The sequence below is a fragment of the Phoxinus phoxinus genome, assembly GCF_949152265.1.
Source record: "Phoxinus phoxinus genome assembly, chromosome: 9".
Lineage (NCBI taxonomy): Eukaryota > Metazoa > Chordata > Actinopteri > Cypriniformes > Leuciscidae > Phoxinus > Phoxinus phoxinus.
In genome coordinates, this window is record NC_136884.1 from 22,272,560 (window position 1) to 22,344,648 (window position 72,089).

The 72,089-nt window shown below is 40.9% G+C and overlaps 4 protein-coding genes across 6 annotated transcripts in view; 2 read left to right on the forward strand and 2 right to left on the reverse strand.

Moving 5' to 3' along the window:
- Window positions 1–23,812: 23,812 nt before the first annotated feature.
- On the forward strand, window positions 23,813–48,079 carry LOC307004461 (uncharacterized protein). 3 transcript variants are annotated; one of them, XM_079623773.1, is made up of 4 exons: window positions 23,813–24,192; window positions 24,380–24,470; window positions 43,768–44,452; window positions 47,835–48,079. In XM_079623773.1, exons 1-4 carry the CDS (start codon window positions 23,968–23,970, stop codon window positions 47,956–47,958), a joined length of 1,125 nt encoding a protein of 374 aa, XP_079479899.1. In that variant the 5' UTR covers window positions 23,813–23,967; the 3' UTR covers window positions 47,959–48,079. The 3 variants fall into 3 exon arrangements, with proteins under 3 accessions (XP_079479899.1, XP_079479898.1, XP_079479897.1); XM_079623772.1 differs by having other exon boundaries at window positions 43,768–44,645; window positions 47,835–48,075; XM_079623771.1 differs by lacking the exon at window positions 47,835–48,079 and having other exon boundaries at window positions 43,768–45,751.
- A 2,636-nt stretch (window positions 48,080–50,715) lies between these two features.
- Window positions 50,716–52,783, reverse strand: LOC307004224 (uncharacterized protein). The gene is made up of 3 exons (XM_079623326.1): window positions 52,027–52,783; window positions 51,619–51,913; window positions 50,716–51,507 (listed from the first exon to the last, which is right to left on the reverse strand). The coding sequence occupies exons 1-3, from the start codon at window positions 52,110–52,112 to the stop codon at window positions 51,100–51,102; spliced, it is 789 nt and encodes a 262-aa protein (XP_079479452.1). The 5' UTR covers window positions 52,113–52,783; the 3' UTR covers window positions 50,716–51,099.
- Window positions 52,784–59,868: 7,085 nt separating this feature from the next.
- Window positions 59,869–62,599, reverse strand: LOC307004094 (uncharacterized protein). Its single transcript, XM_079623042.1, has 2 exons — window positions 61,092–62,599; window positions 59,869–60,970 (listed from the first exon to the last, which is right to left on the reverse strand). The coding sequence occupies exons 1-2, from the start codon at window positions 61,158–61,160 to the stop codon at window positions 60,458–60,460; spliced, it is 582 nt and encodes a 193-aa protein (XP_079479168.1). The 5' UTR covers window positions 61,161–62,599; the 3' UTR covers window positions 59,869–60,457.
- An 8,817-nt stretch (window positions 62,600–71,416) lies between these two features.
- The window catches only part of LOC307003619 (uncharacterized protein), a 4,431-nt gene continuing 3,758 nt past the window's right edge, over window positions 71,417–72,089 (forward strand). The window contains exons 1-2 of the mRNA XM_079622295.1: window positions 71,417–71,680; window positions 71,881–72,089. The exon at window positions 71,881–72,089 is cut by the window's right edge and continues 414 nt beyond it. Coding sequence (XP_079478421.1) covers window positions 71,455–71,680; window positions 71,881–72,089 — 435 coding nt within the window. The 5' untranslated portion in view covers window positions 71,417–71,454. The remainder of the gene's footprint in view (window positions 71,681–71,880) is intronic.

Sequence of the window (72,089 nt, forward strand, 5' to 3'; positions counted from 1 at the left end):
TGAGATGATTTCTTGAACGGCGTTCTACGAGTCGCAAAATCGGTCGTCGTCTTTGAGCTTTAATGGCCAGCATGCCAAACACCCACTTTTTCCTTTTCCATGTTCCACCTACTCTCCCACGTCCATACTAGAAATACAAAAATACTGTTAATAACTGCTTTTTTTGCTGATTGGCTGCATAAGCGTTGTCCTTTAAAATAATAATAATAATAAAATCTACACTTTCAACTGCCATCCAAACCACAGTAAAATAATAACATGTTGTTTTACAAAGAAATAAAGAAGTGTGAAGTCCACAAACTGAAAATTACTGCTCCAAAAGAATTTAATAAAAGCAACGTTTCGACCCTCAGGTCTTCATCAGGCACAGCTGTGCCTGATGAAGGTCGAAACGTTGCTTTTAATAAATTATTTTGGAGAAAAAGATTAAATCTTAAAATAAAATGCTGTAATTAAAAAAAATAACAAACAAATAAATAAAAGGGTGCTTTTTTACTGAATAACATTTTAAATTCCAGCCAGGTTTGTTCTTCAATTCGCTTACTATTGCTCATTATAGATTGATACTGAAAGCAGAGTACATTAAAGGAATCATTCAATGTATTACTAGTGTACATCATGTATTACTTTTTTTTTTGCTCAACACAAATGAAGCTTTTTAGAAGAATATATTAGGTCTTCACGTCCATTTAATGCAAGTGAATGCCTGCAAAACAAAACATACAAATAGTCTTTAATAAATATATTCTTAAGTAATTCAAAAGTATTTGGGTGAGAAGAGAACAGAATAAAATATAACTCCTTTCTCATTGTAAATTAATGTAAATGTTTTTAAGCCTCAATCTTGATCATGATGATTTTTTTAGCTGGCGTGCTGGCACCCATTTACTTGCAATGGCATACAGAGCTGAGATATTATTTGGAAAAATCAGAGTCATTCAGATCTGGACATTTTTATTATTGGGTGTACTATTTTATTGAATTTAATAAGATTAATTAAAAATAGAATGTCATTCTTGCCATTTCAATGTCCCTCTTCTGCTGGTTTGCTCACAAAGTGAAACAACTTTCGTTCCAAGCGCCATTTTGTTGTTGTTCAAAAACCTGCAACCGAGAAAATATATATTAAAAAAAACGTACGTCTGGTTCAGTGTGCGCCTTTTTGTCCTTATTTGGAGCAGTGCCCTCATTGGACAATCGGGTTATTTGTGATTGTATTATAATAATTTAACATTTCGAAGCTTTACTGTTCTAGGCTTTTGAAATTCCAGGGAAAGTGCATGTGATCCCAGGACGATTACAAAATTATATAAATCTTAAAAAGCATACCTAAAAGGGATTTGTATCTTTTTGCCCATTCCGAATCAGTCCTATTTGCGAACCGGTTGAAAAGATCCGTTTCATTTAAGAGCCAATTAGCGGACAAAACATGGCATGTATACAGCTTAAACAAGACAGGGTAAAAAATAAAAACGTTATAAAAATGTTGGAAGATGTTCAAATAACTGGGATAAAGCCAGCCATTAATATCATTGCACTTTGGAGTAATGAACTCGACGAAGGGCAGTCACACCAAATGATTGAATTCATTAGCCGAGATGGGAGTTACACGCAAATAGGGTTGGAGAACCGTATGACATACAGTTCCAGCTCGGAAGAAAGCATGGCGATGGAGAAGAGAATTCCGCGGAAAAGGGCACGACGAGAATGACGAACTTCATCAAATGTTTTCTTAAAATTGTACAGTATTTGCATGTAAAGTTACGTCTTAATCAGACATGTCGGTGTTGTGCCGATTTCTATGGCCTACCAAAGTGACCGCAGCAGGCACTTTATTGAGCTAGCTAAACCAGTAACTTAATGAGCATGCGGTTTTGTTAACGTGATTTAATTGTGCCCACTTCAAAATACCGCAAATATAGTAGCTACATCATTAACATAATTGTTTTGTGTTTTAGAACGCACTGTGTAACTTATTTTACATGTTATTTGGTGTGGCATATGGGCTGAATCAGAGCTCTGTCTGGGCTGGATTAAATTCGAATTCACTCCCTGACTGACCGAAGATGGAGCTATGGAACGGTTACCCTGGTAACCACCAGCGCTGGGCAAATTTCTGGTTGATTAACGTTACCAGTTTAATGCGTACAATGAAAACTGTGGTAACTATTATTTAGATTACACGCATTATATTATCAGTTTCTACATTTTAAAACATGTTTTTGCAGGCTGAAAACAACAAATGCTCTTTTTTTATTACATTTTATATGACATTTATATTCAATCTAATCAGCTTTGGCTGTTCTCTTAACATAACTAAAATGTTTGTGTTTTGTTTCAACAGAAACATCAACACCACCTGCACCAACCCAGCAGGTGTCCTTAATGAAAATTAAAGAAAGAAAAAACATATTTTTGCAATCCAAAATCAAAGTACTTGAGGACAAATGCAGAGTTCTAGAGAGTGAGAGGGATTTCCTGTGCAGCAGTCTGACAAATGGTAAAATGCTCTCTGTCTAATAAAAAGCAGTAGCCTACATTTTTGAATATGCAATCATTTAAATTGTTCAATCATTATAAAGATGTACCTATAAAAAAAATGTGTATGTTTAATGCATACAAATTTGTATAAAATTCTTTATCAGATGGACTTGACATTTCAATCACATAAATCACATTATGGAGAGGACCCGGTCAGGGGATCTCTGGATAATCCGTAATTCGTTTGTAATTATAAAACGAAAATACCGTTTTTCTGTTTTTTGTTTCAAAACGAAAAACCAAATAACCGTTTTTGGTGTCAGAATCAAAAAACGAAAAACCAATTAAAAACGGGCCGTTTTTCGTTTTTGGCGATCATTTTATCGTTATTCCTTTTTGAACAAAGAATGAAGAGAGTCTTTGAACTTCAGTCAAATCGTTTTTCGTTTATAAACCAAAAACGGAGGTCACGTGGTGGATAATCCGTAATTCGTTTTTCTGTTTCAAAACGAAAAACCAAATAACCGTTTTTGGTGTCAGAATCAAAAAACTAAAAACCAATTAGAAACGGACCGTTTTTCGTTTTTGGCGTTCATTTTATCGTTATTCCTTTTTGAACAAAGAATGAACGAAAAACGGGAGTCACGTGGTATATTCCTTTTTTGGAAGCGAAAGTAGGCTAACCCTTTCAAAATAAAAGTAACTAGCTATAGTTAGCGAGGTGATTGTAGACTAAAACTGAACTAATATAACGTTTTTTAGGACAACTAAAGTAGCACTGGGTGTGAAAAAAAACACTTTAGTTAACTGAAATAAAAATTAAAACTAATGATGCAGTGATAGCACTATCTTGTGAGTGATTTGAGGTTTGGGTATTACATTTGGCACGTGTTATAATATTTCCTTGGTTGCACTTAACTAGCGGAGACTGTTACTTCCAGCCCCGGACTTGTTTACACCAAATCAATCTTCCCCTTTTCTTACTGTGGCCCTTATTTTGTTTTGTTTTGTGGTCATACATTGTGTAAGGTTATTGTGTGTGATATTTGTTTTAGCTAGTCTAACGTTTATATGTGTATATTTCTTTTAAAGAAATAAAAAGACTGTGTACCTCCCCAGTGCCTATACTTTCATTTAATTGAACAACTTGAGCGGGTTTATTCCCTCATTAATTATAGACGGCGGATGTCGTACTTGTAACATGTGGCGTAGTCAGGCAGGGTCTTAGTATTAAGGCTCTGGGTGTATGTTGCACGTTTTTTTGTTTTTGTTTTTTTTTGTTATATGGTGTTGTGTACTGGGAAAAACAGTGGTTGAAGACCTGGATCATCATCAAAGGGCCTCCGAGCATCGACGTGGAACAGCAGATTGTCCATATTTTTGAGTGGTATACATATATGCAAAATATTATTTTTTGATATATTTTTTTTTTTCTCTCTCTCCTTTTTTTTTCTTTCTTTTCTTTTTTTGCTTTATTACAGTATGGCAGAGGAAATAGCAGCGCAAGTGCAGGCATTAACTGAATTGGTACAACAATTGCAATCAGAAAATGCCAGGCTTAGAGAGGAAACCACTCAGAGAGTGGTAGCTGTCCCTGCTAATGATTTGTTGGAAGGCCCTCCCTCTGTGTCTAATTCTTTACCGACTCCTTTGTCTATACCATCTCTTCCAGTGGTAACTGAGCGATATGTTTATGTCCCAAGGGAAAGAAAGTGTCCTCGTTTCTCAGGGAAGGCTGCTCAGGATTCTTTGGGAGTTGAGGACTGGATAGAGGAGGTGCGTAGCTCTTTGACTTTACGTCATATGTCAGACAATGAACAAGTTTTTTTTGTTTTTGATTTACTGGAAGGTGAGGCAAAGGCGGAGATGAAGTTTAGGACCCCTGCAGAAAGAAATACTGCAGAAAAGATCTTTTCCATCCTTCGGGAGACCTATGGTTGCTCTAAATCTTACATAGGTCTGCAGACTCAGTTCTTTCAAAGAAAACAGATGGAGGGAGAATCGTTGAGGGAATATTCTCATGCCCTTATGTCCCTTATTGAGTCAGTTAAGCGAAGGGATCCACAATGTTTTGCTAATCCTGATTCTGTTCTTAGGGACCAGTTTATCGAGCATGTTAGGGATGGCATGTTGAGACGAGAGTTAAAAAGAAGGGTACGTATGGAACCTTCTGCCTCCTTTTTGGATATTCGTACTGAAGCTATCCAATGGGTAGAAGAAGGAGAACGCATGGCTAGTCAAAGGCCCCGTGCTTATTCCTATAGTGCTCAGGGTAGGGCTGCAGAGATTCAAACAAATGTAGCCGCAGTACAGCCAGTAGATGAGTTAACAGAATTAAAGGAGTGTTTGCGTAAGCAACAAGCACAATTAGACACTATTATGAGACACCTTGAACCACCGGTGTTCTCTAAGAGGTATGATGTGCGTCCACGTGGTACTAATTTCCCCTACCAACCAGATGGTAAACCCATATGTATTCGTTGCAATAAAGCAGGTCATATTGCTAGGTTTTGCAAGGTAGATCTGAAGTCATCTCAGCATGTTGCTGGAGGGGATGGCCCACGAAGTTCAAGTCAGTCCAATGTTGCATCTAGAGTCACTGTTGATCACTCGGAAAACTAGAACCCTCCGGTGCTAGTGCCCAGGCATCGGAAGGGGAGTTTTCGGGCTTTAGAGGAAATGATGGTACTAAACTTATAGGGAACTGTCCTACAGTAGAAATGATAATTGGGGGGTTATCTGTAGCCTGCTTGTTAGACACCGGTTCTATGGTGACCACGATTACTGAACAATTTTTTTTTGAACATCTTCAGCCGGCTTTGGGAACTGAGTTGCAATCTTGCAACTGGCTAAAGTTAAAGGCCGCTAATGGTCTCGCTATTCCTTATTTGGGTTACTTGGAGGTGGATGTACAAGTATTGGGCAGATTACTTCCTGGGATGGGAATTCTAGTGGTGAAGAATCCAGAGGGAGTACGGGGGCAGCATGGCCAGATTGCCGGCTTGCTGGGAATGAATGTGATTAACCAGTGTTATCAGGAGTTGTTTATACAGCATGGAGATTCTTTGTTTCAACACCTAGGAGTACGAGCCGTAGGGAAAGAGTGGAAGAAGGCAATGGCGGAATGCAGACAGCTCGACCGTGTCCTGGACACAGGGTTGGTTGGCCGTGTTCGGGTTCGTCCCGGACCTGCTGTTTTGGTTCCAGCTGGTACTTTAAAGTTTGTTTCTGCTATTTGTCATACTGGATTAGGATCTACCTTTTCTTCAGGTTTGTTGGAGCCTTTGCCTTTGGAGAATTGTCACTTACCTTGTGATTTGATTATATCTTCTGCTTTTCTGTCAGTAGCTCAGGGGAGGCTGGAGGTACCTGTCGTAAACGTTGGGACCCAGGATCGGTGGATTCAGCCTAAGGTAGTTCTTGGAGACTTTCATTTAGTTTCAGTACAGTCTACAACGCAAGTGGAGTTCAATTCCCAGAGCTCCACTGGAGAACAGGTAGCTGTAGTTCAAGCTGTGACAGTGGAAGAACTCCCTTCTGTGGATTTTTCTGAGTTAGTTTGCCCTAATCTGTCTTCTCCGGAGGTATTGGAGGCCCGCACTCTTCTGGAAAGGTATAGTGACATCTTTAGTCGTGGGGAAGGTGATTTGGGCTGCGCTACCTTGGTCGAGCATACAATACCTTTGCTAGATGAGACTCCAGTGCGACAACGTTATCGTAGGTTACCTCCTTCCCAGTATGATCAGGTAAAGCAGCATATCCAGGAGCTGATAGATCAAGGAGTAGTAAAGCAGAGTTGCAGTCCATATGCGTCTCCAATTGTTGTTGTACAAAAGAAGGATGGTTCAATTAGGTTGTGTGTAGACTATAGACAACTGAATTTAAGAACTCGTAAGGACGCCTTCCCTCTCCCACGGATTGAGGAGTCCTTGGATGCTTTGGCTGGGGCTAAGTTGTTTAGTACCCTAGATTTAGCTAGTGGATACAACCAGGTTCCGGTAGCCAGGCAAGATCAGGAGAAGACTGCGTTTTGCACTCCCTTTGGGCTCTTCGAGTTTACTAGGATGCCCTTTGGGTTGTGCAATGCGCCTAGTACTTTCCAGCGCCTCATGGAAAGGATATTTGGTGACGAACGATTTCATGCTTTGCTTTTATATCTGGACGATATAGTGGTCTTTTCAACTTCTTTTCAGCAGCATTTGGAGAGGTTAGAAATGGTGCTGAGACGTCTCCAGCAATATCACTTGAAATTGAAGCTACAAAAGTGCCATCTGTTCCAGACTGAGGTGAAATATTTAGGGCACATTATTTCGGCAGAGGGAGTAGCTACTGACCCCGAAAAGGTTAGTGTTGTTGCCCAGTGGCGAAGACCTAGTAGTGTGACAGAATTGCGTTCCTTTTTGGGCTTTGCTTCATATTATCGCCGATTTGTTGAAGGCTTTGCTTCGGTTGCTGCCCCCTTGCATAAGTTGGTGGGAGCACTGCAAGGTGGTAAGAGGGCGGTTCGTAGAACTACAGGCTCCTTTGAACAACATTGGAGTGATAAGTGTGAGCAAGCTTTTGTGACCCTTAAGGGAAAGTTGGTGCATACTCCGGTCTTGGGGTACGCAGACTTTTCTAAACCTTTCATTTTGGAAATTGATGCGAGTCACCGTGGTCTTGGAGCAGTTTTGTCTCAGGACCAGGGGGGACAGACTAGGCCTATCGCATTTGCCAGTAGAGGTTTGCGGCCCCCTGAAATGAACATGTCAAATTATAGCTCTATGAAATTGGAGCTTTTGGCCTTAAAATGGTCAATAACGGAGAAGTTCAGAGAATACCTAATGGGTAACAAGTTTATTGTGTATACCGATAATAACCCCTTGAGTTATTTGCAAACTGCAAAATTGGCAGCTGTAGAACAGCGCTGGGCTTCGCAGCTGGCCCTTTTTGATTTTGACCTTCGGTATCGACCAGGGACGGCTAATCGTAACGCGGATGCACTGTCACGTCTTCCCTCCCCTACTATGAGTAGTCAGATGATGAGTAATGCAGGGACCATGGTTCCAGTTGAGGTTATTTTACACCAGCCGGCTTTTAAGTCAAGCCCCTATGTCGTTGAGGCCTCAGCTATAAATGCTGTACCGGTGCGAGAGAAATGTGATCTCATTGCACTGCAGGCCTCCGATCCGGTGATTGGAAGTTTCTTGAGACTCTGGAGGAGGGGAACACCGCCCTCAAAGGGAGAAGTAGACCAGAGCCATGTAGGTCAAAGGGAGTTGGTTAGGCAGTGGCCTCGGATTAGGGAGGATAAAGGAGTGTTATATCGCCAAGTACAGCTTCCACCGGCAGGAGAGACCGTCTTGCAGTTATTACTCCCTATTTCCTTACGGACGGAGGTTCTTAACAATGTGCACAATAATCATGGCCATCAGGGTGTCGAGCGAACCATGACCTTGCTAAGGGAAAGATGCTATTGGCCAGGAATGTGGAAGGATGTTAAACAGTGGTGTAGTACATGCGAGCGGTGTGTATTGGCTAAAGCCACACAGCCTAAATTTCGCACCTTTATGGGGAGTCTAACTGCATCCCGCCCTTTAGAAATCCTTGCAATTGATTTCACCCTCATGGAACGAGATAGCAACGGGCAAGAGAATGTTCTGGTAGTGACCGATGTGTTTTCCAAGTTTACTCAAGCCTTTGCAACCTCAGATCAGCGAGCAAGGACCGTGGCCAAAATACTGGTGGAAAAGTGGTTTTGTGTGTATGGCGTACCTAAGCGTATACATTCAGATCAAGGCCGTAGCTTTGAGAGTGAGTTGTTAAAACATCTTTGTGATATTTATGGGATCCAAAAGAGTCGTACTACCCCATATCACCCTCAGGGGAATGGGCAGTGCGAACGTTTCAATCGAACGTTGCATGATTTGTTGAGGACTTTGCCTCCAGATAAGAAAGGGAAGTGGCCACACTTCCTTCCGCAATTGTTGTTTGCTTATAACACCACTGTTCATCAGTCCACACAGCATTCCCCTTACGAACTTATGTTTGGCCAGAAGCCTCAGTTGCCGATTGATTTCCTCTTGGGTGCAGCAGAGGAAGAGTTGGTAGGAGGTCATGTGAGTGACTGGATTGTCCAACATAAAGAGCATTTGTCTTTGGTTTATGATAGGGCACGGAGGTATCTGGAGGAGAAGGCCCCATACCAAGGAACAGTGCCACCAAATGATGCATCTATACTTGCTCCAGGCACGTTGGTTTATCACAGGAGTCACCCTTTGGGGCGCAATAAGATCCAAGATGCATGGTCTCCTAGCATGTTTGAAGTAGTAGAATGTAAGGATGGCCTTGGAAATGTTTACAAAGTGCGACGTCGAGATGGCACAGGTCCTTCTAAGTGCTTTCATAGATCTGAGTTAAAGCCGGTCCCGACCTCACACATCATCATGGTTCCAGTGGTAGGAGTAGAGAGTGGTGAAGGAGTGGAGGAAGAGATTGAATTTGATGAAGGTGACGGATTGGTTGTGGAAGTCACTGTTTCCCACCCAAGTGCTGTAGGTCAAATAAGTAAGGGGCCGATGGAAACAGGAATACCGTTGCATCCTTATTCTGGTTCTGAAGGTCAGGTAGATTGGGGTAGTGGGGCTGGGGACCGGAATGTGGCTATACCAGGTGTAAGTTTGGCTTCACCTGAAAACGTGGGGGGTGGTGGTCCGTCTGCTTTGAGTGGCAATGGATTAGGTAGAGAGGATGTAATCCCTTTCTCAGTTAGGCGTACTACACGTCCCACTGCTGGATGTCACACAAATCCATTTCGATTACCTCAGCCCGTATCTCAGGTGCTGGGTCCTGGTGATGCGGTAGTGAATTCACATTTAACAGTATTTAGACCATGGCTGTAGGAGTATTACGAGGTATTCGCCGGGACGGCGACCTTTTAAAGTAGGGGTGTGTGTAGTGGGTTGATGGTGTTTATATATTTTTTTTATGGTGACTGACGTCACGGCGGAAAGTGTGCAGCGTAATTTCCGCCTGAGCGAGTTTAAGGGTGGGTGACGCGATGCTGTGGGAGACACGCACATGATCGTTTGGCGTGGCATTGTTGCGAGTGGGAAGAGCTGCTGCACGCGGAGGGTATCGCTTACCTGTTCATGTTGCCAACAATCCCCGGTAACAAACGTGGCAGCGCGCGCGCTCACTTAGAGCTGTACGCGTTATATCGTCCAGCTTCTTTTGTTCATGTTGCTGACAATTCCTGGTAGCAAGCTGGTATCGCGTTCATGACTGGTGATATGATGTGTTTGATATAAAATAGGACACCTTGTGGAGATTCATCTGGCAGCTGATGGCGCATATATGACCGCTGTTTTTCCCAGTATTTAAAATTATTTACAAGTGTGTGTTTGCTTGGACTTAATTTCTTTGTTTTTGTTTTTGTTTTCATATAGTTGCTGTCTGTTAGTTACATTGTATAGTGTATTCGTTATTTTTGTTTGGTTGTATTTTTGTTTGGGCCATTTAGGGGGCCTGGTACTGGATGTGACCATATCTCCCTTATTAGGAGTTAGTGTGATGCAGTGATAGCACTATCTTGTGAGTGATTTGAGGTTTGGGTATTACATTTGGCACGTGTTATAATATTTCCTTGGTTGCACTTAACTAGCGGAGACTGTTACTTCCAGCCCCGGACTTGTTTACACCAAATCAATCTTCCCCTTTTCTTACTGTGGCCCTTATTTTGTTTTGTTTTGTGGTCATACATTGTGTAAGGTTATTGTGTGTGATATTTGTTTTAGCTAGTCTAACGTTTATATGTGTATATTTCTTTTAAAGAAATAAAAAGACTGTGTACCTCCCCAGTGCCTATACTTTCATTTAATTGAACAACTTGAGCGGGTTTATTCCCTCATTAATTATAGACGGCGGATGTCGTACTTGTAACACTAATAAAATAATAACTGGCTGTTAGGGACAATTAAACATTTGTAAGACCATTGGTGACCTGTAACTTCAGATTAAGACAAGTGAACTCATTTTATATGTAGCTTAGGATAGCAGGTAGCCTATTTATTTATACGTTTCTATTATTTAATTCACATTTTAGTTTTGTAACATATTTATAGCCCTTCTTGCTATGTGGAAGCTCAACCAGCAGGTCCCCCTTCTGTGCACCGACTCTTTCTGTGGCGACAACAGGCAACAAGGGTTTGACCTTTTGACTTGTGTTTTTATCAAAGAGAAGGCAAGCACTACTACCAACAGAAGCTAATCATTGAGTTTGAAGGGTGTGCAGAACTTCACCTGCCTTCCAGCTCCTCTTTCTATGGCACTAAAGCTGCTAAAAACTCTCAGCATCCACCATACTGTTACCCCTTTCTGTGTCAAAAAACAAAACTCTTCCAAAACAAATCTTTAAAGTTGTATACTTTTTATTTTCCTTTGAATTTTTCTCCAGTGTAATATACTTATTATGTTAGTAAAGTAGATTAAATATTTTTTTTATGCAGCTTGTAGTTCTCATTAGTTATGTAGACCTTGTGTGTGAAACCTAGCCTTACTCAGTCAAAAATTATCTCTAGCTCTGGGACTTTCAGATCTTTTAGTGCTTTTTTGGGTTTAATTCTGTTTGATGAACCACCAGGGAAAGGCAGTGCTCTGTACTCTTGGTACTTGTGTAAAGTAAAATAAAAGTGAAGTTAAATCATTTAGTTTTTCTCCCTGGTACTCAGGGCCTCCCAGCCAGAGTTTCCCCAATACCTGGAGGAACAATACCTGTGCACTGTGTGCAGGGTTTCAGGACTGATGATAGTAGCAAGACTGGCCCCATGCAGTCACCTACCATCACTCTCTCTTCAAATAAATGCTGGACTGGCAGGACAAAGCAGCACACCACTCCTTCCTCCGGCACCATAAAAGGGCCTTGTTGTTACTTTCAAATATTTACATCATAGTTTATGGTAAGCCACATCTTTGAATTGTGGCACTACTTTTGTGGAATTGGATGATGTCAACTTATGTCTTTAAATACAAATGTACATCATAATGTACAACGGTACAGTGAAGCAGGGCTCTGCATTGCAACTCTTTCACTTGCATATATGCCCTTAAATGATTTACAAGCATAGTGGGTGAGTGAAGACTAAAACCTACTGTAAATGTTATAATGTTAATGTTATATTATACTTTTATACATTTATACTAGTTCCTCCTCCAGGTTGTGGTTATAGCCTCTGCAGTGGACAGATGTAGATTTTGCCAGAGCCAGGTGCCAATACAGCCTCCTCCTGAGAGCAACACATTCCCCTTGTAGTGTTTTACATAGATAATAAATAATGTTCACCAATCTTTTTTATATAAAGTGTGGTGTTGGTTGTGCATGTGGCAAAATGGTCTTACAAATGTTTAATTCTCCCTAACAGCCAGAGTTATTATTTTATTAGTTTTAATTTTTATTTCAGTTAACTAAAGTGTTTTTTTTCACACCCAGTGCTAGCCTACTTTTAGTTGTCCTAAAAAACGTTATAATAGTTCAGTTTTAGTCTACAATCACCTCGCTAACTATAGTTACTTTTATTTTGAAAGGGTTAGCCTACTTTCGCTTCCAAAAAAGGAATAGACCACGTGACTGCCGTTTTTCCGTTCATTCTTTGTTCAAAAAGTAATAACGATAAAATGAACGCCAAAAACGAAAAACGGCCGTTTTTAATTGGTTTTTCGTTTTTGATTCTGACACCAAAAACGGTTATTTGGTTTTTCGTTTTGAAACAGAAAAATGAATTACGGATTATCCACCACGTGACCTCCGTTTTTGGTTTATAAACGAAAAACGAATTGACTGAAGTTCAAAGAATATCTTCATTCTTTGTTCAAAAAGGAATAACGATAAAATGAACGCCAAAAACGACCCGTTTTTAACTGGTTTTTCGTTTTTTGATTCTGACACCAAAAACGGTTATTTGGTTTTTCGTTTTGAAACAAAAAACAGAAAAACGGTATTTTAGTTTTATAATTACAAACGAATTACGGATTATCCAGAGATCCCCTGACCGGGTACCCTCGTGGTTTTGGACCTTTTCATTAACGAGTTAAAGGAATCATCATGGCTAATTGAGACTGGACCCTTTTTCAAAGTTCACAGTTATCAACATCGCAAGTCTAGTTAAGTTTTTCATATATTCATTTTTATAACATTTAAAACACATTTATAACTATAGAATTTGTAATATTACATAGTTAGTAAATGACGAAAAACAACAACAAATCAACGCTGCTGTGAGGGTGTTTCAAATACAATAGCTGTGACTGCAAAAGTTACATCTTTCTTATTTCTTATAAAAGCAGTGTGTAAAAGCAGTAACTGTGATTACTTCCGTTTATGAGAATTGAGAACCCTGGGCTGGAAATGTGAAAAGGGTCCATAGCGAATATCTACAAAGACTGCAAATGCATTCTATATACAATGAAAGATTTAAGCCCTATTCGGACGAGACTAGTTTAACATGGAGAGGTCGGGTAAAGTAATTACCAGAGGTTCTAAGTGATTTAATCCGGTCCGAATGTGCAATCTCAGTAAAGATTAAGGTGACTTTTACCTTATGTAAAAAGGTCCGGAAAAATAACCTCAGGTAATACTAATCCCGTGTGAATAGAACGCTGTAAATATGTATGTAAATATTCCGTAATTTCCTGTTAAAAAGCAGTTTTTCAAGTATGGAAGTGTCACAGGTCGGGGCGGGCCAAGCCAGACTGCACCCACCCCTGGAAACCGGGAACCACCTCGAGGAACGTGTCAAGGACCAGACAGACAAGGAAATAAAAAGAATGACAGTACTTTATTGTATAAAAATTAATCAATTGGATAAGTCCTAATTAAAACTTCTTCTTGTGGCCAGGGCAGTTCGAGCGTCGCTGGACCTCCTGGGATGGAGGGAGAGGAACGATCGTGGCGGGCCGGGGGCTCGTTGAAGGGGGGGGCCCAAGGGGGATCCTCGCACCGTCCAGGTAGGTCACTCAGTAGGTACTTCTCCACGGGACTCCAGGTAGGCATGAACGTGTGGGAGGCGGGTGGGTCACTGGAACAATATGGCAAGGATTAACGGTGCGACAGTATATGAACACTCAGCTGGGATACCTTCTTCCTTCCCGTTTTCAGGCCGATGCTTCCTATGGAGGACGTGTGGAGACCACCAGATGGAGAGGACACTTGAAGCGAGACGCTCCACTTGGTTGGACACTGGGACGGTACAGTAAGGTTTGGCTGTTCAACAGTATATATATAACTTCCAACTAAAATACCTTCTCTTCTTCTGAACAGGGCAAAGGCTTCCAATAGGGGCGTGTGGAGACCACCAGGCGGGGAGGACACTTTGGACGGAAACACTCTACTTCGTTGAGCACTGAAACAGTACAGGAAGGTCTTAACGGTTTCAACAGCACATGAAACTTCAACTGATATACCTCTCTCTTCTTCTGAACAGGGCGAAGGCTTCCAATAAGGGCGTGTGGAGACCACCGGCGGGGAGGACACTTTGGACGAAAACACTCCACTTCGTTGAACACTGAAACAGTACAGGAAGGTCTTAACGGTTTCAACAGCACATGAAACTTCAACTGATATACCTCTCTCTTCTTCTGAACAGGGCAAAGGCTTCCAATATGGGTGTGTGGAGACCACCAGGCGGGGAGAACACTTTAGCGAAACGCTCTACTTGGCGGGACACGGGAACAAACACAGCACGACTTTAACAGCTCAGCGATGGGTGAAACACTCAACATTAACAGAGCCGGGCCTGCTCACGGAGGAAATTGGGCTCTTGCTTATCAGACCCTTCCTTTTGAGACAGCGGGTGGAAGACTGTATGGGAAGAGTGCACGGCAGATTTCTATTATTTCTCCACACAACAATTTCACTTCACAGCACAAACCGGGTGAATCGTCACTTCAGGCACTGTAATTCCACTCACACACCGTGCATTAGGGCCAGCACTCACCCACCGGTCTTTCTCCCACCGGATCGAATCTTGTCTTCGGCCAGGCTCGACTTCGCTCCAGGAAAAGCAGAAGGATGGTACAGCGGTGGTTACATTCGGCAAAGAGAGGACTGAAGTTGGAGACAGATCAACAATTCACTCGGTGTAATAATTCACTCGTGCCACACACTTCCAAACTCTCTCAACACCACTTCAGTGTTAGTGCATATAAACAACGGATCCGATACTCATCACTTGCGTCTTTCCCACTGCTGACGATATTCCTTAGGTCTTCGCTGACAAATACTTCCTTCCTTTCTCTTCCTTAGCTTCGATCTTCGCCCTCCACAGCCCAACCTCAATAAAAAGAACAACCCGCTGACAAATACAGCACCACACGGGAGGAGAACCACCCCAGGCGGGGAGGAGAACCACCTCTTCAGTCTCCTTCCTCTGTTTTAAAGCCCCATGTAGCTGCGTGTCCCACTCACAGCGCTCCCTGTAATTGATCCACACCTGCTGTCAATCGGGCAATTGGCCTTGCTGCCATGGCAACAGATTTGTAGTGCATAGAACGGATATGTCACTGGGGATTTCTCAATCAACTGCATTCGCAAGGGACTTAGTCCCATTCTGATTTTTGTCACCCCGTGACAGAAGCGCTTGAAAAAGCATTCAGTTGCGTTCTCGGCAGTGGGACAAGTCTGTGGCAAAACTCAAGTGTTTTCTGCATACCATTCACATCTAAAAGAAGGTGGAATGCCACTGGTTTAACGGTTCACAAAATTCATGGTTCGGTTCAAAATGATACACTGGTGTCACGGTTCGGTACGTTTATGATATTTTTTACTTTGAGCAATGATGGAGCTATACTATACTTGAGCTATACTTGACATATAAAACAAAACACACAGTTCATTCATGGCACAATGTTTTCTCCTGGTTTCCACGTCAGCGTTGTTTGGTCCGTTAATAACGGAGAACTGTGACTGCTTCTCTAGATCTCGCAGCGATGTTATTACTTCAGTAGCGAATTAAAGGGCATATTGCAGGTTAGAAGACCCAACGAGTCAATGTATAGAAAAATAATGTAGGAACAAAATTTTCGTAATTTTTTTTTTTATAAATACGCTACAGTGGCTTCTGGAGTCGTTTTTGTGAGAAAATTTTACTTCCGCATCTGAAAATGGGCGTGACGTAACATGAGGGAGAGCGCCAGAGCGGGGTCGATTCAAACAACAGGGAAAAAATGGATCGCAATGACTTTTCGGATGTCATGTTTGATGAATAGCCTCGGGTTCGGGTTTGTAACTTAGAAAAACTATATAGGCTATACGCTACCTATATATAGTTTGCATGCCGTGTGCTTGGCTGTTTGCTGTGATCGTAATTATATGAGCACGCAATGAGAACTAGCCTACGTGCGCAGTTTCAGCGCTTCCTGCTTACAGTGTTGTGACCGAAAGAGTGCGCACGGGAGCACATGCACAAAACAATTTTTCTAAAATTATAAATTAATAATTTTTATTTGATCATATATCATTTTACAAGACTGATTTGCTCATGTGCTCCCAAGCGCACTATTTCAGTCACAACACTGCAATCAGAGGACGCGCTGAAACCATCAACTCTCGATGCTGTTCTCTTCCTTCATAATTCGTAGCCTACTGAGGAGGATATATTTGTGTAAATAGTTGTCCAACTGCGCGAACTTTGTTTTGAAGTTTAATGCTTGAGTTCCAGAGGAATTTGTGACTGTTTCACCCTCCCCCTGTTCAACCACATCAAAGTTTCGTAATTAGTAAGTCCGTGCTTTTTCTCTTCAGCTTGCTGACTGATGAGTTGCCGCAGTGCCGTAGTGAAACGGTGTTTCTACATGTAGCCTATTTTTGTATTATAGTTGCAAGCAATCATAAAATACAGCATATTGAAAAAGAAGAAAAAAAAAGGTGAGAAACGGACCTCGGGCACTGAAGATAGCTCCGTCCTTTTTCTGGACGTTTTTTTTACCATGACGATGATAAATTGAAATACAAAAACTACTGAAAACACACTGACTCACTCACGACGCGCTTAAAGTTACTGAATACCAACCTACTCTGCACTGAGCTGCAGAGCACGTCTCCCTCTTGTTACGTAAAATGACGCGATGTTGAAAAAAAGCGTTTTTTTAGAGCAGTCAAAGAAACGCTCACTTTATCAAAAAAAATGTATTGCGCTTTTTTTTTTTAACCTGCAAGATGCCCTTTAAAATTATTTCTTTACTGGATCTTTTAGCGTGTAGCATAAGATCGGCTCGCGCTGCTTTGGTCCAAACTGATAAACGGTCACGAGTAGCTCAGTTTCATTCTGCTTACATTACTTTTGCCATTTGATGTTGTGGTCGTTTCAGCATCTCTTACATTATGAGCGCAATTGTGACGCGCGTACATTTGAAATAACTGTTCGGTTTGAAAATGCGTACCTAACACCGAACCGAAAGCCTCGAAAGGAAGATATTTAGAAGAATGTCAGTAACCAGACAGTTTTAGATACCATTGACTTCCATAGTATATTTTTTTCCTTTTATGGAAGTGGAATGGTATCTAAAACTGTCTGGTTACTGACATTTTTCTAAATATCTTCCTTTCTGTTCAGCAGAAGAAATAAATTCATACAGGTTTGAAACAACATGAGGGTGAGTATATGATGACAGAATTTTTCGGTGGAGTATCCCTTTAAACAATGGAATAAAAAGGTTTTTGTATTATTTTATTTTAAACATTTATATTTATAATAAGTTATATTTTTAAATGGTAAAACAGTTTACAAGCTGACGTCTTGTCCAAATGCATTACTTTGTGTTAACCTGTTAGCCTTCACCAGAGCGAGGACGCACTGAAGCGTTTTTTTTTATATATAGTTCAAAGTTACTATCAGATTTAATGTTATTACCTTGACAAACTATACATCATTAAAAAGATATAAGTCTCACGTTTCAGTATTTGACCACTATTGTATTCTGAGAAACGTATAGTGACAGTTATGTCTTAATTTGTGTCAGGATTTATGTATTGAAAAAATGAGTCGATACCTTTAATCAAGTAGTAGCTCACATGTGTATGATGGCAAATAATAAAAATTAAACATAGTTCCCTTTCAAGGGAAATCCTGCTGCATCATCGCTGTGAGAACGCTTCTGCGTGATTGCTTAGTATGGAAGCACATATGGAACCAATAGCGATGATGACACAGCGGTTGTTCAGGGAACTAAGGTTACATGCTTAACCAAGACTTTTTTTCTTGTCAGCATTGTCAACAAAGGAAGAGATGCAAGGAGCTTCCTCCAAAATGCGAAGTATGATTGCCAACCCTGACTCTTCTGATGAAGGAGACAACCTGCATGAAAAGAAAAGGGGGTAAAGAATGGCAAGAAAGGAAAAGAAAAAAAAAGTCAAACAAAGTGGAGTCTTCATCCTCTTCCAATGAATCAGTATCCTATTCCACCTCTGATTCATCGGTTTCATCTTCACCCCACAAACCAAGGAAACATAAGAAGAAATCAAAGAAAGCAGAAGAAAAAATGCATAAAAGCATAAGAGGTATGTTGTTGTCACGGGGTGACGAAAGACAAGCGGAACTGAGTCCCGCTGGAATTGTGTTCCCCCCGGAACGGTGTTATTGTAACACCGGTCCACTTCCGGGTTGCGCATAATGTCACCATAACAACGCTAATGACGGATTGACATCTGGTGCGGAGGGTTAGATGTTGGGATCTGCGCGAGGATTATAGAGGCGGAGTAATCGTATAAAAAGGAAGTGCAGAGACCAGGAAGTCGGTGATCCCCACGGGGTGATTCCCACGGGTTGTTCGTTCTTCCGGTCGTTATTCCTGGTTGTCCTTTTCTTCGGATGTGTTCCCCTGAGAGAAGTGGATCTCTTTGATGGTTGGGCTGGCGTGCTAAGGCATCTGAGGATTGTTGGGGGGTTTGGCCGTTCGGCTGTGCGGCAGATATAACAGTGATCGAGTGGAGATACTGAGGACGGAAAGAGAGTGAGTTACGAGGACTAAGTGCAGACCAAGCCGCGCCATTATCATCTGAGGGAAGATAAGTAATATGATCGGGAATTTGATTGAATGCATGTACCTGCACTGAGATTGATATAACGTTGTGAAGTGGATTGATCACGAGGGTTGTATCCCCGGAGAGTGTGTGGATTAAGGGATCCGTTGAACTCTCGTCTTCTCCTTCGAGTGTGGGCAAGGAAACGCTTGGTCCCCGGGTCAGTAAGGAGGCATTCGCACTTCCTCACTACTGGGTGGGACGCCAGCCTGACAGTGGAAGGAGCAATCGTTGGGTGAGTGCTGGCTCTATTTGTCACTAAGAGTGGATATGCAGTGCCTGAAGTGGTGTGTTTGCACAAGACATTGCTTGAAGTGAAGTTTCAGGGTGTGGGGAATATATGCAGAGTTAATGCCGCACGCTCACCATCTCGAAAGCCCACCACTGTCACCGTAACAAAACAATCCAGGCGTTCAGTGTGAAGATCCTCCCTACCTGCTGGAAGATCGTGTGTATATGTATTAACTTACTCTGCTGTGTAGATTGAAGGATCCTCCTGGTCAAGCGCTGTATGTGATGTCGCCGTGAGAGAGAGGTGGACACCAGAGTTATTCCTTTCCTTGTCTGGACCGAAGCATCTCCCAGCCGTAAGCCCCAGCACTCGTTCAAAGAACATATACCTGTTGTTGAACTACTTACCCTGCTGTGCAGATTATGTGATGTCGCTGTGAAGAGAGGTGGACACCAGAGTCATTCCTTTCCTCGTCTGGACCGAAGCATCTTCCAGCCGTAAGCCCCTCACTCGTTCTAAGAACATATACCTGTTGTTGAACTACTTACTCTGCTGTGCAGATTGAAGGATCCTCCTGGTCGAGCGCTGTATGGGATGCTGCTGTGAAGAGAGGTGGACACCAGAGTTATTCCTTTCCTCGTCTGGACCGAAGCATCTTCCAGCCGTAAGCCCCATCACTCCTTCCAAGAATATATACCTGTTGTTGAACTACTTACTCTGCTGTGCAGATTGAAGGATCCTCCTGGCCAAGCGCCGTATGTGATGTCGCTGTGAAGAGAGGTGGACACCAGAGTTATTCCTTTTCTCGTCTGGATCGAAGCATCTCCCAGTAGTAAGCCCCCTCATTCATTCCAAGAACATATACTTGTTGTTGAACTACTTACTCTGCTGTGCAGATTGAAGGATCCTCCTGGCCCACGCCGTATGTGATGTCGCTGTGAAAAGAGTTGGACATAAGAAATATTCCTTGCATCGTCTTGACTAAAGCGGCTACAAGTTCTACTTACCAGGATACTCCCCCACTCAGTGGACGGGTGGCCGACTCCTCTTTCCCTGACCGGCCACGCACAGGCACGAGCTGCCGAAGGGAACTCCACGCCCTCCCGGCGTTCGCGGTCCAATCCCGTTCTGGTTGGGAGACACAGAATCAGCATTGAGACTTTTAATTGATTTTAACAAAATAAACCTTGTAAACTTCTCTCGTCTGTCTGGTTTTCCTGGTACGCTCCTCGAGGTGGTCCTGGGTTTCAGGGGTGGGTGCAGTCTGGCTTGACCCCCCCGACCTGTGACATTGTCATTGTCATATGTCATAATAACTATGCCATCATCAATGTTATACTTACAATGGTATCCTAAAGTACTCGGGAAAAGTTTGAAATAGTGTAAAATGTTGTCAAGTAAGGCCTTGTCCACATATGATATTATTATCAGGACCCAATGGGGGTTGTTCCTTCCATCTGTGCTCTATGTGAATGATATTGATTTTTAAATTGATAATGAAAGAATTAACAAAAGTTTGTGTGACATCTAATGTGCTTTGGATTTTTCACATTATTAAGGGTTTTTCTTTCTGCTCTCAAATAGCATTCAGTATTGTGTCATTTAATATTTAAAATACATTCCTTTAATGTCAAATTTGATTTGTGAATATGTCACAGGCCGAGGATGCTCCCCTGTTTAACTGAAGGTACCACACCGAGGAGCCAACCGCAGGACAAACTAGGCTGGACGACAAGAATAAAGTTCACAGGTTTCTTTTTATTGAATTAAAAATAGATCCTTTAAAATCAACACGTAGCCCACTTCTTCGGTAGAGGCCCTATCCGTGGACAGTGGGCGATCACATAGCCTTTGACCCCAGGGAGGACTCAGATGCAGGAGGTAAGCAAGTACACAATTCTTCTTCGGGGGAAGACTCAGGCAGCGAACGGTGAATGATCACTCGGGGGCTTTATGCAGACGATAAAAGGTGGTGGCTGCACAACAGCTCCTCGTCCGTAAGGATGCAGGCAGTAGACGGTGAAGAGTCGCACAGGAGCTTTCAACAATGAGAGGCAAGTAGTGACACAGCAGTTCCTCTTCAATGGGAATTTAAGCAGTAAACGGTGAGAAATCTTACGGGGCTTTGTACAGACGACGAAAGGTGGTGGCTGCACGGCAGCTCCTCGTCCGTAAGGATGCAGATAGTAAACAGCAAAGGGTCAAACAGAAGCTTTCAACAGTGAGAGGCAAGTAGTGGCCCAGCAGTTCCTCTTCGAATGAGACTCAGACAGTAAGCAGGGAATAATCACACAGCAGTCCTTCTTCGAATGAGAACTCAGACAGTGTACAGCGAATAAATCACACAAGGGCTTACTTCAGATGATGAGGGTTGAGTAGTGGCACAGCAGTTCCTCTTCGGATGAGAACTCAGACAGTCAGCAGAGAATAATCACACAGCAGCTCCTCTTCAATGATAACTCAGGCGGTGTACAGTGAATAATCACACAGCAGCTCCTCTTCAATGATAACTCAGGCGGTGTACAGTGAATAATCACAACATCTCCTCTTCAATGAGAACTCAGACAGTGTACAGTGAACTCACACAAGGGCTTATTTCAGATGATGAGGGTCGAGTAGTGGCACAGCAGTTCCTCTTCGGCGGGAGGGCTCAGTCTTCAGATGATGGGGGTCACTCATCCGCACAAACACACTTTAAGTTCGGGTTATAACAAAAGCTCAGCACCCCGGAGTCAGAGAGTCCATCTACTGAGACTACGAGTGACAGCAACACCAATCCAACACTCGTGCATTTTTCCACAGCACTTGAATATCCCACACGTGTTCCCTCCAACAACAGACACTGTAAATCACACGACTCACGGTGAAACAAGGCGTACACCTGAAGTCCCAGCTGAGAATCTCTTCCTCGATGGACTAGTCGGAGGGGGCTGTGTAAGAAGTAGATCACCACGAACGATCACAAAGCCGGTATCAACAGCGAGCCCGAGTCGCCATCCAGAAAGCACTCGAAGTTCCTCGCTTCCACCTCTAGCCGAAACGTAGTTTTACGTCGGCCTCCCTCGCACCCCTTCTCTTGCCGCCGAAATAGCTTTTCTAATCCTCTCTTTCCAATGCGTGTCCCAATCGCCGTTTTATATCCTCTCCTCTCGCACCTGCCGCAAATTTCTCATCAAGCCTCTGTAGCCTCTGTTATTTTCCGTCGAAAACCGGATCCGTCCTAGTGTCACATCAGACACACTCCCCAGGGGAACCACGTCTTCAAAAAAAGGTTCCGCTCAGCCGCCTGTCACCCCGTGACAAATAAGTTTAAAGGGGTGGTGAAATGCTGTTTCATGCATACTGAGTTTTTAACACTGTTAAAGAGTTAGATTGCCATGCTAAACATGGACAAAGTTTAAAAAATTAAGTTGTACGTTTGATGGAGTATTTCTGTGGCAAAAATACTCCTTCCGGATTGTTACAAGTTTCGGAAAGATTTTTCGAGTATGTGCGCGTGTAACGTCATATGCGTCGGAATTTCCTTATACGGGTATGATTATACTTCTACCGGAAGGGCGCGCGCACACGTAGACCAGCGCGAGAGAGACCGAAAGCAGTACTCGCGGCTTTAGAGAAGTCATCTCACCAAAGAAGTGTGTTTTAGGCAAGACAACCCTGCACAGATTCCCACAGAACCCAGCGTTAAGGGGCCAGTGGATGGAGTGTGTGTCTCCAGCGCATCAACGGAGTTGTGCAAGTGTTGTTGTTTGTTCCCTGCATTTCGACGATGATTGTTTTATAAACGGCTCAGTTCGACGCCGGATTTGCAGATCGTCTAATGCTTAATGATGGAGCAGTCCCAACGATAGAGGTTCACGGCAGGCGGTGAGTAAAACTGCTTCAAATGTCTGTGTGATGTTCTATCGGCGGCTCGGCGCGTTTTAGCTCGGTCCACACGGCACCTTTAGCTCCGCCGACACGGCACGCCTCCAGCCGCTCGGGTTTTTCCGGAAAGACTCAGTACAGCCCATCTTTCTTTTATAAATATAATAAAACTAAAGACTTTTTTGAGATATGATGGGTGCAATACTACTCTATAGGTACTCAGGATTAACATGAGATTGACTGAAACGGACTATTTCACATCCCCTTTAAGCACACTATTTGGGACACTGTTTATATATTGTGTGTGTGTGAGAGAGAGAGTGAGTGAGTGAGTGAGTGAGTGAGTGAGTGAGTGAGTGAGTGAGTGAGTGAGTGAAATATTTTATTTTAGTCTTATTTGAGTCACTTACCAATCATTCACCTTTGTTCTCTCCCAGTGTTTCTACCAGAGCATGCTATCCAGAGATACAAAAAGGTCCTGCAGTACATTGATAAGGGAGTCACCAAAACCCTGGCTTACCACAAGTGTGGGGTTGACCGAAAAACCATTGTTGACACTGCAGCAATAGCGGAGCTGGAGCCGTGTGACACGGACGCCTACAAGACCTTGCGTGAAAATTTTCATAGAGGGCAAAAACTGTCACAATTTGCCGACCAGTGCAGGGAAATTTGCAAGAAAGAGCCACTTCAAGCTGTGATTGAAGAAAAAAAAGAAAAATGGCCAGCTAATTGACCTCTGTCACAGACTAAAATAACTTTGTTTAACCGTGTTGGCAAGGTTGAAGTTCAGGCCTTGAGAGTTGACATTTTATAGTTTTTATAGTCAGTTTTTTTGTAATTTGGTCTAACAGGTTTGGAATTAAAACAATGTTTTCTTTATGTTTACCTGCTGTTTTATGTTTTTTTTAAATTATTTTTTTAAACATGTTTTCATGTACACTTTCATTACACTTTTAGCAATAAATTTCAATGTTCTAATTGTCATCTTGTATTGTGTAATTACAGTTCAGTAGCACATAATCATCTGGTGATATCAGATGATTATTATATTGTTCGTTAATGGGTTTCCTATATTTTAACTTTAGAATACTGTTCCAAGTTCTACTTCATAAGTTACTTCATAGTTATTTTTCTTGAACCTTAATTAGTAAATACTTATTAGTAGTTATTTGGGAGGCATGACTAAATCCAGTAGTTATTGATTAGTTAATTGTTACTTAACACAATAAAAAACTCGATATTAAATACTGATTAGTTAACACATTTTCCTTAGTAGTTAATAGTAGTTACTGAAGTATTCATAGATAAATACCTATTAGTTCTGTAATAATTCCTTATGAACTATGCATTAAGTAAGATACAGTATTCTAAAGTGTTACCAAGATTTCTTCAGCCTGTTGTTTTCTTGTTGCTTATGGTATTTTTAATAGATATGCTCTCTGAGGCAGGGAGTGAGACAAACAGCACAGAGAGAGTGAGAGAGAGTGAGAGAGACAGCATACAGAACAGTGAGACAGAGAGCATACAGAACAGCCATTCAACGTTGAGTACACCATTTGTGGTATGTGAGGGTTTTGTGATCTGTTTTACAGATGTAATGAAAGCTATCAAATGCCATAAAGTTACACATTCAAAAAATAAGCATGGAAATAGGCAGCTACAGAGTCAGATGAAGTCATATTCTTCACAGTCCCTCTTCATGTTAGTGCAATGTCATGATTGTAACATAACTGTAACATTATTGTCAGAATGGTCAATGGAAAACAGCTGAACTGATGACAGATGAGTACAGTAGTGAGGTAGACGTTGCACCAGGCTCAAGTACACCTTCAGAAACACGTGAGTACTAGTTTAGCTTGTTCTGTTAATTGTTTTTTTCTCTCTCAGGTACACATGTACTTCTTTAAGTTTTGAATTATAAATGTATAATTTTGGAGGCTCTGTACATATTTTAAAAATAACTATGAACCTACGTGAATATGTATATGAGCAGACCTACACACAACCATACCTTTAACAGAGATGTTGCTTTTTTAGAGGCATGCAGTGAAACAGAGTCAGAGTCTGAGATAGGACAGGCAGCATGAAGCAGAACACTACTGACCCCCTGTCAATGATTGACCTACAGCCTGACATGGACACTGCTTTGACTGCCACAGGAACTACCACAAAAGCTGAGGCCATGTTCATGATTATGAGCCATGCAGCAAAGCATAAAATAATTGGTTGCCAGTTAATTGATTTACTTCAGTTGATAAATAAATTGTTTGGGCAAGATGTTGTACCTCGATCCAAGTATCTTTTTAACAGAGTGTTTAAAAACAGTTGTGAGGAAGTAGAATTTCAGTTCTACTGTGAAACTTGTTACTTAAACATAGGAACAGTCCAGGAAATCAGTGACAAACATATGGATGAATGTGGATCATGTGGCAGCAATTTTGATTCTGGTTCTACGAATGGAGGTAACTTCTTTATCAATGTTCCTCTTGTCCCACAAATTCAGACTCTGCTTGAAAGCACAGAAGCGAGTGCCCATTTGAATTATAGGTTTGATAGGCAAGAGAGTAAAAATGAGATGTTGTCAGACATCTATGATGGGGAGAAGTACAGACATTTGTCTGGCCCAAATCAGATCCTCTCAGATTCTCACAACCTATCATACATATTTAACTCAGATGGAAGCCCTGTGTTTAATTCCTCAAAGTTCTCTATATGGCCCATCCACATAATGATCAATGAGCTTCCCCCTGAACTTAGGTTTAAGAATGTATTGCTTGCTGGCCTTTGGTTTGGGCCAAAAGAGCCTGTGATGGAAATCTTTCTGAAGTCATTTGTGGACCAGGCCAAGACCCTAGCTGACACTGGTGTCACATGGCATAAAGAAGGGTATGTTATTAACAGCAAAATAGTTGGCCTCTGTTGTAGTGTTGATTCCAAAGCGAGACCGCTGATGCAAAACACTACCCAGTTTAATGGATATTATGGCTGCGGATTCTGTCTGCATCCTGGGAAGCTGGTTGATAGGGTAGTAAAGTATCCAGTTTCAGAAGAAGAATATTGTGACAGAACAAATGAGGAAATGGTTAGGGATATGGAGTTGGCTGTAGAAGGTGGGACAAATATTAGGGGGGGTAAAAGGTCCTTCTCCACTAATCAACTTGCCATACTTTGATGTTGTCTGGGGTTTTGTCCCAGACTACATGCATGCAGTCTTACTGGGGGTTTCAAGACAGATTACTAGACTCCAGGTTGAAACTTCTTCATCCACCCAGCCATATTATGTTGGCAGCCCTGCCACTTTGAGAGAGATCGATGCTAGAATTGTTGGTATCCAACCTCCACACCTGATTACTCGACTGCCTAGAGCAGGGGTGGCACGCGAAGCCGCGTGCGGCTCTTTGACTGCTTGTTTGCGGCTCTTCAGTCTCCACATGTTCTGTGTATACAATCGCATTTCATTCAACTTTTTTAGAACTTCAAAATTTTATTTAAAAATAAATCAGAAGGAATTTAAATGTATTTTCTGAATGTAATTTAACTTTTTTGTTAAATAATATATTATTTAAATTATTTTTAACAGAACCTCGACTCTCGCGCGATTTAACGTGGCTAGCCTATTGACTGACAGGAGCTGCCGCTGTCTGATTAATGTGAAGTACGTTAGTAGGAATTATCATGGCAGAATCAAAGAAGCATACAGCTAAGCGCAAATATGAAGATGAGCACAGAACATTTTTATCTGAATGGGAGGATTTATATTTTTTCGTTGAACGAAATGGAAAACCATTCTGCTTGATATGCCAGACGTCATTGTCGCATTTTAAGGCTTCAAATCTTGAGCGCCATTTCACATCACTCCATTCTACGGTGGCACGGGAATTTCCCAAAGGCAGTGAACTCCGCAAGCACAAGGTAAACACTTTGAAACGTCAGTCAGATAAACAAAGTCAGCTTTTTCGGAAATTTACCAAGCATTCAGAGACAGTGACATTAGCGTCATATCAGCTGGCATGGAACATTGCTCGTGCAAAAAAAACATATCGTGAAGGGGAGTTTCTTAAAAAGTGCCTTAGTGATGTTGTTGCTATTCTTTGTCCTGAAAATGAAAATTTGGAACGTTCAGTAAAGGACCTTCAGCTGTCACGGCACACCGTTGAAGAGAGAATATCGGACATTAACAACTCAGTTGAAACGCATTTATATTCAGATCTTCAGAAGTGCCGGTATTTCAGCATTGCTTTGGACGAGTCTTGCGATGTACAAGATAAGCCACAGTTGGCGATATTTGTACGATTTGTGTCAGAAGACTGCACAATTAAGGAAGAGCTGCTTGACATTGTGCCACTGAAAGACAGAACCCGTGGCATCGACCTGAAAGAGACACTGATGGCTGTTGTTGAGAAAGCAGATCTGCAGTTATCAAAGCTAACAGCAATAGTCACTGACGGAGCACCAGCCATGTTGGGTTCTGGGAAAGGCCTTGTAGGGCTATGTAAAGCTGATGACTGTTTTCCTGAATTTTGGACATTTCACTGTATTATCCACCAAGAGAACTTGGTGTCTAAAAAGCTGAACTTGGATCACATCATGAAACCTGTGCTGGAAATTGTCAATTTTATACGCACACATGCTCTCAATCACAGGCAGTTCAAAAATCTCGTTGCTGAGCTTGATGAAGATCTGACATCTGATCTGCTTCTTCACTGTGCTGTAAGATGGCTGTCAAGAGGTAATGTGCTTTCTCGTTTTTTTGAGCTTTTAAATCCAGGGAAGCTGTTCCTCGCAGAGAATCATAAAGACTATCCTGAGCTACGTGATCCCCAGTGGATTTCAGACTTGGCTTTTTTGGTCGACGTGCTGCATTATCTGAATGGCCTCAATGTGGATCTGCAAGGGAAGTTAAAGATGTTTCTGACCTGGTGCAGAGTATTTTCACATTTGTCAACAAACTCAAGCTGTTCAAGACTCATCTACAAAAGAGACAGTTAACACATTTTCCATCCTTGTTGAAGGCAAGTGAACATGCAGCAGAGGTTGTAAATGGGAGTACTGCATGATATGCAACACTGCTTGAAAATCTCGAACAGAGTTTTGAGGACAGATTCTCCGGCCTACGCAAAAAAAGACCACAAATTTCATTTCTACCAGAAAGACTCGGGAGAGTAAATACGGTGACAATTATCCATTTATTAACAACCCAGCAAGCAATAAAGTTCATTGGCGTAGGCTCCGTCCGTAGCTCGCAGTCTGAGGGTCCGGACTCTGCATATCCTGCCTGAAGATCAAGGCAGGGGCGCAGCCGACCCCCTGTGAGGTATGGAAGGGACCATCCTGGTGGTGGTGGGGAGGATGGAGGGGAGGATTCGTTCCGTTGAAGCACTGAAACCATATAAACTCAACCGACATCTCACAACAATTCATCCGGAGCATGCAAATAAAAGTAAGGATTTTTTTCAGAGAAAGAAAGAAGAATACGTCAAGCAAAAGGTACGACTGACTAACATCACAACAATACCTGAGAAAGCACAACATGCATCGTATCTTGCAGCCCTGCGAATAGCCAAATGTAAAAAGCCTCACACAGTCGGAGAGGAATTAATACTTCCAGCAGCAGTGGATATGTGCCGAGTGATGATCGGGGAGGAGGCCGCGAATAAGATTAAATCCATACCGCTGTCCAACGATACAGTAAGCAGGCGAATCAAAGACATTTCTTTTGATGTGAAATCTCAACTGACCGAAAGATTACGATCGCGTGAGCAGTTCGCGCTTCAGCTTGATGAATGCACTGACGTTAGTAGTGCTGCGCAGGTATTAGTGTACGTTCGATATTTATGGGACAGTAAAATTATGGAAGATTTTTTATTTTCAAAAGAACTCGAGGGGAGAGCCACAGGTGAGGAAATTTTCAAAATGTTGGACACTTTTATGGAAGAAGAAAATCTGAGCTGGGAAAAATGCGTGTCTGTTTGCACTGATGGTGCAGCAGCAATGACTGGGCGCAAGAGTGGAGTTGTCACCCGAATTCAAGCCATAAATTCAAAGATCACAGCCACTCACTGTATGCTTCATCGTCAAGCACTTGCATCGAAGTTAATGGCACCCGACCTGCATGATGTGTTGGAAGTAGTAGTAGCGGCTGTCAACTTCGTGAAGTCAAGACCGTTAAAGTCACGTCTCTTCGCAAAACTATGCACAGAGATGGGAGCAGCTCATGATCGGCTTCTGTTCCATTCAGAGGTGCGGTGGCTCTCGCGTGGAAAAGTTTTACAGCGAGTGTTTGAACTCAGACGTAAGCTTCATGATTTTTTGAAAGAACATAAACCTGATCTGGAACAGTTTTTTTCTGACCAACAGTGGATGGCAAAACTAGCCTACCTTGCAGACATTTTCAGTAGTCTCAATGGACTGAATCTGTCCATTCAGGGATGTTATTCCACAATACTGGAGTCAAGTGACAAAATAAATGCTTTCATGAGAAAAACTGACCTGTGGGTACACAAACTACAAAGAGGCATCACTGACATGTTTCCAAATCTATTCGAATTTTTGGATACAAACTGCATGGCAGTGGACTTCATGCTCAACACCATTACCAGTCACCTCACCTCACTGAATGAACATTTCAGTCGCTACTTCACAGACATTGACATGGAGAAATATGACTGGGTTCGAGATCCCTTTTCTTGTGATGTGATGGCCAGTGGCCTCAGTGGAAAGGCTGAAGATGAACTTTTGGAACTGTCCAGTGATCGTACTCTCAGGATGAGATTTAATCAGCAGGGCCCAGCAGAATTTTGGCCCACAGTTGAAAAGGAGTACAAGGAGGTTGCTCTTCAGGCCATGAGAATATTGCTGCCTTTCCCAACAACATACCTTTGTGAGGCATCTTTCTCAGCCATGATGGCAATAAAGACAAAATACAGGGCACGGCTTAATGTGGAAGATGACTTGAGAGTTTGCCTGTCCCCCATAACACCCAGAATTGATAAGCTCTGCAAAGAAAGACAGTCTCACCCTTCCCACTGAGGTTGTGTGTACTTGAACAGTGGTTACTAAATTGATGTGTCTCCATTGCATGATTTATTATAGTGTAAAACTTGCAGAGGTGTCAAGTAACGAAGTACAAATACTTCGTTACATTACTTAAGTAGAAATTTTGGGTATCTATACTTTACTTGAGTAATTATTTTTCAGCCGACTTTTTACTTCTACTCCTTACATTTTCACGCAATTATCTGTACTTTCTACTCCTTACATTTTAAAAATAGCCTCGTTACTCCTATTTCATTTCTGCTTGTTTTCATTCTGGCTTGTCGTCGTTCAAAAAATGGCCAATTATACAATAGATCTGAGTCCCGCCTCCTGAACACACATCGCTAAACTGATTGGCTTTGTGTTTTCTTTCTAACTTGTGAGAGGCTGTCCGCGCGGCGCGCTGTAGTTACATTTGGTTGTGGAAAGCGGCAAAACTCCTCCGAAGGAAACCTACTGTAGATGCGGTAAGCGAGGGAGAAATGAATCAACAGTTTTGTGCTCAAGAATACGGGGCAAATCGCGTCAAATATTGCTTTGGGGACAGCCGTTTTTACAATATTGCCTACTGTATGACAATCGCAGGATAAGTGGCAAACATAATCGTTAGTGTGTGTGTGCGTGTGTGTGTGTGAGAGAGAGGTGAGAGAGAGTGTGTGCGTGTGTGTGAGAGAGCGAGTGTGTGTGAGAGGGAGACTGAGTGTGTGTGTGTGTGTGAGAGAGAGAGAGAGAGAGAGAGAGTGTGTGTGTGTGTGAGAGAGAGAGAGGAGAGAGTGTGTGTGTGTGTGAGAGAGAAGAGAGAGAGTGGAGAGAGAGAAGAGAGAGAGAGTGAGTGTGTGTGTGTGTGTGAGAGAGAGAGAGAGAGAGAGAGAGAGAGAGTGCGTGCGTGTGTGTGTGAGAGAGAGAGAGGAGAGAGAGTGTGTGTGTGGGAGAGAGAGTGTGTGTGTGTGTGTGTGTGTGTGTGTGCGTGTGTGTGAGAGAGAGAGAGAGAGAGAGTGCGTGCGTGTGTGTGTGTGAGAGAGAGAGGAGAGAGAGTGTGTGTGTGGGAGAGAGAGTGTGTGTGTGCGCGCAACCATTATAGTGTCAAAATATCCCCACAAAGATGGCAATATCCAAAATCCTTATATGCGGCTGAAACCGGTAGCCTAGTGCCTCACAAGTTTTTCAACATTTACATTTTAATATATATAACATTATAGTCATTATGGCCTTAGAATGTTTGAGGAGGGGGGGTGCACTATTCACGGGTTTCACGTGACGTCACACAGCAGTGTGGCCGCCATTTGTAGGACCGAATCCAAACATGCCGTCTATCTGCTGTAAGCGTTTATATACTGTCTATGGCTGTAAGCTGCGATAACAGCAAATCTCAACGAAATGAGAAATTAACGTTTTACAATATCCCCAAAAACCCTGAGTGTCGTCAGAGATGGATTGCTGCTATAAAGAGGGATCACTGCGTGCATAAATATCTTTTTTTACTACTCTACTGGCATTCATATTGTCCGTGATGGGGTGGTACAAGATTCCTGTTATCCGGTGTTACACTGAGGCTTTGTGAATGCTTCACCTGGAAATTTAATAAAAGTAAAATTACTTTTAATTTTACATTATTATTGCATATTAGGTTAGCTAGCTAAATTAAAACATGTAGTTTACAGTTGGAACACGTATAACGTCATTCTAGACAGCTATCTATTTTTACATTACTAAACTTATGTATTACTAAAATTACTAAATTTATATGTATGGCTGAATGATGTTGTTACCTGCTTCAGTATGCTAAACTACTGCTCACTGTTTCTGCCTTAAATTAATACATTGTTTAGATTAATAGATTATAGATAACTGCGTGATTTTTAAACATTTCTGAAATGCATAACTTGGACCCTCTAAATTGTAATGACCCATGCATTTTCTGTAAAGCTGCTTTGAAACGATATTGTGAAAAGCGCTTTACAAATAAATGAGAATTGAAAATAAAGGTGTCCAAACCTCACTTATAATACAGGAGATGCATGTGCTTTACCGACATTATTAGCAATTCAGTTCAGCAATGCAGCGATTACTCGAGTGACGTTAATAACACCCGTCCTGTTATCAAGAACATTTTCTTCATCTCCAGATGATAGATTTTGGGATCATTAACCCATCCCGAAGTGAAGTAGAGGTAGGCTTCAGTGCTTTTAAATGCCTTGAGAGCTTCGCCGGTCCATGGAGAGGGATTGTGGACGAGGTAGATATAAACCGGGTGCGATTTGCCGGGGGGGATACGTAGACGCGAATTGCTAACACAGATGATGTCTTTTCTATCATTTCACTGTAGCTCATCATCGCGATGTAAAGTTAACGTTATTGCATGATCACAGTTATGTGTGGGGAAAGATAAGCTATTAGAGTAAAAAATATTGCGTTAGGCTACTTCATGAGTTAATAAAAAAGATTTTACAATTCCTGCACATGCAGTGATGAAGTTCATGTTCTCATGATTTATTTTTATGAATAAAAATGTTTCAAAACATCCCCCCCTCTGTTTTTTTCACAGATCGCACCATAAATATCAGCAAACGTCAAATCTGGCAAGTTTTTACAAGACTTTAATGGAGTCAGCAGTTTGTTTGGCAGTAAATAAGGATCTATACCTAAAGTATCTATTTTATTTAAGTACCGTTGCTTTTCGTCTGCAGTGAGGTGTGCTATTTTAGTGTGCGACATCTTTCCAATCACCAGGGAGATACTACTCAATTTAACTCAAAGGTCCTAAAGATGGCGGCCACAACAAAAAAGTCACGTGACTGAAACCCATGAATAGGCCCCTTTGGCGCGGTCTAAGCTTTTGTCCTTAATGGCATTTTTTGCCTTGCATTACTTTTACTTTTATACTTTAAGTAGTTTTGAAACCATGTACTTTTACACTTTTACTTAAGTAAAAAGCTTGAGTTGATACTTCAAATTCTACAGAAGTCATTTTAAACCCTAGTATCTGTACTTCTACTTGAGTAATGAATGTGAATACTTTTGACACCTCTGAAAACTTGTATAATATTGTATGTCTTCTATGTTGAAAAACTATTTCTTTAAGTAGAGCAGAATTTTTTTTTTATGTTTCTTGCAGAAAAAAAGATTGCTGAAAAAACAGATTGCTGTTCAAATTGCAAACCAAACTTGAGACACTGTCATTTACTACATTAACATGTAAGAAGTTTAATGCACTTTTTTACAATCAGTAAATTAATTTTTCAGTGTTCATCTTTTACTATGGACATCATAAATTACTGTTCAGTATTCAATACTTTTGTTGCACTTTTCAGACAATATTATTGTTAATTGTCAAAACTATTTTTTATTTAAAAAAAAATATTTTATGAAATGTAGAATTTAACTAATTTTGTATATTCAACATCAGAGACATAAGGCTACAAAAAGACTGTTGTTCCAGCATTGTACAAATTCATTTGTTTTTGGTACAATCTAAAATTTGTAAGTAAAATTGTACGTTTAAGGATGTTTTCGTCATGAGTTTTCTTTTGGGGGGCCACAAAAGGATTCACCCTACACAAGGGGGCCGCCTCCTGAAAAAGTTTGAGAACCACTGTGCTACAGCACAGAGACAAGGCCGCAGGGCCACGCAGTCTGTTAGACCACAGAGACAAACACGGTCTGCTAGACCACAGAGACAAGGCCGCAGGGCCACACGGTCTGCTAGACCACAGAGACGAGGCCGCAGGGCCACATGGCCTATAAGACCACAGAGACAAGGCCGCAGGGCCACACGGTCTGTTAGACCACAGAGACGAACACGGTCTGCTACAGCACAGAGACAAGGCCGCAGGGCCACGCAGTCTGTTAGACCACAGAGACAAACACGGTCTGCTAGACCACAGAGACAAGGCCGCAGGGCCACACGGTCGCTAGACCACAGAGACGAGGCCGCAGAGCCACATGGCCTATAAGGCCACAGAGACAAGGCCGCAGGGCCACACGGTCTGTTAGACCACAGAGACGAACACGGTCTGCTAGACCACAGAGACAAGGCCGCAGGGCCACACGGTCGGTTAGACCACAGAGACAAACACGGTCTGCTAAACCACAGAGACGAGGCCGCAGGGCCACACGGTCTGTTAGACCACGGAGACAAACACGGTCTGCTAGACCACAGTAGACAAGGCCGCAGGGCCACACGGTCTGTTAGACCACAGAGACAAACACGGTCTGCTAGACTACGGAGACAAGGCCGCAGGGCCACACATGTGTTTATTTATTTATTATTATAATTTTTTTTATTTTTATTATTATTATTTTTTTTTAACACACCACCACCAGTAGTTGCATAGGGATTTACCTGGACCATTTACTGGAGAGCTTGCTGAGCTTCGAGGATGATTCTTGAATCAGGTCTTATATATGACTCGAATGCGGAGGAAGACCATCTGCCTAGGATCTTGATGGCTGCAGTAGAGATGCCGCGTTCGGCTGCTGTAGTGGCTGCCCCGATCCTGAAGGAATGTCCGGTATACTGGGAGGGGGATAAGCTGCAGCTTTTGAGGATGGAAACTAGGTGATTTCTAAACCAGGCTTTAGAGAGGGGTGCTCCGTTAGGTAGAATAAATAGAGGAAAATTATCTGGGGATCTCTGGCGGATTTTGAGAAATTTAAGCATAGATAAGAAAGGGCAAAAATTGTTGTTAATTTTAGAAATTGTAAGTGTAACACCAGAACCTTCAGAATCATTCTTAGAGTGTTTGAGAAATAGAGTAAAGAAACTAGTTGAGAAGCGTATGTCAGAAAAAGAAAGGTCATGGGCAGGATTGAAATGGTTGGTTGCTGAAGTAAATTCTCCCGGACGCATGAACCCGTAAAAAGCGGTTAGAAACACGGCTTCTAATAAAGTATTAGTATATGTAGAAAATAGGCCGTTACGTATTGAAGTGATTAATCTTTGCAATAAGGGCAAGGTGATAGGCAAACGTTTTTCTGGAGAATTACGAGAGGATTTACTTATACCTTTGAGCAATAGCCGTATGGAAGAAGCAGAGAAAAGACTAGGAAAATCGGGATTGAAAAATCTTGCGTAAAATTGAATGCCTGCGAGTAATCTGCGAATGGAAGAAGGTTTAAGATTACGTTTTTCTAAATTAAAAACGAGAAAGGAACAGACAGTCGTAATCAAAATGGGAAATACGGGAGTTTGAAAAGAAAAGCAAAACATTAAAAAAGAAGACCAAGCGGAAGTATAAGCTTTAAAAGTAGAGGGAGCTACTCCTATAGACATATAATGTCTGGCTGATGTAACCAAGTCATCTAATTTAACATTGCTGCTGATAGGTGAGGGCAAGGTGTGGGATCCGTGTTGGCTGAAGGGCAAAGCCGTCTGAAAGTCTGAAAACGGAAACGAGATAAGGCATCAGCAATAACATTAGAGTGTCCGGGTATATGAACTGCCTTAATGATGAAATTGAAAACGACTGATTGCCAGATAAGGCGTCTCACGAAAGGCATAATCGTCTGGCAAGATGATCTGCCTTTATTAATGATGGTAACGACGGCTTCGTTATCACAGAACATCATAATGCGTTTCCTTGACCACGCTGGACCCCAAATTACGCTGGCTAGAACTAGTGGATAAAGCTCGTAGAGCGCGGAAGAAACTGAGCCAGAAGTGGATCCGGGAAATGCGATTGGCCATTTCTCTGAGAACCATTGTCCTTGGAAGAAACCCCCGAATCCGATGGAGGGGGCGGCGTCGGTAAATAGATGTAAATCTTCTGATGATTCGAAAACGTCGTTGTAGAAAAAAGAAATGCCGTTCCAATCGTTTAACAAACGAGTCCAAAATGTAATGTCAGAAAGACATCCTTCATCTAAATGAAGCAAATCGCTTAGGTTTTTCGTAGAATGAGCCAGTGTTAGCAGCCGAGAAATAAAAGCCCTTCCTTGTGGAATTATACTCATGGCGAAATTTAAGTGGCCGAGCAGAGAAAGAATATCACGTTTTGAAACGACGCGTAAAGAAGAAAAAAAATCCAGAAAGGATCTGATCCTTAGGAGTTTTTCCTGAGGAAGAAAAGCTTGCATTTTGACCGTATCGAGAAAAATGCCTAGAAATTCGAGCGAAGTAGAGGGGCCCAGTGTTTTCTCTGCGGAGAGGGGGACGCCAACATCCTTAAATACCTGCTTAAGTACATCGAGAATGGGAGATTGAGAATTTGGAAAATCGATCAACAAAAAATCATCCAGTAGATGCAAAACGAACGGAAGTTTACAGACATTCAGCAGGATCCAACACAAAGCTTCAGAAAGAGTGTTGAATATGTGCAGGCTACTTCTACATCCAAATGTGAGCCTTACGGCGAAATAGAATTTTGAATCCCATTTAACTCCGAAAAGATGCCAATCGGAAGGGTGGATTGGCATGGTTTTGAAAGCGTCTGTAATGTCGGCTTTGGCTAACCGAGCGCCTTGGCCAGCTAACTTGATTAACTGAATTGCATTGTCAACCGAGGCGTAATGTAGAGAGAAAGGGGTTAGAGGAATGCATTCATTAACGCTTACTACGTTAGAGGAATGAGGAGAAGACATGTCAAAGATGAGACGTTTTTTGCCAGAATATTTCCGCGTTGCTCCCCCGATAGAATTGATCCGAAAAGGAGAGAAAGGAGGAGAAGCGAAAGGGCCAATGACATATCTTTTATTAACCTCTTTCTCTAATAGTGCTGAAACCACGTCGGGTTCATTTCTGGCTGATTGCAAATTTTTAGCAACGAAAGAGGCAGAAAGATGTGAAAGAACTCCCACCCGAAACCCTTGGGACAAGCCGGTGATTAAATAATCCACGAAAACAGGATCAGGGTGAGAAAAAAGGTAGCTTGAAAGGTTCGGGATATTGATAGGAGTAGATGGGTGACTATTCAGAATTTTCTCTGTATTGGGGCTTTCCCGTGGGTAGCAGGTTTGTACCGGCGTGGACAGACAGATTTCGGGTGCGGATCCTTGCAAGAACTACAGATATGAGCAAATTTACAGTTAGGATATGTACAAACAGATTCATTAAAACGAGAACATAAAGGGACACCATTGAAGCGTGAAATATGGCGACCTCTGCTGTTTGAAGGGGTTCTTACGTTTTCAGCGCCATGGACAGTAGCCGAATCATTGTTTGCAAATGCTTTGGGGCAGAACGAAGCCGAATGCCCGTGAGCGCTGCAAATAGCGCAGGCCAAGATTTTTTGGCCGCCGAAATGACGGACGAGTAGCTCGGTGTCTGTAACTGACCAGTCTAGTCTTGAATTGAAAAGTGCGATGAAGGAAGCAGATTTAGCAGCAAAAGACTTGTGATATTCATAAAACAACGTGCCCCCGTATCTTTGGCTGAAATCCGCGATCATAGACAAGTAAAGATCTAGTTCTTCCCTTCTCTCTGGATAACATTGGCACAAAATGTCTCTGTAGATGCCGAAAGCAATTACGAATTCGCCAAACGAAAGATTGCGTTGAAGTCGGGGATCAGAGGTTTTAAGAAGAACTGCCACGTCACCGCAGTCCACCATTTTTCTATCGGTAGCGGGTGAAGGAAGCAGTAAAGTAGCCAAGTTAACATGGATGATGGTAATTTATCTAATCTATTATTCAGTACGCAATTTAAGTCCCCACCCATTAAAAAAAAACCTTCCCCATGGTCTGCTACCAAATGTGCAAGCTTTTTGAAAAATTGTGGGCAATCTTCATTTGGTGCATAGGCATTCAAAATAGTTAATTTAAAGCCAGCAATCCTTCCTGTGACAGTAACATAACGACCCTCTGTATCCTGGAAAACCTTCTCACACTGAAAGTACACAGACCTACTAAATAGTATAGCTACACCTCTCTTTTTACGTTTCCCATAAGAGCTACTGTACACCTGATCCACCCATTCTCTTTTTAATTTTTGGTGTTCTGTTTCTGAGAGGTGAGTTTCTTGAAGTAAGGCTATAGAGCACTGCATTTTCTTCAACTGTCCCAGTATCTTTTTTCTTTTAATTGGGTTGTTTATTCCTTTTATGTTATAGGTAATTAAATTAACTAATGCCATCATTGGATTTATACTGATTCATGTAACACAGCCCGAATCTCTCATAAACATCTGTTAGACAAAAACAAATAAAAAAATTTAACTCCAAATGTGCGAAATTAAACAAAAAAACATTTGCGACCTGCCTCAGAAAAAACAAAACAATAACATTATGAACATAGAACAGAACTTCCACATTTCCAGTCAGACACAGAGAATAAACTATGTCTGACCCCCGGTGATAATGGGACAGAGAGTGGTGACCTAATCCCTCTGTGGAGAAAAGCACCCAATGTGCAATAATGACCAGTATTACACTAGCATGTAAGAAAGGTCCTAGTGAGTGTGAACCACTCATGTAAACATCAAGTATCCGTCAGAATTTTTTTTTTTTTTTTTTTTTTTTTAACCCTTTGTGACAACTTTACTTTTTTTAAATGTATTATGCTATTATTGCTTTCAGTCTATGCATTGTTCATACACACAACTTTATGTGTACCTTTAGCAGCCCTAGTATGAAATCAAACTGAAATAAATTTTAAGTGTTATATACCCCCGACTACTCAACCTCCTCTTCCTCCTGAATCATAGCCTTCAAGTCAGCTATCCCCAGCATGTTGGTTCTCCTCCTCTTCGCGCTGATGTTCCATCCTCCAGTTAGTTTCTCTTCAATGCGCTCTTTCTCTCCGCACTGCACCTCTACACCCATCTCTCGCAAAGTATCCGCGGCGCTTGACAGCGAGGGAAAAGTTTTTTCTCCCGAGTCCATCTTGAATTTCAGTCGTGCTGGATACAGACACTTTGCCTGAATGCCCCTCTGCTTTAGCTGCTTGACGACTGCGTGAACCTTAGCTCTCTTCTTTTGTAGCTCAGGAGAATAATCTTGATCGAAGAAAATCCTCTTGTCTTGAAACAGCACCTTTCCTTGGCTCCATGCTTGCTGCAAAACAACATCTTTCACCGCTGCGTCGAGGAATCTCACAATGATTGATCTGGGGGGAGCCGCTGGATCTGTCGGTTTGGACTGAAGTGAGCGGTGCGCTCTTTCAATTTGAATGTCCAAATTAGGTGGTAACATCAGTACTTTGGGAAGCAGGGTTTTCACAAACGCCACCACGTCTCCATGTTCACTCTCTTCTGGTATTTGAAATTGTTGTGGCAAAACAATATTTAACAAACGCAGCATTCCCAGGCAAAAGAGACGTCAATATTCAAATTGTATTTAAAAGAAAATATACATTTATTCTGCAGAATAGTTCCCAGTCTAGCCACACAGGCCAGCTGCAGGGTGAGGGTGAAACCCACCAACCCTAACAGCCCAGTATGCAGGCAGAGTGAGACCCAGATAGGTGTTTTTCTGGTAGTCTTATAATGTTCTCATCAAAGCATTCTATAAACACCCACCCCAGAGGGCAGGACCTGAGGAACCCCCATGGTTGCCTCAACCCCTCCCTAGCCTAGGGTCTTCTGTCTCAGTGTCACAATCACAGCTGTATCAACGTTACAGCATAAAGCTCAAAATACAGAACATATGGCATTCATATATTATCATTGAGAAAACACAGAAGCAAAAGAAAAGATTAAAATTGCTACTACAAAATATTCGAAGGTTGTTTCTCCTCAGTCTGTTTTGTAAATCATCACAAACAGCTGTGAGTTGTTTTTCGCGTTGAAACAGGTACCGTATCACACGATGCTGCCCCGCTCCCGCATCTTCCACATCACAACTGACTCTCCCCTCCAACTCACCGATCCTCTGCTGGTGGACACCGAGCTGTTCCTTAATATCTGTCACATTCTTTTCCAAGCGTTCAAGGGTCTTTGTTGTTCGTTTATGTCCCTGACTGTTTTCTTCGCGGAGTTTTCTCATTTCTTGTATCAAAGACATTTCGCCTTCACGTGCTACCTGCTCCCATAGACATCATATAGATAGACGCCCTATCGACCGCTACTGCCTATTAGCGCGGTCGAGCCGTGGGGCCGCCATCTTAAACCGGTCACCCGCTCCACTCAGTGTAATCTGTATGGCAGGTGCAATGAGCTGTCAGCGCATTTAATTAATCATACCTCACTGAATACCGAACTGATTTTCACGCAGGTTTTTTTTCTGCAAATGTCATTCATGTAGCTATGATACAGGACACATGGTTCGGCTTATTTTAATATTCATAGTAGGCTTAACAGTAATATAATATTCTGATATAAGATATAAAGTGACCAGACGTCCAAAATCAAAATATGTGATGTAGGATATAAGGTATTTTATAAATCACACAATATAAATATGATAAAGGACACATGGTTCGGCATATTTTAATATTCATAGTAGGCTTAACAGTAATAATAAAGATATAAAGTGACCAGACGTCCAAAATCAAAATATGTGATACAGGATATAAGGTATTTTATAAAGCACACACTATAAATATGATAAAGAAGCAGTACCAGATAGTTGCAGTAAAGTAAGATATTTTAATAAGTTGTGACACACACACACACACTCGATTTGCGCATCGCCGTCATGTGTGTATTACACAGGTAAGTTAACATTATTACATTGCTTCCTGATATCACGTGCGCAAACACAAATAACCTATATTTGTATATGTTTATGCTACAGGGCCGTTGAATGCTTGTATCTGATAACCGAGAAGCTCTTGTAATAATTACTTTACCCATAGACAGTAACGTTATATAAACTGACTTTACCCAACCTCTCCATGCCGAGTGGTGCAGTAAGCCTAGAACGTTAGCTGGCTACGATTTCTGTACAGTAATATCAAATATCCTTGCTCCTTCTCAATTATCTGGTAATATTCTATTCACAAAACACAACCAAAAGTACGGTAATGTTAAAATGTACTTGTGAAAAGTAATCCCGGGCCCTATTTGCGATGGTCCGCCGATTAGAACAGGAAAATGCTCCACAGTGCTCTGGAATCTAACTGCTGCTAAGCAACGAAACTAGGAGTACGACCGGTTTAAGATGGCGGCCGTATTTCTCGGTGCCCAGCAGCCAATAGGGCATCTAGTCTCTATATAATATCTATGCCTGCTCCTCGCGGCTAGTAGCATCTACGCTAGCGCTGTTCGTACTCGGTGGTTTATTGTCAGTTTCTTTCATATGTCCTGGTTTTCCTTGTCCTCTCGTTTTCGATGTGGTGGTCATCTTGTTCACGGGCTATTTTCCACACTGAAAGCTTTATATATCTGCAGTTGTCACTATTTTCTAACTTTTTTCTGACGGAGCCTCGTCTCTAACCTGTTGTTCCAACCATGACGTCACCGGAAGCAAGCATTCATTTCTTATCAACCCATTCACTGCTGAATCAGACTGTTTAAAAGCCCCGTTAGTGGAAGATGAAGCAGCATCTCAGCTTTAAATGATTGAACTTTCTGAGGATGACAGACTTAAAAGTGTTCTGAGGGAAGGAACCGTAGAGTTTTGGAAGATTGTGCCGAATGAGAGATATCCCAATGTCAAACAGGCTGCAGTCAAACTATTGTCAATGTTTGGGTCAACTTACATGTGTGAATCACTTTTTTCAACACTGAAACAAGTGAAATCAAAGCATCGCTCTGTACTGACTGACACGCATGTGAAAGAGTTACTACGAGTTGCCACAACTGAATACAAGCCAGACTTAACAAAAAATGTGGAAACCAAGGAGTGCCAGGTGTCCAACTGAGTCATGTAACCTTGACAAACTAAAAAAAAAAAAAAAAAGGCTGATACTATGACAAACATTGACAAACTTTAAAATCCATGGAAATGATTGTGTGTTATGTAATTGTAATAAGTAATAAATTGTAATAGTAATGTTATTGTGAGAGACATAAGTTGTGTGGCTCTTTGCAGTGATGAGGAATTTTTTTGGCTCATCATGCTGAACAGGTTCGCCACCCCTGGCCTAGAGGGTTGTCAGATAGGGTGCACTGGAAAGCCTCAGAGTGGCGATCCTGGCTCCTGTTCTACAGCCTACCATGTCTTGAAGGACTTCTTCCCCAAAAGTACTTGCAACATCTTGGCCTACTTGTATCAGCCATTTATCTGCTACTGAAGGATGAACTAAAACCTTGTGAAATCAACAGAGCTGAGATCTTGTTGCTTGACTTCATGTTCAGGTTTCAGATTTTATATGGCGAGTCACAGATGACATTTAACATTCACCTTCTCAGTCATCTTGCCAAGTCAGTCAAGTTGTGGGGCCCATTGTGGACACATTCTGTATTTCCTTTCGAGAACGCAAATGGCAAACTCCTGACTTTGGTAAAAGGAACAAAAGGAGTGGCGAATCAGATAGTTACCAAGTTTCTTCTGTTTAGATCAATTCCTTACTTCTCATCCAAGTACACGGTGAAAGAAGAGGTGTTACGGTTCTGTTCTGATTTGAACAAGTACCCAAGGGTCCAAAATGCAGTCAAATGTGACAATACTACGCTACTTGACAATGGGAGCGTGCATGTTGTTACACAGGAAGAACGGGCTGCCTTCTGTGCCTCTCGCGTGTGTATACCTGATGAAGTTGTAGTGCACAAGCGTATGATCAAAGGTGGTCTGGTGTATAGTAGCAGAGACTACACCCAATCTCAGAGACGAGATGAAAGCTATGTGAAACTAACAGATGGAACATATGGGGTAATTGCTAAAAGTATTTCTTTCTCTGCCACAGATGATCACATAGCATTATTATTAACAACATTTAAGGTAGCTGCAGTATTTCCACTACCACAACCTTGTGGTTTTGTTCCACACATTTCCATTGTGCAATGCTGGGAATCATCCAAGACAGAATTAGTTCCTGTTAGTTGCCTTCAGGGTAAATGCATGTGTATCCAAGTGGAAGACAAACTATACATTTGCGCATGCGTTGCGAGTGAGCGCTGTGTTTGTGTTTGAAGCTCCGTCGACTTGATTCATAAATCGTTGATTTTGTTCTTTACACTCATTTAGAAACTAGCATTTTCTATTTTTCCAGCGTGTGAACATATCTCCGATACTACTCTCTATAAAAAATAATCGGATTGCTTTGATATCGCTAGTTATATCCAACTTTCCGAACTTCCGTTACTATCTCTAACGATAGCCCGCTAGCATTGCATGCGTGGCCTCGCCTATCGACCGTCTTATTTACACTCGAATCACTGAAATCGCTCTGTTTGTGTTGGAGTTTGTGTTTGTGCTTGTGCTTCGAATCGCTTGTTTGTGTTTCGAATCGGTTGTTTGTGTTTGAAGTTTGTGTCTGTGTCTCGAACCGCTTTGGTTGTGTTTGGAGTTTGTGTTTCGAATCGCTGGTTTGTGTTTGTGTTTCGAATCGCTTAACTGTTAGTTTGTGCTGTGTTTCGAATTGCTTTGTTGTGTTGTGTTTCGAATCGCTTAACTGTTAGTTTGTGTTTCGAATCGCTTTGTTTGTGTTTGTGTTTCGAATCGCTTAACTGTTAGTTTGTGTTGTGTTCGAATCGCTTTGTTTGTGTTTCGAATCGCTTAACTGTTAGTTTATGTTGTGTTCGAATCGCTTTGTTTGTGTTTGTGTTTCGAATCGCTTAACTGTTAGTTTGTGTTGTGTTTCGAATCGCTTTGTTTGTGTTTGGAGTTGTGTTTGTGTTCGAATCGCTTTGTTTGTGTTTGGAGCTCCGTCGAATTGATTCATAAATCCTTGATTTTCTTCTTTACACATTTTTGTGTTTCAAATCACTTTGTTTGTGTTTGGAGATCCGTCTAATCTCCATTTCTCTATTTTTCTCTACTTTTCCAGCGTGTGAACATATCTCCGATACTACTCTCTATAAAAAACAATCGGATTGCTTTGATATCGCTGGTTATATCCAACTTTCCGAACTTCCGTTACTATCTCTAACGTTAGCCCGCTAGCATTTGCACGCGTGGTCTCGCCTATCGACCGTCTTATTTACACTCGAATCACTGGAAGGATACGGGTTCTATCCATGATTTCAGTCCTAAATTAGTAGTGATATTGGTAGCATCACTACTAATTTATTGTTCATCTGTCATAATGGCGAATACATCGGATGTGTGTCTACCTCTGAGTGCAGGTGAGGACACGTTTGAGCTGCATTCGGTGCGGTTGGAGCTGGAGTCCGTGGAGAAGCAGATCCGTGATCTGCTGGGGAGGCAGGCCGAGCTGCGAGACCGACGATCAGCGCTTGAAGCATCACGCGCCGATGCTCACAAGTCAGTGGTTAGTAACTTTTCGACTCCGGCCTCCTCTACTCCGTGTATTTCTCTGCACAGGACCCGAGCACCCCTGGTTTCGTTTACCCCGACACCGACACAGCACCATGGACCCTGGATGATGCCACAGCGGAAGACACGAGCCAGGACCAGAGCAAGGACCTCTCCGCCCCTCCCGGTCTTCGAGATCTCCACCCGGAACCGCTTCTCCCCTCTTCGCGAGACGGAACGCGACGACGCTGTGATCATCGGCAGTTCCATGGTCCGGCATGTCCGCGCTACCTCAGGTCAAGGTATGGTGCGCACTCACTGCTTTTCTGGTGCTCGTGTTCTCGATGTCGCTGCGCAGGTCCCCGAGATCCTGAACGGTGACGAGCGCGTCGGAGCTGTCGTGCTGCACGCGGGGGTGAACGACATCAGGCTGCGGCAGACGGAGGTTCTGAAGAGGGACTACAGGAGCCTGATCGAGACGGTACGCAGAACATCGCCTGAAGCAAAGATCGTCGTGTCTGGACCGCTTCCCACGTACCGACAAGGACAAGAAAGGTTCAGTAGATTGTTTGCACTAAATGAATGGTTGATGTCATGGTGTAATGAACAGAGACTGCTCTTTGTAAATAATTGGAATCTTTTTTGGGAGCGACCTAGGCTCTACCGTGCTGATGGCCTGCACCCCAGCAGAATCGGAGCGGCTGTTCTGTCGGACAACATCTCAAAGACGTTACACACCATATGACTAGTAAGTCAAAGTCCTAATCACATTCTTTGCTGTCCCAAATTAATTGATATAAGTACCAGTGTAGAACACTATATAGAAACTGTGTCTATTCCTCGTTTAGTGAGGCCAAACAATAAATCTACTGCAGGATCTAAGAAAAATCTAATTGTGATTAAACCAGAAAATCTCAATATTAGTGAACAAAAACAATTTCTAAAGCTAGGTCTTCTAAACATTAGATCGCTTACACCTAAGGCGGTTATTGTAAATGAAATGGTCACTGATAATAGCTTCGATGTACTCTGCCTTACTGAAACCTGGCTTAAACCAAATGATTATTTCGGTCTTAATGAGTCCACTCCGCCAGGATACGGTTATAAGCATGAGCCCCGTCTGATTGGTCGTGGCGGCGGTGTTGCAACAATCTATAGAGATATTCTTAATGTTACTCAGAAAACAGGCCACAGGTTTAATTCGTTTGAAGTACTTGTGCTAAATGTTACGCTCCTAGATGTAAGAAAGAAATCCCTATTATCTCTAGCCTTGGCTACTGTATATAGACCGCCAGGGCCTTACGCTGATTTCCTAAAAGAGTTTGCAGATTTTCTCTCAGATCTATTGGTCAATGTCGATAAGGCAATAATTGTTGGAGATTTCAACATACACGTTGATGATTGAACACAAATGATGCGTTAGGGGCTGCGTTTACAGATTTATTAAACTCCTTTGGGGTCAAGCAAAACGTTAGTGGTCCCACTCATCGTCTTAATCATACTCTAGATTTAATTATATCATATGGAACCGATCCAACCGATATAGATATTATACCGCAAAGTGATGATGTCACTGATCATTACATGGTAACTTGCATACTACGTACGGCTGAAATGTGCCATGTTGCGCCGCGTTATCGACCAGGCAGAACAATCCTTCCAACTACTATAGATAGATTCTTGAATAGCTTACCTGATCTATCTCCGCTCCTCAGTGAACCCAAACTAACAGATGAGCTAGAGGAAATGACTAGCAGTATGAGCACCATTTTCTCTAGTACATTAGAAACTGTTGCACCAATTAGATTAAAAAAGGTAAGAGAGAAAACTAAAGCACCATGGTACAACAGTGCTACGCATGTTATCAAGAGAGAAACTCGTAACTTAGAGCGCAAATGGAAACAAACAAATTTAGAGGTCTTTAGAATCGCGTGGAAAGACAGTATAAAAGGGCTCTAAAAGCAGCCAGGGCTGAGCATCTCCGCAAACTAATAGAAAATAACCAAAACAATCCAAGGTTTTTATTAAACACTGTGGCTAGACTAACAAATAAACAGACGTCACCTGACCAAAATATCCCGTTACATCTTAATAGTAATGGTTTCATGAATTTCTTCACTGAGAAAATAGAAAGCATCAGAAACACAATTGTAAATGTACAATCTTTGACAGCGTCTTACGATTCAGCCTCAATTATCGCCCCTCAAGAACAACTACAGTGCTTTACAACTATAGGACAGGAAGAGCTAAATAAACTTATTACTGCATCTAAACCAACAACATGTTTATTAGATCCAATACCCAGTAAACTACTGAAAGAAGTGTTACCTGTAGTGGAAGAGCCTCTTCTCAATATTATTAACTCGTCTCTATCTTTAGGACATGTTCCAAAAACATTCAAGCTGGCAGTTATAAAACCTCTTATTAAGAAACCACAATTAGATCCAAATAACCTAGCAAACTACAGACCCATCTCAAATCTTCCATTTATGTCTAAAATACTAGAAAAAGTTGTGTCCGCTCAACTGTGCTCTTTCTTGCAAGAAAACGATATCTATGAAAAATTTCAGTCAGGATTCAGGCCACATCATAGCACAGAAACTGCGCTGGTTAAAATTACAAATGATTTACTTTTAGCTTCTGACCAAGGCTGTATCTCAATACTAGTTTTACTCGATCTTAGTGCTGCGTTTGACACTATAGATCATAAAATACTCTTAGATCGACTTCAAAATTACACTGGTGTTCAGGGACAGGCATTAAGCTGGTTTAGATCGTACCTATCAGACCGTTACCATTTTGTCCATTTAAATGGGGAAAAATCAAAGATAACGTCAGTAAATTATGGAGTGCCGCAAGGATCTGTGTTAGGCCCTCTGCTATTGTCAATTTATATGCTGCCACTTGGTAATATTATAAGAAAACATGGAATAAGTTTCCACTGTTATGCTGATGACACTCAATTATATATTTCATCACGACCAGATGATAACACTAAATTATCTGAAATGACAGAGTGTGTTAAAGATATAAAATATTGGATGACGAGTAATTTTCTTCTGTTGAATTCAGATAAAACGGAGGTATTACTGATTGGTCCAAAAAACTGCCCACAAAACCTCTTACAATACAACCTTAATTTAGATGGACGTCCTGTTACTTTATCCTCTACAGTAAAAGATCTGGGTGTTATACTAGACCGCAACTTGTCTTTTGAAAATCATATCTCAAATGTCACAAGAACAGCCTTTTTCCACCTTAGAAACATTGCTAAGCTACGTAATATGCTATCAGTTTCTGATGCAGAAAAGTTAGTTCATGCATTCATGACCTCGAGACTAGATTACTGTAATGCTTTATTAGCTGGTGGTCCTGCATCCTCCGTAAACAAGCTACAGTTAGTCCAAAATGCAGCCGCTAGAGTTCTTACTAGGTCAAGAAAATATGATCATATAACACCAATTTTATCATCTCTACACTGGTTACCTATTAAGTTCCGTATCAACTACAAAGTATTGTTACTGACCTATAAAGCCCTAAATGGTTTAGCTCCTGTGTATTTAAGAGATCTTCTATCGCCATATAATCCATCGCGCTCTTTAAGATCGCTAAATTCGAGGCTTCTGGTCGTACCTAGGATATCTAAGTCCACTAAAGGAGGGAGGGCGTTTTCACATCTAGCTCCTAAACTCTGGAATAGCCTTCCTGATATTGTCCGAGGTTCAGACTCGCTCTCCCAGTTTAAAACTAGATTAAAGACGCATCTCTTTAGCCAAGCATTCACATGATGCATCTCATACCTTTTATACTACAGTTAAATCAGATCAAATGCATTCATATTATGAACAGCAGCTACGCTAATTATTTCCCATCTGCCTTTTTTTTTTTTTTTTTTTTTTTTTTGTTATCTCGGGACGCCTGTCCCTAACTCAAATAGAGTTCGTCAGCTCCAGTTATGTATCCAGCCTCTCATGGAGACTTCAGATGCCCCAACGCCTGTGATGAGACGACTCGACGCCTGTGAAGAGACGACCCAATGCCGGCAATATGTTATGCCCTAAATTTTATGATTAACTAACTGTATTTTGTGTGTATATTTTTGAAATGCATTTTCTGTAAAGCTGCTTTGAAACAATATGTATTGTGAAAAGCGCTATACAAATAAACTTGAATTGAATTGAATTGAATTTGCAGTTTTCCAAACATTTTTGAGAGGGACTAGAACAAACCCTTGCCAGACGTGTGTGTGTGTGTGTGTGTGTGTGTGTTGGCTGATGTTAAGTCAAGTTATATTATCTACAGATGTTTTGTAAGTACAAGTGCTTGTAAGTAAAATGCAGTATGTATGGAAACAAACTTAAATGGCAGTCAAATGTCCTTGAGCCATTATTTTTCTATACGATTTTGACTTTCATAAAATATTATATTTGATTTGCTCCTTTTTATCTTTATCTTTAAAGCAACCTGATGTAAGTGCTTTAAATAACTAGTGGTATTATACCACGGAGCCTAAATATGAACTTAATAAAGTAATGTCCACAGTAATATCATGCATAATGTGTATTATTTAAAAAACCACCTTCTGTTTACCTGTCCGACTGCATTTTTTTTTTCTACAAGCCTGCTAAATTGAAGTTTGAACAGAGAGTTTCTCTATTAGTGTAAGTGTAACAGTTGGGCAAAGCCTGACTGATGTGCAGCCATGCAGATGTAGCTGGGGTTAGCAACACCAGTTAGAAGACACTAATATAACCTCTGCGTTGTGTAGATTTGGAGTTGAGTGGACAATCAGAAACGGAGCAGCAGGCATTCGTTCGCTCCTGATAATACACACAAACAAGCAAACTCTGAGTGAATTGCCCTTATTGTTCTTTCTCTCATGCACTTACAAGGCAAAAGGACAGAGTAGACTGAATCTTAAAATTGAGTAAATAAAAATAAATTTAAACTAGAATGTAGTATAAAACAGAAAACATACCTGATACAACAAGCAAGCAGTCCCTTTGAATGAATTGCCCTTGAAGGTCTCTTTAAAATAAATATCTGATCACCATGTGCTCTCATTTCCACATTGAGACAAAAATATAGGCTAACGCAAAAAAATGGTAGGCCTAAATTTACACAAATAATCACACACACGAATTGAGGCGAAATATGTAGATAAAAGTGATAATTACAATAATAATATTATTAATTAATCATATTAAATAAGATTATCAGAATGTCAAAATAAAAACGTACCTCTCCTATAATAGGCGTAATTTGCGGGTGAGACATGTCGCCACAAGTTTTTGCCTGGGTTGATATTGTCCCCACCACTTTTTACAAATGTATTTTTACAAATGTATCAGAGACTAATTAAACATCTATAGTTGACAAGCAGAGTTAAATAAGAGGCGATCTGGCGCTGTAATGTGTTGTTTTTGAAATCATGCAGAAGTATAGCCTAGTAGATGTAAAGATGAAACTAGGGATGGCTGACGCGAAACAGTCGTTCTGAAGCTTTCCGAGATCCCGAAGCGCAGATGTTTCGAAACAAGGATCCGAAGCGTGATTCAAAACACCCATGTCACGTGACTACGGCTAAATGAAGCTTCGGAGTGTTTCACAAGTGTTTCGACAGGTGGCATGGTCCGCCGAACCAGCTTTTGCGGATTACAGACACCAGTTCATATCGCGATTAGAACAAAGCACTTACTGATGATCTGCAGCTGGATCCGTTGTTCGGCTACTCCAGCACGTTTGAGGTAAAAATTCCAGGATAATCACGATATTATTAGCAGAGCTATTCCTCACAGCGAGTGTGTTGTCCAGCTGTTGTGGGCGTTGACTGGTTTGCATGTGTTGCTCCAGATTATCTGTGTTTGAATAGCGGCGCGCTCTCGATGGGCGTGTCACATTAGCGGAGTAATGAGGTGCCAGAAAGATAATGAGCACAGCTGATCTCTCGCTCTTTTTATATAGATTACATAAACAGAGAATATTTGTTTTAGTTTTGAATTAGATAATTTAAAACTACACACTTAAATGATTATAGAGATATATAGCTCATGTCTGAGTGAATAGTATTCGCTGAGTTTTATTTGAGTTTAGAGAAGTGCTTCAGAAAAAAAGTTCACGGAGACGGAGAGGCATAAAGCACTCCCTGTTTACTTTCTTTATTTTACAAAAGCACAATGTTTTATTTCGATTTTAAGTGGACACATAAAAAAGTAGACATTTAACAGCTAATTTTTTCATATTTCTTAAGTCTGTATGACCAAAACCGACGGAGTATTTTAGGTCTATTTTGCTGCTATGTAAAAAAAAACGAGCAAAACGCGCCCGCGCGTTTGCCGACCTCAGGGGGTTAAAAGCAGTTGCATAATGTTAGATCAACTTCCATTTGCCGAATAACTAGTTTACAGTTTTTTTTAATCGCTTTGGTACAATTTTCACAAGTAAGGTGTACATTTTCAAAACTCTTAGTACAAATATCCAAACTGATCACACTTGTAACGCAGCTAGTCATTCTTTCAAAACCTGATGTAATGTTTTCAGTCCACATGATCATCGTTTCAAACACAAGATTATTGTAATATGTAATGAGAACATTTGGTTTAATCACCGAAACACAACAGTATGATCATCTTTCAGTTTAGTACTTTTAACAGTCAGTTCATCCAACAGCAAACAATGCAAGATACATGTTTCAAATCAGCCTTAGAAGTGCTGAAATTAATATGCAATAGTACTATAAAATACATATTACACAGTTACACATTAGGCAATACACTTACATTACTTACATTTACATAATCTATCATTTCCAAAATATCTCTGTGTAATCAAGTGAAGGATCAATGAAGACATCCTCTACAATCATTTGGGCAAATTAGTTTTTATTTTTCAGATATAATTGTAACATAGGTATATTTTCTATAATGTAACTAAATGAGAACAAAACATAACAATTAGTGCACACATTACATTAATTTGGCTCAAGCCTGTCTTGAGCATTTGGCCATAGATTCTCGTCCACATCACAATGAATGTTTTCATTGTTCAAGCACCTTGGAAAAAATCTTTTGGCATGACGAATCCATGCTTGACATAGGTCTACATTGATGTCATCACATGCATCATCCATGGCCTGAAGGAGGGTGGCACGCTCAAGGGGATGGCAATCATAGACCTTCCACCTTCATGCTGAAAAAAATTCCTCAATAGGGTTGAGGAAAGGAGAGTATGGAGGCAGGTAGAGGGTCATGAATCGAGGATGGGTCTGAAACCATGCTTGAACTACCTTCTGCGTGGTGAAAACTGACATTGTCCCACACAATTACATATGTGACCCCTTCACCTTGACAGGCCAGCTCAATTTCATTGAGAAACTCAATAAGATGTGCAGCATTATAGGAGCCAAGTAATGGCCTACGTCCTAGGACACCATCTTCAGAGATAGGTGCGCACATAGAGATGTTTCCTCCATGTTGTCCAGGCACTTGGACAGTGGCCTGTTGGCCGATAATGTTACGTCCACGGCGACGAGTTTTGGCAAGGTTAAAGCCCGCTTCATCAACAAAAACGTACTTGTGATGGTTCACATCAGCGTCAAGCACCATAACCCTCTAAAAAATATAATTTGGTTAGTTCTTTTTACAGTGTTGTTCCAATATACATATGATGCAAGTGATGCTTCAAATAGTAACAGTAAAACAATATACAGTATAGTGCTGTACCTGAACATACTCAGCCCGTAGTTGTTTCACCCGGTCGTTGTTTCTCTCAAAAGGCACCAGGTAAATGTGTTTCATTGATACCTGGTGCCGCTTTAAAAGGCGGGCTACTGTTGGTAGGCTGATGGATGCCACATTGGCAAAGGTGTCATTGTTCTCCTCAATTGCCTGCTTTATTTCTGACAGCCGTATATCATTCCTGGCCCTCACCATTTCCACCACTGCCAACTCTTGCTGGTCGGTCAGCACACGGCCACGGCCACGACCACGACCACCACTATGGGGTTTTCTGTTAATTCTAAGCATAGAACAGAGAATACTATCAATAGATCATGCTGTACAAATACTTTAACATGTTAACATGCATTACAATTTACTGTGAATGTAATAGTATACATCTTCCACACTTACCGGTTTTCTTGGTGAAAGGTTCGGATGATAGAATTGACAGTTGATCTTTTTAGATTTGGCTCAACTAATCTGGCAGCTTCTACCATAGTAAGGCCTCGGTTCACCACATGATCAACGATGATGGCCCGGACTTCATTAGAGACAACAGTTCTGCCTCCCCCTCTCCGATGACCAACCCTTTGATGGGCCCCATGCCCACCTCTCTGACGGATCCCATGCCCACCTCTCTGACGGATCCCATGCCCAATAGAGGATGGATACCCGACCCGAGCCCGACGGGACCCGCCGGTACCCGACGGGCCGGGCCGGGTTCGGACAGATATTTAGAAATGATGTTTGGGTTCGGGTCGGGCTCGGTCACATCAGCGCGATAAGGCATTGAACATTTTAAATTTAAAACAGCTTATTATGTAGGTAGCCGATGTGCCTGATGCTTTCACTTGATGCAAACGTTCGTTTTTGTGATTAAAATACATGTAAAATATTACCATAACATCCGTCTTCCTGTGTGCGGACATTTGTTTATGTAGCCGTGACAACAAAACACGTGCATAATGTGCCTGTGTTAAGAGCGCTTGCTGCTCCGCGCGCTGATGCGCTTGTCCTGTTGACATTTCCGATTGCCTTCCTACAGTTGCTTAATAAAAGCGGGCTCGAACATAAATATCTTTATGCCTGTCGGGCTCGGGTCGGGTTCGGTTACTGCTCTGTCGGACGCAGGCCGGGCTCGGACTGAAAAATTCGGTCCGATCCGCACTCTAATGCCCACCTCTCTAACGGATCCCTCGTCCACGAGCTCTTCCAATTCCTTGCTGTCTATCCTGGTCCATGTTGAAAGAAATTGCCAGTGTTTAGACCCTCACTTTTATATCTAATGACCAATTGTGGTTACCCCATCTGAAATCAATTAGCAATAACGAGTTTTCATCAGGTGTGGTTATTTTATATGTTCTTACAAACATATATTTTATTTCTATAGTTCTCAAAATCCATATACTGTATTGCTGAAATGGAAATATATAGGTTTACCAAATGGTTAAGTGATTAACCATTAAGATCAGTTGGATTAAGTGTTGGTCAACAAATCAGATGAGAAGCATATAAAGATGTATTTACACAAATAAATACATCTTACAATGTAAAGATGTATTTACACAAATCAGATGAGAAGCATATCAAAAGTATTGTGAGCAATGCATTGTGAAAGACAATTTGTTCCTGAAATAAAACCCAAGCTTGATTTTCAGTTTATTCTTCAGTTGAGTGATATGATAACTAAAAGATAAGGCATCATAAACTATGATGCCTAGATATTTGTACTCCTTTACTAGTTCGATCACTGTACCTTGAAAGGTCTGGAGAGATACTAAATTATTTTCAAGTTTTTTTGATTCAGAGAATAACATATACTTGGTTTTATCAGTATTCAGAACAAGTTTTAAACTGTGAAGCCTTAACTGAATAATATTAAAGGCTGACTGAAGCTTAGACAAAGCTTGCTGTCCTGAGGAAGCGCTGCTATACACAACAGAATCATCTGCATAAAATTTAAAGTTGGCATCCTGAATATCATAATCAAGGCTATTTATATAAATGGTGAATAAAAGGGGCCCCAGCACCGATCCTTGGGGAACACCTTTGGAAATCTCTAATGAATCAGATTGTTTACCTTCGGCTTGAACACGCTGGGTTCTTCCACTCAGATAATTTTTTAACCAAGGAATAACGTGACTTGATAAACCAACAACCTTAAGTCTGTGCAGCAAGATTTCGTGATCCACTGTATCAAAGGCCTTTGATAAATCGATAAAAAGCGAGGCACAAGATTCACCATTATCCATAGACCCTACAATATCATTTAAAACTTTCAAAATAGCCGTTGTCGTACTGTGTTTTTTGCGAAACCCAGATTGATTGATAAACAACACCCTATTTGCATTCATATAGCATGTCAACTGTTCACCAATGAGGCTTTCTAATATCTTTGATAGAACGCAGAGCTTTGAGATTGGTCTGTAATTATTCATTATAGTAGGATCCCCCCCCTTTTAATAGAGGAACAACAAATGCTGATTTCCAAATTTCCGGAATAACACCAGTATTCATAGAAAGATTAAAAATATAAGTTAAAGCGGATATAATATAGTCTGCTGCTAGTTTCAAATACACACTATTAATTATGTGTATATGTACATTAATTCATTATCATCAAACCAAAGAAAACTGGTACTGCTCCCCAGTACCTAAACTCATTACTTCAAACTTATGTGCCATCCAGAAACTTGCACTCTGCAAGTGTAGCAGGGAAATGTTGTTACACGGTGTCTTGTGGTGCCATCACAAAGAGGCACAAAATCTCTTTCTCAAACCTTTACCATGACTGCTCCCTGCTGGTGGAATGGTCTGCCTAACTCAGAGCTGCTGAGTCTGTAGCCATTTTTTTAAAACTGCTGAAGACCTATCTTTTTCGACAGCACTTGATCCAGTAACACTAACTCTTTCTCCTCTATTCTATTCTGTCTTTATATAAAATAAAAAATAAAAAACCTGCGTTAGATTGAACTGCAAAGGGTCATAGCACTTACATACTGTTGTCCTACTGTTAGTTTAATTGCTTCTATTGCTCTCATTTGTAAGTCGCTTTGGATAAAAGCGTCAGCTAAATGAATAAATGTAAATGTAAACGTGTTGCATACATATGCTCACGTATACCCTTTTCCCCATCGTTGAGCATTACAACCAATCACACACGTCTCTGTTGAGCTCATGATTCGGTATTGAGCTCAATAACCAATCAGATGGCTGGTGAATAAAAAATAATAATAAAAATCGCAGATTCTGAGCGTTTTTACCGCGGTCACACCATGTGTTCAGCTCAAGTCAGTGCAGCGGCGAGCCGGCGACACACTGAGTGATACCAACACTGCAGATTAGATGCTGGTAAGATTTGATTTATAATTGTTTTGTTTTCCATGCTACTAAAATAACAATGTCTTGATTTTCTAATGCTTAAAAAGCAGTTAACTAATTCATAAACGGTTGTTGACTTGCCAGGCATACAAGATATGGCCTTGAAATGTTTAAAGGGGTCATGACATGGGTTTTTTTATTTTATTATTATGTTCCCTTAGGTGCAAATATAGTATTACTATAGTTTTTTTTTTACAAAAAACTTTTAAAATGTAGTGATTTATGACCTTTTCCCACCCTGTTTCTCATCCTCTGATTCAAACATTCTGTTTTGGGGGTGTTTCCCCTTTAAGAGTTCAGTGTTAACGCCCACTGTTATGATTGGCTAACGTCAGTGCCTATGCATCAATTATTAACGCCCCCAGCCAGAACATTTGAGGATTCGGCGCAACTGTATAATAGCGGGTGATGCATGCGAAGCGATGGCTCTTGCAATGATAAAACCTTATATGTTTGAGCCGGAATCAGATGAGGAACCAGAGGAAAATGAACCATCACCACAACAACGAAGACTGGATCAGCCCGTGTCCACATGGAAAGTGAAACTATTTTGAATTAATAAAAAAATTGTAACCCGAGACACTTGAAAACGGATTATTGTTGCATAATTATCCTATAGCTTAAGCTTAATCCTATATCTCTTCCTTCTAATTATGGTTGCTACTTCTAGCTTCCCCTTCCCTCTGCTGTTTGCCAGATTATTTCGTACCCAGACGTATGCGTGTGATTGCTATTACCTGATGTTCCTGGCCTGTCCTGTCTTGTCCGTGACTGTCATACTTCTAGCCTGCTTCAGGTCTGTCTCCGTTGCTTATATTAATATTATGCTCATCACTCTGTCCAGCCTGCCCGCTGCTGAACAGCACCCAGAGCGTGCATCTCACCAACCTGATTCCGCTCAAGAGATCAGTGGATAGAGCCCGCCGGATCCCATTCTCGGACTGTTTGCGGTTGCCCTTTTTCTACAAAGAGACTTTCTGCCTTTTGATTTTGAGCATCATCATTGACGACTGGATTTCTGTTGTTTTTTCCTGAAGAAAGGATTTACTGTGTTTGGACTGATTTCTCTGTCACCATTAAAAGAGACTGTTATTTGCATCTTCGCTTTTGGGTCTAATCTTTCCACATAACAGAATAATCTGGCCAACATGGACCCAGCGAATGAGAGCCCGATTCATGCAGCTGTCGAGATGCAAGGTGCCATGCTCGGCAGACATAATGAGGAACTGACCGCCGTCCATCGTGCGGTTGAGACAATTGGTGCCCAACTCGCAGATCTGTCCCTACAGGTCCACCAGCTCGAAGTGTTCCTTCCAGGTCGTCGGAAGCCCCAGAGCCCAGAGTAAACAATCCCCGTGCTATGCCGGTGAGCCCACTGTCGGTCGTTTCTCACACAATGTGAGGTGGTTTTCTCCCTTCAACCTACTACTTATTCCAGGGGGCGAGCCCGGGTGGCTTACGTCATCTCTCTCTTGACCGGACGTGCTCGTGAGTGGGGGACCGCCGCCTGGGAGGCTGAGGTAGATTTCACCACCTGTTTTGACTCTTTCAAAGAGGAGATTATACGTGTGTTTGACCGTTCCGCTCATGGGGAGGAGGCTTCCCGCATCCTTTCCTCTCTTCGCCAGGGAAGACGGACTGTTGTGGATTATTCCATTGAGTTCCGCACCTTGTCGACCACTTGTGGATGGAATGAGCCAGCGCTTGTCGCACGCTTCTTAGAGGGGCTAAGTGCCACCATCAAGGATGAAGTTATTGCTCGCGAACTACCCACCCGTCTTGATCCTCTGATCGACCTGGCCATCGGTGTTGAGAAGCGGTTTGATCTCTGCCGTCGCACCAGAGGAATGGATTACGCCTCTCAATCAGCCGTTCCAACCGTCTCCGCTACCTTTTCAGCCAACTCTGAGCCGGAGCCTATGCAACTCGGTGGTCTTCGCATTTCCACCAAGGAGAGGGAACGCCGTGTCAACAATCGTCTGTGCATGTATTGCGGGGCGGCCAACCGTTATGTATCCGCTTGCCCAGTAAAAGCCAACGCTTTCCAGTAGAGGAGGGACTACTGGCGAGCGCTACTTCTCTGATCTCTCCGTCTAAATCATGCACCATCACTTTCTTTTTTAGTTTTTCACTCTCCCTATTCCCCAGTAGTATTAGGACACCCCTGGCTAGTTAAACATAACCCCCACATTAACTGGTCTAATAATAGTAATCTTTCTTGGAATCTGTCTTGTCATGTCGAATGTTTATTGTCTGCTAATCCTTCTGTGTCCACTGTCTCTGTGTTTCAGGAGGAGCCGGGTGATTTGACGGGGGTTCTGGAGGAATATCATGATTTGCGGGCGGTTTTCAGTCGTTCTCGGGCCACTTCTCTTCCTCCTCACCGTCCCTACGATTGCAGTATACGGCTGCATTTTCAAGAGCGAATTGATCCCACCGAGGATACACGTTCGAGTAAGTTGTTTAGTGTTATATAATTATTTTTCTGATTATATAGAACTCGTATGAATTTTCAGACTATATTTTGCTTAGTTTTGGTTAGCTTTTGACATCTTACAGGAAAGATTGCCTTACAATATCCCTAACATTCGTGTAGGCCTATATGGTCGTGTAAACTGTTTCAATGTGATTACTCTCTAAACATATTTGTATTATATTTCACTCCATTTTGATTAGCTTATGACACTGATTATCATGCTAAAAATACTGACTTTTGCGTAATGTAGCTTATTTGCGAATATCTGCTTAGGTGTAAATATGATTTCGTGCAAATATATTTCAGCCTCCGGTAAAATGTGATGCTGTCTAAATATTAGACATTATATTTTTATATATAAATGTTCGGTTTTGGTTAGCCTATGACACTTATCTTGCTAAAATATTGCCACAGATGATTGTGAATACAGGTGTAAATGTTTGAAATGCTGTAAATGTGTGCGGTCTATATGGCCATCAACAGCTCGCGGTGACGCAATCTATGGCCCATAAATGGATATTTCTCTGTCCTATGGCCCATTAACAGATATATAGGCCATTAATCGCCCATCTTTGGATAATGTATGCTAACAGTTGTTTTTATTATTTTAGGAATGTGTCTGCATCACGCTCTCCTTCTCCAGCACCGCAGAGGGACACGCAGGTGTCGTTCAGTTCTCAATCGAGAATGATAGTAAGTGCACAGACGTAATATTTTACTGATGAAATGTAATTGTGTTTACATCATCATAATATACAAGTAGGGCCTACCTATTCTTGTGTGAAATTACAAAAACGATTGTCTTTTTTTTTTTTTATCCATGGCTATTAGTGATTGATAATGATGATAATGATAATAATACAGTTTCTTTGATTGTTATCAACAGATGTGACAATGAACATGTCCAAGCACCTGTCCCGAAGAGAGCCACGGCAAACAAGCAGGCAAGCAACAGGTCCAAGTCCACCCTGTCATGGAAAACCGAGACTGATGTTGACATGGTTGCACAGACTGCACGATTCCTGCCCGCACGGGAAACTGGACCGCAAGTTACCTCTGTTGACTCATTCGCCCATGAGTCTGTTTGTAACAGTATACACTACCTTTCTTTCTTTTTTTGAAAGGATGTGTTAAGTTATATTGTTAGGAAAGATTTCTATTTTGAATAAATGCTTTTCTTTTTAATCAGTGAATCCTGAAAAAAGTATCACAGGTTATAAAAAAATTTTAAGCAGCACAACGGTTTCCAACATTGATAATACCTGATTATCAAATCATGATATTAGAATGATTTCTGAAGGATCATGTGACACTGAAGACTGGAGTAAGGATGCTGAAAATTCAGCTTTGATCAAAGAAATAAATTATATTTTAAAGTATATTAAAATAGAAAATCATTATTTTAAATTGTAATAATATTTCACAATATTACTGTTGTTTCTGTATTTTTTATCAAATAAATGCAGCCTTCTTCCAAAAATATAAAAAATGGTAATGTGTCCAAACGTTTGACTGGTACTATATGTTTATATATGTACGGTAGCACTGTGGTCTTGTGAGGCACAGCATTTAGTTCCTCCACATAGAAGAATTACGATAAAAACAGATTGAAAAACAAAACCTTTGAATCTCCTCTCATTCTCAGATTCTCCTCTCTGCCTCACAGCACCGTGATGGGGGCATTAGCCATTGGGGGAGTGTCTATTGTCTCCCCTCATTCATATTCATGGCCATCAACACCCCTACGCATAAAGCAGTGCTGGCACAAAAACTGACTTACAAAGTTTAAATCATTATATTGTTGTTTTGTGAAAGAGTGATCAAAATGATTTTCACATCATTTTGTAGTAAACATTCTAGCCTACAAGAATGGTAACTCAAAAGTCTTGTGCCAAACTATTCAGTAAGCTCATTGCAGTGACAATTTTTTTCCCAAAACTCACTAACCACGCATAATATTTTTTTTCTATAAAATGCAAACATGTAACTTCCATTTTGCTCACATATTATTGTAGCAGAGTTTGTGCTGAATACAGCATATTTATGAGTTGGCCAAAGGTATGTTGTAAGCAGTGTTGGGTAAGTTACTTCAAAAAAGTAATTAATTACTAATTACATCATCAATATTGTATTTAAAATACTTTTCTAATTACTCTGTCTGAAAAGTAATTTAATTACTCAACAAGTAATTAAACAAATTACTCTTTAAAAACCCTATAAACCTTGACCGGGTAGACGACAGAAATGAAACTCTTTTAATAATTAAATATGAGTCAAACATGGAATAGAATCCTTTTTAAAGCATTTTAGCTTTATTAAAACATACTATAATACTTATAATAATACTAAACTAATATATAATACTAAACTAGTTAAACAGAATTCCTCTGCTAAATATCTGAATAACAAAAAAGCTTAACTTAAGAGAAGTTAAATGACATGTATCAAGCTGTAAACATGAAACTTGCTTTCAAAGCAAGGAGTACCATATTATATTTCATACATATCGGTAATGTAGCCTATGTACGGTAGTCATGCGTTTCAACAAAATGAACTAATTTCTAATTCATTGTAACCTTTAGTTAACGGTCAGAATTCCTCTGAAAAATATCTAAATAACAACAAATATAATTACTATTATAATTAATCAAGCTTAACTTAAAAAGAAGTTAATTACATGTATCAAGCTGTAAACATGAACCTTAGTTTCAAAGCAATGAGTACCATATTATATTTCATACATAATGTATGTACGGTAGTCATATGTTTCAACAAAATTAACTAATTTCTAATTCACTGTAACCTTTAGTTAACGGTCAGAATTCCTCTGTAAATAACATCTGAATAACAAAATTCCATCTGAATAACAAAAAATATAATTACTATTATAATTAATCAAGCAAAATGTTTAATATTTCAAAGCAATGAGCAACATATTTCATGCATACTGTATGCAGTCATATGTTTTTCAACAAAAACTAATTTCTACTGCTCAGCTGACTGTGCTGCCTCCTTTTTGAAAAAGTGGTTGTATCTCATTAATGTAAGTCTCTCAAAACGTTTGCTTGACAGTCGGTTCCTCCTGGGGGTGAGCACAAGATTGCCCAGGCTGAAAAGCCTTTCCACTGGTGCGCTTGATGGTGTGGCTGTGTTGTACCTCAGTGAAATGGCCTTAATCCTGGGATACTGTCTAAGGACACCCAGGTCAGACCCTGCAGATTTCAAATATTCCATGACCTCTGTTTCAGCAGAGTAGGCACAATCCTCCTCCTCAAATGAAAAAAAGTCATCAGTGAAGTCAGCGTGCTTGTTGTGATGTTGATCATTATGCTGTTGGTCTTCAAGAGGCAACCCACGGCACTCTGTAGTAAGCATTGCCCTAACAGTGTCTTTTTTATCTTCTTCTCTGATCCAGCGTAACTTAAATTTGGGCAAAGTGACTGCAGCCAGGAGAGCTTTTTTATTGTCCATCATAGAGGAAAAACGTACCTTGATAGCCTATGAGAAAAAAAAAAAAAATCAGACACTTCACATTATACAAGAGTATGACAGATAATATAAAAATGTATTTAAGCCATGGGTAAACCAAAAATAGCAATTTGTTTATATATCAGATTACCTGAACAATGACATCAGGGAGAGATGCTGTCATCCTAAGCTCGTCCCGCAGTGCCAGCGTCCTGGACATTAGAATCTCCAGAGTTGGAAGAAGGGTTCCAAAATAGCAGTTATCTTCTCCTTGCAATATGTCTAGCGCTACAGTGAGTGGCTTCAACACAATACAATATTCCTTTAGGAACAGATACTCCCGATCATTGAAGCATTTTATTCCAAGCAGAGCGCAAACAGTATTTAACTCAGCAACTGGAATGTCAGTGATCCTGGACAGGGCATCGTGAAATGAATTCCATCGAGTTGAAGTAGGCACTATGAGTTTTCTTGAAAAAGTTATCTACTAACTCTGAAGCCACGGAAGAACGGTTCGCTTTTGTCCACAGTGCAGAACACTTTGAAATAGCACTTCTGTATATGACTTTGTACTCATTTGCTGTTAGCCATTTCTCACCATCATGAAAAATTAAGTTCAGTGTGTGTGATGCACACCTTAAGTGTGGAGGGAGAGAAAACTGTCCATCAGAGTCTGTGGAGAGAGTCTGCGCAACATCAGTAAATGTCACCTCTTCATCTTCCTCGGACTCCTCATCAGAATCTGATTGCTCGAACATTCTAAATGCTTTGACAAAATTGGACCCGTTGTCTGTCACAGTTGCTGTCACTTTAGAATTAAGTCCATAAGCTGAATGGACTTGTTCGATTTCATTGGCGATTACATCATACGTGTGTCTCCCTCTAACTTTTTTACAAGCTAATGCTGCGTGTCCGCGTAGAAAAGTAGAAGGATCAATCCAATGTGCCGTCATTCCGAGAAAACTTTTGTTATGGCTCGTCCAAATGTCGGCAGTCGTGGAAATATATTGCAAGCTCTCAAATGTCCTTTTAAGCTCAATTTCCATGTCAGTGTAACACTTATCCAAGTAAGATGAAAACGTTTTCCGATCGGGCAGTGCTGCTTTTTTGCCAGACACAGGTATTTTGTTTAGTATGCGCCTAAAAGACGGAGACTTAACAGTACGCAGAGGTAGCATCTCTTCCACTACGTAGCCTGCAATCATTTTTTTAAGCTCACCTTCAGACACTTTCTGCACCGCCTGTGTAAAATCAAGTTTTGGCTGCTTAACAGGGGTTGCCGTAGCGTTATCTGTCGACGAACATGGATCACTCAAAAGTGTTCGTCGATGCTGCCTTGTCAGGTGCTTCAGTAGATTACTTGTGCTATTGACAGCGGCCGATAGTTTTTTCTCCCCAGGACATAGCTTACATTGAACCGTAATGTTCTTTTCTACCTGTGTCAAAAAAGTGAAATAATTGGAGTATTTCCATTTGCTAAAACAGCCACTCGCTTCTGCCGACATCTTCCACTTCAGACAACGTAACCGACTAGCACGCGCGAACTCGTCGCGCGCAACTGCACTACAGCTAACGATTTTAAAGAGGCAGCGTTCACTTTTACCTTTGGCGATACATTTAGATTTTAAATTCAATAATGGTTTATGCAAACCTGTTGAAATAATTTACAGTATGTAACGCAAGTACATCATAAGTAACTGTAATTAAATTACCTAAAAATGAACAGTAATCCCTTACTTTACCTTTTCCGTGGATAAGTATTTTAATTACAGTAAACACCCAACACTGGTTGTAAGTAGCTGAAATCAGGGCTGGACTGGGACACAAAATCGGCCCGGGCATTTTGGCCCAGACTGGCCCACTACATATGATCGTAAACACCACCCATCTTTGCACGCCCTTCAATATGTTTTTGTTCAACACCTATTCATTAAAACCACTAATGCCATGTAATGAGTGAGTAGGAAAAAGAGTTAACAGATGAAATAAGTACAAAATTGTCATTTATTAATACAATTGAACTATACTCCACAGTGATGCATCCAAAACACAAGCTATAAGCTGCAAAGGATCTTTTGTAAAGCTGTGGTGAGGACCTCTGTCCCTCTCGGGAGGTTCGGGGGCATGCCCCCCCGTAAGAAAATTTTGTGCATTTTTATGTTAAATTCATCTATCTGGTGCAGTTTGAGAGTTCAAAATTAAAAGCTCCAACCCATATATTAAGTGTGCAAATTAAACAAAGAAAAAAAATCAAACCTCTTTTAGTAACAGTGTCTGTCTACATTACACTACATAATAATAGTTATAATATTAATCTCATGACAGTAGCCTAATAGCCATAAAACAATTGTAAAACAAATGCACTGAAAAATAAAGGAAACTTTCATAAGTAGTTTTGTACTAATTTCTATACTTGAAAGAGATAAGCACGTGATCTTTTATTTTGGCGGAAACTGCATCAAGCTTTTATTTTGGCGGAAAACATGGATACAAACGCGTCTTATTAAACTTCTAGTAAATTGCTGTAATCGTCAACTATGCAGATGTGGTAACTGGGTAATGGGTCCCACAGTCATAGCCGAAGTGTTTTGAAAGTAGTTCTGCTTACCGCGGACTCTACACTCTCTCATCTCTCTCCTGATCCTCCTCACTATCCTCATCATCACTGGAGCTGATGAAGGTCCTGCTGCTGCAGAAAATATATATTTTGACACATTTTACAGCGTCTGCTTGAAGGGCCTGTATTTATTTTTCACGCTATTTCTCTGCACATTCCGTGCATTTCTTCTCCATCTCTCCGACTATTTTGGCAGATACACACTGACACGGCACGCTCGCTCAAAGGGGGAGGTGTTTAAAGATGTGATTGGGCCAGCCCAGTGTCAATCAAGAAAACAACCAATCTGATCTTAGATCCAAGAAAGCAAACGCTGATCTACGCGTTTCATGGGCCGGTCTGTCAGTGGGAAAAAAAACTAACGCTTACGTTTTTTGACCAATGCATTACACCGGCACTAACCCAGCGCCGTCAATTAAACAAAACAAAATGAATGGGCCGCCGATGTATGAGTTTTATGGCCCGTTAAAAAAAAAAAAAAGTATGATATGTATCGGCCCAAAAAGCACGTCGGCCCACCGGGCATTTTAACCCCCAGAGGGTTAACCGGCAAGGCTTTAAAGCACATGCAATTAATGAACGTTTGAGAACTGCTGTGTCCTGTTCCTCTGCGTAAACATTTAATGTGGGTACTTGTCGCGTTGTACACTGTGCTGTTGAGACGCAGACTGCTTCAATAAGCAAGCAGCAGCTTGCTTGTAGCAAGGATCACAGTGCAAATTTGAACTATATCGATATATGCGATATGGTCTAATTCCATATCCCATTTAAAAATATATCAAAATATTTTTTTATATCGATATATCGCCCAGCCCTACCACGCTGTTCCCTTGGAGGTCGGGGGCAATAACAAAAGAAACAAAAGCCGGCTTATCCAGTATGGAAATACACACTAGAGCTAGAATCTCAGAAAAACAAGCCGATTTCACCTTCAAAATGTAGGCTACGCTTTTAAAGGGGTCATGACATGGGTTTTTTATTTTATTATTATGTTCCCTTAGGTGCAATTATAGTATTACTATAGTTTATTTTACAAAAAACTTTTAAAATGTAGTGATTTATGACCTTTTCCCACCCTGTTTCTCATCCTCTGATTCAAAGTCTGTTTTGGGGGTGTCTCCCCTTTAAGAGTTCAGTGTTAACGCCCACTGTTATGATTGGCTAACGTCAGTGCCTATGCATCAATTATTAACGCCCCCAGCCAGAACCTGTGCGGATTCAGCGTATTTAAAAAGTAGTTTAAAGTTTTAAATACATTACTTACAGTTTGCGTCTTCGTTGTTGAGCCCATAGTCGGCACGGACTTATCTTTGAGCAGCAGTTTTCTGGCAAAGCCAGCATCATTTTGGGATTTGTTCTCAAAACAGTCATCCTTCAAATGTATAGAACAAACGCTTAAACCAACACTGCCGTGACTGAGACGTCCGCAAAAAATAAAGTGCATCCATTTTTCCCTGACGACTGGATCTTTCGCAGCGTATTCAAAGATGTTGTTTGTCCACAGCCAGGAACAGCACATCTGCGTGGCATCGTAATTTCCCTGTACACAGACCCACTCGCTGTCCGTCGACTGAACACTTGTGAGACGCGCGGGCGCGACAATGATACGAAATTAGCGTAGTTGCCTTGCGCTTAAAGCGTAGTTGTCTTGTGCTGGTGGGGGTCATTATGCAAACACTGGTCCGTCACTTCGTACCGTGACGTCACTTCTTACCATGGATCCAGAACGAGCTGTATTTTAGAGCTTGATTAAATAAATGATTCGTTTATAATGGGGAGGAAGTCTTAAGCGATGAAACTTGCAGGACGTTTTAATGGTACAAAGACCTCTTATATACCAAAAGATCAAGGCAAATTTGGTTTCTCATGTCATGACCCCTTTAAATATACCAATACTGCTATCTAAAACATGGAAAGGCTTCTTCGTGATCTCAACTAACAGATTCTGCAAAAAGTGAAACTCACCAATAAAAAAAAAAAAAAAAAAAAACCCGCTTCTTTCTCATTTTGCGCCGCCGACTTGTGTCCCTACTTTCCGTGATCGGTCACATTTATGTGATATAACAATCAAGAAATAACTAAATAATTCAGTTAAATGCTCTGTGTCATATGGTATAACAACATGTCATACGGTAAAATCGTTTGTCTGTATGACATTTTTTGTTTGCCCTTATGACAGTTTTATGCTTTGTCATGCTTTGTCATTTATAACAGGCAGTTGCTTGGCCACCTCCTTCCACCTTTACCATTAACCTTGACTTTTAAACTTTTTATTTCACCTGTAAATCAATATTTGTTCAAATTTTAAATGTATTAAACCTTTTTTGACGTTTGACCATATGACACCCAAATCTGTGACACATGGTAACACTTGGAAAAGGTGAAATTACCTCAAATGTAGGAGCAAAATCTTAAACTTACCTTCAACTTGGCTGGTCTTCAGGGGGTCCTCTGAGTGATGTCATCCAATGTCACATGACTTAAGTCATTAATATTCAGTTCCAAAATGGCTTCTAAACTTTGTTTTACCGTATGACATGAACAATTTGTTTTAGATACTAATGACATTTCTTAAAGGTCTATCTTACGGATACTTTAATATGCTTATCTTAAGACTTGAAAAAATATGCCAAATTAAAAATTTTATCATTTTTAAAAAAAATTAATAATTTTAAATGCAATTGTCTTAAGGCGAGACACTACAGGTGAATAGGGTAATATTTTTAACTAGCAGATATCACCATGAAACTTTCCCAGTTGATTACCTACATTAAGATGAGAAAAAAAATGTATTACAAGTTTTCTGTAATTTAATGTTTAAATATGCAAATTAGGCATTATCTAATAAAATATGCGCTAATTTGCCTATATTTTAAAAAACGAAATCTCAGAATTGGATAAAGCCAGATTCAAAATTATTTTTTCATTGTGTTCACATATTAGATGGGGAAAAAAATACAGAGGGATTTATGGATATCTACTTTTGTTATCCTGTAAATCAGAATATACTGTCAATAGCCTTAAAAAATTTATTCTCGCCATGTTTTTTGGAATAAAATGTTATATAAATCAGGCTAGGAATAATATATTTACAAATCCCTCTGTAATTCTCTTCATAATATAACTAGGTACAAGACTGGAAAGTTTGGTGTGTATAGGTGCTACTGAAGAGGAGATTTCAGACTTGGAGTATGAGAGAAAAGTCATTTTGAGAAAAAGGCATTTAAAGATTTGTAATGTAAAAAATCATACTTTTTTAGTGGAAACAACTATTTACTGACACAATATCTTATCAAATCATTAGCAACAACAATACAAACCACCTAAATCACATCAAAACTTATAAACACAGCATTTATGGCCTTCAACTGAGCAGAAAAACAGTCAAAAACACATCTGAATGTCAGAGCGCGTCACATGATGCATCTGAACGAATCAGGTTGTCAGAAATTGACATCAGCCAATGAGATTTCGCTTTTAGGGTTAAATGCCCATTTTACTTTCCCGATTGGTTACTGATTAAAAGGAAATGACCATCTTTGGATCCGACAGCATTGTACAGAAGAGAGAGAGCTTTACAGACGTGTGCGTGATTAAAAGGAAGAAGAGAGAGATCGCGGAGCAGCGCGTTGATTTAGAACGCCAACTTTTGTTGAATTTCAGAGAAATCTACAGACGCAAATAGACAAAGTGTAGTAAAATAAAGACCTAAAAGTGTATTTTGGACTTTTTTTCAGCACAAGTCTGAAAGACGACATGTTATTGAAGACAAATAGCCCAAAATCTCAAAATTGACCGTGAAAAAAAAAACGATGTTTTTGCCTGCCGTGTCTCGCCTTAAATAACTTTAAGTGAATTCCATTTGACCGTATTACATTACCACATTAATAGTCTAAAAGTTACCTATTTTTGAAATTTTCACACAATTATGAACAGTGAGGAGGACAAATGATGTGAGATTAAAACATATATAATTTTAAACCTATTTTATATAAATATACAATATGTATTGCTCCTGGAAGTGCAAATCAGTGCGGCACGTCACTGACCCACACAGAGCTAGCTAACACGCAGCTTGTAAACATTAACGTTAGCATGATGCTTACCGTGGCAATATCTCGCTTGCGGCAGACGGTGTCTCTCGACAGGGCAAGCAGAGAGGTTTGCATTCACAGACGGCATGGCGGTAGGAATTAACCATCCTCTCACTCTTTAAACCAAGTGAGACCATCTTGGCATCCCCTGAGTGGTAATCCTCCTCCTAGAAATGCGCGCTGCATATTCTCGAGTAGGCGGTTACAGAGCTAGCTGAAAAATCTGCCCGCCTAATCTTGACAAATTGCACCCAGCTTCGGAAGATCCCTTTGTCCTTGGGGAAACAATGGACCCTATGTCCAGTTTTGCTGGAGTTCTTGCACCCGCCACAAACACAGTAATAAACCATTTTGTCTATTTATTATCTACTCTTTCTCTTTCTCTAAGCTATCTGTTATGCTATGATATGCTATCTCTCACTATCTATCTATGCTATGTTATGTTATGATATCAATCTATCTATCTATATCCATATATTTACTTATATCTGACACTGTCACTCTTTCACTAGCTGCTAAGTTACTCTCACTACTTGTCTCACTCTCTCTCAATGGTATCAAGGCGGGCCGCGGGCTTTCGTCTGTCGTCCAAAAGCGAGTACCTCAAGTGACGTCATGCAATGCATTGTGGGAGAAATAAGAATCATCGCTAACCTGTTGCTAACCGCTAAAATATCACCTACTTTTTCTTATTATATTTCTTTTTTGTAATACCCTACAACATCAAATACAATGGATAACGGTTTAAATGTTTATTACCAACTAGAACATTGCCAGAAAAAAAAGAAAAAAAAAACTACACTATGGGCTTTAAATACAGCAAGATAGATATTTTCAATTCTCAAATTCGATTTTTCTCTCTTAAAACAATAAGTTCAGATCTCTGAATGTGTCGTTACATTTAAAGAGCTCTTTTCCAAAACGCGATAAACGGCATTTAAAAAATTTTTTGTTTGTCATGTCATTTTGCTGTGTACTGAACCTATTCACTGCTCCATCAACGTTTCATGCCAAATCGCTATATTTCCTTGTTTAAAATGTACTGCAAGATGCAGTTCCTTTCCAAAACGCGATAAGCGCCGAATCTATTTTTAGCCTAAACGCGATGCATCCTCTCGACCAATCAGAATTCGGTGAGCGTTCTACGCAATCCAACGTGAACAGAGGTTTGTTTATGTTCATTCATTCCTCAAAATGAGTGCTTAAAACTGTGAAAACACTTTTGATGGCCTTGATGAACCAGTGAGACCCTACACCTGGGGGTAGAAAACGCAGTCTGGACAAAGAAAATCAAAAAAAAAGAAGGTTCGTAACTCAGGTGGCGCGTTAATACCAACAGTGGGATGTCAACACAAAGCTGCAGCCAAAGGTTTCTGTCAGGCCGAGAGACTGTCGCCGGACGATCTGATGATAAATTTAAACTATTTTATAACTTCTGCTAAAAATGACATTCGACAATCGAGGAGCAAAAGTCGAATATCGTTCGAAAATCAACATTTTTATTTTATTTTTTATTAATAAACTAGTGTTTTCTGTGTGAACACGCCTATAGAGAGAAATGCATGTAATGGATTACATAATGAGAGTAGGCTAGCCTATTTCTTTTTCGTTGTTAATTGTTTAGTTTAAAGACATTTCAAGCTTTCTATATAGATATATTTCTCATGTCTGTGAGTGTGAGGCATATGCTGAGTTTCGGTTAATTTATGATATGCGCTCCAGTTCACGTGCAATGCAAGTGACCGCCTTCATGTCATGATTATATTGTCTGCTATTTGCTTCTTATTTATTAAATTCAGGCAATTGGTTGATGAAAAAATTATCAAAATTAAGATACAATTTATACAAAACGAAACTCACTTTAAAGAAAGGCTTTCTACAAAACAAAACTTAAGTGGCCAAAATCATGTCTGACCATGTCTCCCGATATAGTGCGCATCCTATCTTAGTCATGCTGTAGACTTTTCATAATCAACATAGATGGGGGAAAAAATAACATTATAATATTTTAACAAATATGAAACAAAATGCACGTATTTAATGGCTACAACACGTATAGTAGGACTGAATATTGTTATAATTAGGCTTACTATCATTACTTTTTTCAGGTTCGGCACCGAATGACTATTAGCCTAAATGTATTACTAAATTATTTGAATGTATTTTTAACATTTTTGTATTTAAGGACTGGTATTTGTATGCTTGTTATTTTAAAATTATTTGTTTTATGTGGACAAATATTAAAGGATTAGTTCACTTTTAAAATGAAAATTCTGTCATCATATACTCACCCTTAAGTTGTTTCAAACCTGTGTGAATTTCTTTCCTCTGCTGAACACAAAGGAAGATATTTAGAAGAATGTCAGTAACCAGACAGTTTTTGGTTCCCATTGACTTCCATAGTATATTTTTTTTCTACTATGGAAGTCAATGGGAACCAAAAACTGTCTGGTTACTGACATTCTTCTAAATATCTTCCTTTGTGTTCAGCAGAGGAAAGAAATTCATACAGGTTTGAAACAACTTAAGGGTGAGTATATGATGACAGAATTTTCACTTTAAAAGTGAACTAATCCTTTAATGTTATTATTTAGTTTATTTGGTTTTAATTTATTTCATGCATTTGCACTTATTTAATTTATATTCATTTATAGTATGAGTCGCTAATTATATATGTTGCATGTTCTCTTGTTTTTTTTTTTAAAGACTTTGAATTTATCATCAACAATATTGTTGTTTGATTTAATAATCATTGTTCAACATGTTCAGACTGAGCAAAAAAAAAAAAACATTTTAATAGAATAAATTGAATATTCACAAAATGTGTGGGTCTAGGTAAAAAACATTTTTTTACTGAAACCTATTGAAATGGATTTATAGCGTTTTGGAAAAGAGCTCCTCATTTGTAAATTCCAGATCACAAAGAAGCTGGCTGGCCATGGACGGGGGATAGCACTCTGGGTGACCTCCATTGGCAACGAGGTCAGCCAGATACTGACCAGTGTCCTGTCGGTGCAGGAGGGGCCAGGACTGGACAGGATGGTGGCTGGTGACATGGAGCGGTACCACCAGGCAGCCGTTCCACCCTGTCTATCGTGGACTGTGGCTGCTGCGTGAGTGAGGGGACAACTAGTAAGCTGCAGACCAGGTTTGGGGAATGGCCAGACCTCCACATACAGCTGGACATCTGGCACTTCATGAGAAGGCTGGCCTTGGGCTGCACCATCGATGCCCATCCCCTCTACCCAACCTTCATGGGATGCCTGTCTGCCTGCATTTTTGAGTGGGATGCGGAGGACCTCAACCTGTTGCGGCTGGCGAATAAACAACAGCTGATGCAGGAGGGTATGCCAGCTATCACTGACCTCCTGGTGGACAGGAGCATCAGTAAAAGGGACCTCAGCCTTTACTGTCATAGGAGGACGCGCAGTGAGGAGGACACCATTCGCCTCATTGATAGACTGCTGCAGGAGCTGGGGGGGGGGGACAAATGGGAGGGACCTTATGGGTGTGCCACTGCTGGATCAAGTGCGCATGGAGCACATCTGGCGTGTGCAGAAACACCATGTCAGGTGCATCCAGGATTTGCCAGAAGTGCCACTCTATATACTGAGGTGGGCACCACCAAAAAGGCGGGGGTCATCCTGACCAGGTATCGCTGTGCCAAAGGGTCCACATCCCTGGAATCTTTTCATTGCCACCTGAACAGGTTCATGCCAGGTTAGTGTCTCACATGTATGATGTCTTAAATAACTGCGATGCATTATTCAGATTGAAAGGCAAGTCCTTTCACAGTGGCATAAATGTTTTGTTCTTCTTCTAGGAACCAGTGCCAATGCAATGAATTTCTAGCTCTACCTCCTGGAAGGCCTAAACAGGTGGAATCAGGATCGGGGGACTGCGGCAGTGACCAGCAAGCCAGCTTCCTTTCTCACCTACTCTGGGGATATGGCTCACTGCGTCAACACCAACAGCCTGTGTTTGGCCAGGATTTTGTGCCAACATTCAGGGCACCTGCCAAATACACTGGTATGTCTTAACCTTATCTGGCTACATTATTTTTAATTTGTGGGTTTTCAATGTTCCAACTAGAGATTGAGTCTATCATTTTATTATTCCCATTAACAAAGCCAACCATACACTGAGTCTGATTACAGTTGCATTATATCTGGACAGAATGCTTTGAATATAATTAGTCATGTATGTGTGGGCTTTTTTTTTTTTCATAGGAGAGCTGCTTGGTGTTGACTATCTCCTGAGTCAGACTGGACAGCCCCTGGTGGTGAATCCCCACTCAGAGGAGACAGAGAACATGCTGGTGGATGTAGATGAAGGCGTGGACGAAGAAGACAAGGGCTTCAGTGAAGACCAGGTTCATGACATTACTGTGTCAAGTCTTACCGATGACCCAAGCTTCTCTGTCTCCTACTGCTTTATG

Coding starts and splice junctions, on each gene's coding strand:
- LOC307004461 (XM_079623772.1), top strand. CDS start 23,968: ATGAACTATGCATTAAGTAAGATACAGTATTCTAAAGTGTTACCAAGA. Junction 24,193..24,379: donor CGTTGAGTACACCATTTGTG/GTATGTGAGGGT, acceptor CATTATTGTCAG/AATGGTCAATGGAAAACAGC. Junction 24,471..43,767: donor AAGTACACCTTCAGAAACAC/GTGAGTACTAGT, acceptor CTCTGAGTGCAG/GTGAGGACACGTTTGAGCTG.
- LOC307004224 (XM_079623326.1), bottom strand. CDS start 52,112: ATGGTAGAAGCTGCCAGATTAGTTGAGCCAAATCTAAAAAGATCAACT. Junction 51,914..52,026: donor ACCTTTCACCAAGAAAACCG/GTAAGTGTGGAA, acceptor TTCTATGCTTAG/AATTAACAGAAAACCCCATA. Junction 51,508..51,618: donor TACGGGCTGAGTATGTTCAG/GTACAGCACTAT, acceptor TATATTTTTTAG/AGGGTTATGGTGCTTGACGC.
- LOC307004094 (XM_079623042.1), bottom strand. CDS start 61,160: ATGTCCAGGACGCTGGCACTGCGGGACGAGCTTAGGATGACAGCATCT. Junction 60,971..61,091: donor TCCCTGATGTCATTGTTCAG/GTAATCTGATAT, acceptor TTTTTCTCATAG/GCTATCAAGGTACGTTTTTC.